Genomic DNA, 52,386 nt, shown 5'->3' with positions numbered 1-52,386 from the left:
CAAACAAATTGGAAGTTGAAAAATCCTACGTCGTTCAACTTAAAAAAAAAAAAGTGTTTATATAAATTGCATAATAACTCGTTTAATAGAAGAGAAAAGAGGACTCTTCTCTTTGAAATAAAATATTCATTTAAATTCAAATCATTTTGGTTCGAGTTTTGCTCATATCTCAAATGAATTGACCGTAAATACTCATTAAGAATGGCTCGTAGATTATAAATAGCTATAATGACTTAACTTAATAAGATAGCAGTTACAACCCAACTAAGAATAGTCGGGCTAAGGAATAAGGAAAGAACAACTACAATAGGAGGGTGTAATATAACAAAAATTTGTGTATTGTATTCGAGAAGGATGAATCACTCTCCATAAGGAATCTATCAATTCTCTTTGGACTAACTAGCATGAAACATGTACTTGAGTGTATGTGCGACTTATTCAGACCATGGATCGGGACAAAAAAATGAACTTTTAAAGCGTTTATTTTGGTATTACAAATAACTATTTTTTATCTTACATTATCTTGTTTTCAGTAAATTAGTATATAATTTCAAGTATGTATACTCTTGAAAATGCAGTTAATTTTGATTTTCAAATGCAGAAAATTTAAAATTATTCTTAAAAAGGAAAAATGAAAAAATAAATACCCTTCTGGTTCAAATGTCAGTTCAACTTGGCTAACAATTAATGGTTCACTTGTGTTGCCTACTGAAAAGGGAATCATGTTTTTAATGTTAAATTTGAATTCAATATATATTGTACTATTTTCTGTACAAAATCAATTCTTCCCATTCATATCTGAGATTTAAATGGAATTACTTTTTTTTTTTTTTTTGTGTAGATTTCAAATTTTGAATTGCCCTACCCCCAATAAATCTCTCAATTGGCTAGTGGGCTTTACCTGTATGGGCCATTTGGACTTGGTCCGAGTATGATTTCTGAGCCCAAGATGGATTTCAATATTTTATTAAGAAATAATTTCAAATAGCCAAATTATAGTTTTTAACTAAAAAAATCTGGAGCTTATCACTAATGTTTTGTGCTTTTATTATACCTAATATGCCCATTTTTAAATTCATTAAAAAAGACGCGACTTGATAATTTATTATCTCTAAATATATCTCAATATTATAGCGTGTTTGGACTGACGTGTTATTGAATCCTCTTGGCCAGAGATCGATGTCAATTACTGTTAAGCTAAACTCGCGCAGGTCATAATGTTTATTATCTCAATCTGTTGCAAAGGGGAGAAGTGTCGTTTTCTTAATTTGTCATAATTAGAAATGTCTATATAAAAAATTACCTTACATTTTGTAGTTTTCCTCAGATTCTTCTATCTCTTTACTTCTTTTTGAGAAAATTTATAACTCCACCCGACCTTAGTGAATATATTTTCCTAATCAAATAGTTGTCATGGCCACTTCATTTTAGCATTTTCCATCCTTTGCCCTTCTTGTGTTCCCATCTATGAATTTACCATGACATTAGATTGATTCTTTTAAATAAATTTTCGAGCCTTAAAACTTATAAAATGTTATATCTTTTATATTGTTCACGTATAGTTAAATAAATGAGATTCATCATAAGTAAAACCATAAAATAAACCAAATTTATCACGTCACATTTCTCAACATCTAAAAGTTAAAATTTTTCATAACTAAATTTGGAGTTCTATATCACGGGCTAGAAACTCATTACATACAAATATCGATATATTATCTACTTTTGTCGGAGCCTACATTTATTTTATTTTTAGACTCTAACCAACATATCATACATAAATAAATAATTAATGTCATTTTATTTATACTGTGATGGATTGTCATATGGTACCTCAGCCTTAAAATACAATACCCTAGTCAACAAATAAAAGTTAACAAGGGAGGAAAAAACAAGTAAAATAAGACAATGTTGTAAATTGCTACACCAATACTGGAAAATTTTATATATAATAAATGAAAGTGAAATAAAATCAACCCTTAGTTGACTGAAGTCACCCTATAGATAGTCATTTTCAAGAGAGTATGGCTACAATTTCAACATAATTCTTTTCTTCTCTTTTTGAGAAAGTTGTAAAATAATGGAGGAACCAAAAGTCTTCCATTGCCTAGCTATTGTTGTGAATAACAAAAATTTCATATATGATATAAATGTGCTGATGTTTACGATTTTTTTCCAATAAAAATAGGGGATTTTAGAATATACAAAATTATAAATATGGGAGGGAGATTTGGAAATTTGAAATTTTGAGAGTTGTGAAAATGTATTTCGCATATCAAATATCTCAACCTCTTATTTATAGAAAGGAAAGTCTCCTCAGGTATATATTAGCTCGACTTGAATTTGATGTGGTTAGGTAGTCCATCTTGATTGGTTTGATCCAATCGATCGATTCAACTAACGTTGCTTCTTAACCTCACTTCATCAAATAAATTAAACTTGGTATATTTTACTCATAATATTTCTTGACATTATTTTTATAAAAATATCAAGTATCAGGTACTGGGATAGATAAAGTATAAGCTTCAAATTATCATAATATATGTAAAATTGTGTAACATTTAATCTTCATCCAATGCATTAAAACAAGTTGTATAACAATCTTTTATGATTCATCCTTAATCTAATTTTTACTAAAAAAATTCATAATGTATATTCATAAGTCATTTTTTTTACAGCGTATAATCATAAGTCATTAACTATTTATAAATAATAGTTTTGTGTTATATGTAATTTATGTCTATGTATTAGCTAGCATGTAAATACTAGAATTCGGCCGTCATAAAAAAAAAAAAATCTCAATTTCAATGCTTCAGTCCCTCAAAATTAAGCGCTGCATAATGCTTTTAATTATTTAGTCAATCATAATTTATATCAACCAACCATTATTTAACTTATGACGAAGTTAATTTCATTTTTCTAATCAAAATAATACTGAATCGAAGTATCAATTTGAGAAAAAAAATGATATAATTGAACTAAAGTAATAATAAATCATTCTTAAATGAAACCAGCTTAAATATATTTTATTAATTTTGAATTTGTATCAATGATTTGGATTTTTTTTTCTCTCTTCATTTTGACAAGCTGGTATAATTCGATAGGGGAAAAACTATTATTTTTTAAAAATATATATTTAGTAAATTTCCTGAAGCTTAATGCTTACGCTTCTTGTTGCTTGGCTTGTTGGAGAAGATTACAGACGTTGACGGCTACATATAATGGTAACATGGCTGCAGAGAAATATTCACATGCAGCCACATCCACGCTAGTACTTTCAATAGGTGTATTATGTTAACATTAGTATGTATTAAAATCACATGATGATCATAAGACAAATGTTAGATAGACATGTATTAAATGACAAAATAATAGCGATTGACATATATATCAATTGTCTTTTTAAATTCCAACGACCAAAATGAGTACTTTACGACATTAAAAATTAAAATAATTAAATTCGTCCCCAAAGATAACGAAGTGGCAAAAACTTTGGATTTTTTTTTATTATCATTTACCATGAACTTTTGAGGTTCTTGTAGTTTAAAACTTTATGTAATAATTATTTTTACAAATATTATTAAGTCATGTTTATATCCAGCCAATTCGAGCATAATTCAATTGATAAGGTACCTATTATTTCTCTTTTGAGATAAAAGATTCAATCCTTACCTCTTACATATGTTGAACTAAAAATAATAATAATACATACGTCCTAACTATGATTACCATTACATCTTTGACAATCGAAAAATATAGAAGAGAGCTAGATATCTTCTTTTGTTTAAAGAAATAAATAATTATCAAATTTTCGGTCGTGATCGGAAAGGTAAATATTGTAAATGCAATTATAATGATTTTTTTAGTACAACAAGTAGGAGTGGGAGATCGAATTTACTGACTCTTAATTTGAGATATATGTTAATTATTGATGAAGTATGTTCACGTTCACAATTCAATTGGGACGATATTAAATTAAATGATGTGATTTTAACATTAAGAAGGAGAGGTGAGAGGCGAGAGTTGAAAGTGGGAGGGTGGGAACGGCCACAGGGAGCAATTTCCCAAATAGATAAAGATGCCAAAAACTGAATTCGTGTAGCCTAAGCTAAGGCATTAATTTTAGGCATCTTATTAATAACCTCTCTCTCTCTCTCTCTCTCTCTCTCTCTCTCTCTCTCTCTCTCTCTCTGCAACTTGAACAAGCCATTAACATGGGTGAAACTGAAACCCCCTTTCACGAAATCCCAATATTCTTCCTCTTATTATTAATCCATTTTAGTCACCCCCCATTTTTTTCCCCTGAAAAAGAAATCCAAATAGAGAAAGAGAGAGAGTTTTCTCTCAGCAACCAAAGGAGGAGGAAAAAAAAAAAGCTGCTCCCAAAATTACAAATTCCTGAGAGAGAGAGAGAGAGAGAGAGAGAGAGAGAGAGAGAGAGAGAGAGAGTGAGGATACCTTGCTTCTGGTGAGAAGTGGACGTAAAGGAAGAGATTAAGTAGGAATATACAATTACAGGTTGGAGGAGGTAAAATTTTTTCTTTTTTTTTTTTTATAATTTTTTCGCAGTCTTTGTTTGGTCTGCTGCTACGTATTTTTCCCTTTTAATTTGTTTTTGTATATTCAATCTTAGAAAGCTTTAATCTCACTCCAGCTTCCAATTTTGACACTACAGCTGCCTCTTCTCCTCTGCTTCTTCTTAAAACCAAAACAAATTAAAAATCACCCATTTTCTCTCTCTTTTTAAAAGATATGGTGAAACTGAAACGTCCACTGAACCAACTCAAGAATCCCATTTTGCCCCATCCCCACTCTTGCCCATGCATCTCTATTCTCTTTCTCCTTTTCCAGCATTTAAACTTTTAATTCTTTTAACAAAAAATATTATGTGTTTTTTTTTATTTAATTATATAATTTGATGGTGTCACATATACATGTGTAGATACGCAAGCATTTTGAAACTTGACGTCGAAGCAAACTTTTTTCCTATTTGTGGAAAACTCTTTTTCCTTTCCTCCTTTTACATCTAACCTAATCTCTCTCTTAATCCAAGCCCAACGCCAAGGGGGGCACTGCCACTGCACCACTTCACATCTTGGAAGCAACAAATAATTCTTTTAAAAAGAAAATAATTGGGAAAATTAGATATAATTCCTTCCCCGACATCCGAACGAGGTAGTGGAAGGGAAGCAACAACTCGATCTTGATTTTGCTTTTTAATCTCTCTCTCTCTCTCTCTGTCTAGTCTCTTTTATTTTATTTTATTTTACTTTCTCTCTCTCTCTACCAAATCATATGGTCCTTTTTGTTCTTATGTTGGAGTGGGAATTGGCTTCCAATAATAAATTAAACGTAAACCCGAACCACACAGAAAGAGATCATGACTTGGTGCAGTGGGTCGGACGACGAGTCGTCTGCCCCAATTGAGTTACCCAAATCCTCCATCGTCCCAAAACCCCATCATCCGCAACCCACAGCCCTCCGATGCCCATCGTGCGGTCATCAGATTGAGTTGCAGGATCAGGTACTTTTCCTCTCTAGTCTAGAATTAGAATGGTAATTGTTATTATTATTATTATTATTATTATTATTATTATTATTATTATTATTATTATCATCATTAATGGGGGATCAATTTTGAAGGGTGGGATTCATAATTTGCCTGGGCTGCCTGCGGGTGTGAAATTTGATCCAACGGATCAGGAGATTCTTGAGCACTTGGAGGCGAAGGCAATGTCTGATGCTGGAAAACTCCATCCCTTAATTGACGAGTTTATCCCTACTCTTGAAGGGGAGAATGGGATTTGCTATACTCACCCTCAGAAACTTCCAGGTTATTACTCCATTTTTTATTCCATCAATTCAAGATATATATCTTGATCAACTGGCTATTCTACTAAAACATTGCTTAAATTTGTTCTTCCTGATCTTATATATTAACTGGATAGGTATCAAATCGAAACAAATATTGAATTTGAGCTTCTATATTAACGGGTGATGTCAACGGAACGATTGAAGCCTCTTTCTACACAAATTTCACTCCAGTACTTTTTTTTTTCTTTTTTTCTTTTTAAATTTTTCAAAGGTAATATAGGTGTGACCTTTTTGGTATGTTTCACAATACATTTAAGTTCGAGTGTCATTTAAATTATGCTATTTTTGTAAAAATTAAAAATTAAAAATACATATTTATTTAAGGGTATGCTATTTATGTATGTATATATATAATTTTTTGGAAGGGTTTCTTCTCAAAGTCCGGAAATTGCAGAGTTTTTGAAATGGATAATAATATTTTAATCTGAATCCGTATTTTTTAATTTTGCCAATATTATTTTTTAAATTTCAATTTAGTTGGTTATATATCAGCGTCTTTCAATTTAATCCCTCACTGTTGGTTAATATTAAAATTAGTTGCTTAGTGAATCGAAAAATAATTTAGAGGGAAAAGGTCATCTAGAAGAGAAAATAATTCCTAATTCTTTTTCCAAATTTCTAAGAAATTGGTAGAAATTTCAAATTTTATTTTTCTCTAACACTAGTTTACTAATTATGGTAAGTTTATCATCAATAAATATTAACCTTTACCAATGACAAGAGTCTAAATGTAAAGATATTAAAACATAAAAGGCTAAACTGAAACTATTTTGGATATACAACTCCCCAAATAATAGAGACTACAGCGTATATTTAGTTTCAAAAAGTTGGTGCAGGGTTGTGTTTGGTTGCTTTTTGGATTTCATGGAGGATCGGATAATTTAAATCTTAAATTAGCTCGTGCAAATTGAAATTCAGTGTTGAATTTATTTATTTTTAAAAAGTTTTTAATTACGCTGTGTGATTAATTATTGAAAGTTGAGTCGTGTATGGTATCAAATCTCTGTCCTGCAGAAGCTATGTCTCTATTTGGAAAAAGAAGATAATTTGAAAGAAACACATAACCATGTTTTGCTTTTGAGTCGTATGTGTGTGTGTATATGTTCATAGTCTCTTGCGAACTGTTTGGCCATGTTTCTGTTCTTAATATCACGGTTTTGAAAACAATTGTTTTTTTTTTAATGAAAAAGTAGTGTTTATTTTTTTAAAGTTAACTGTTTAAAATAATTTTCCTTTTTTTATAATAAACAATAAAACAGTGAAGCTCTTTCAGAAAATAATAATAAAACAGTGAAGCTATTTCGGTTGAGCACACATTATAGTCTTATATAAAAATATTCTTGTAAGTTCACTCTCAAAATGTTTATCTTTGAACTTTTAAATTTATGAGCTTTCATAATAACTATTTTAATTTCCGAATGGTAAAATTATATATATAATATCTTAATTCTTATAATTATCTTGACCTTATTCTAACAAAGGGAACAATCCAACTCGCCAACCTAGCCATATATTAGAACTATATTAGATGAACAAAAATGTCTTTTAATCATCTTCTAAATACTTAAACGATAAAAATTCAGAACTGAAATGAGATTTAAATCTACAAATTTTTGTTAATGCATTTAGCTAATTTGATGCATGGCACTCAGTTATTTTTCTACCAAAAATTGTCTTACAATAATTCATTATTTTTAGTAGCATAATCTCTTAACTGTGAAATGGTGAAAACAAGATTTAGTATGGACCGATTAGGCGCCAATTATTTTACGAAGAAAAATAAGAGAATTGTATAAGAAAAAAAATGGTTGCTTTTGGGTGGCAGGTGTGAGCAAAGACGGGCAAATCCGGCACTTCTTTCACCGACCATCGAAGGCGTACACAACCGGAACCAGAAAGCGGCGGAAAGTCCACACCGACGAGGAAGGCAACGAGACACGGTGGCACAAGACCGGAAAAACCAGACCGGTGTTGGCCGGCGGCGCCGTGAAAGGCTTCAAAAAAATCCTGGTCCTGTACACCAACTACGGCCGGCAGAGGAAGCCGGAAAAAACCAACTGGGTAATGCACCAGTACCACCTCGGCAACAACGAGGAAGAGAAAGACGGCGAATTAGTCGTCTCCAAGGTTTTTTTCCAGACACAGCCCCGCCAATGCAGCTCCACCAACAACCTCCAATCCGAAATCAACTTCAAAAACTCCACCGCCGGCCCCCACCCGGATTCCGCCGCCGGACTTGTCGATTACTACAACGCCGCTTCTAATTTCATTACTTTCGACCCCAACTTGGTACTCAACGGCGACGGATCTTCGTTCATTCGCTTCCCGCCGCCCGACACCACCAAAAGAAAGCTCGACACCAAACTCTGACATGTCCCCTAAATTTCAAAATTTGGCATTGGTATCTCTCTCTCTCTCTATACTTTTTTGGGTTATAATATACTTTTTTTTTAATTTTTTTATTGTTGTTGTGGTGTAACAATCGAATAAGTTATTAGATACATCGTATATGTAGGTTTGATGAGGGAGGAAAAATTGAAAAAAGAAGAAGAAGAAAAGGCAAATAAGATCATTAAAAGGTGGTTAGATTGATTTTCTGTGGAGATCAATGAAAAATAAAATGGGGGAATAAGATGAAGAATCAATCAGTGTGTATATATACATGTGTATTATATATACTGATTTTATATATGTTGAAACAGCGCGGCGTTTATATGATTAAAATTGTACAGAGACTGCTAATATGAATCATAAGCAAGCTAATTACTTGTATATGCATTAGTGTCTGTAAATCTTTTCATTGTTAACATCTTAGAATCTTTTCTACATCGTTTTTATTTACAAATTTGGTGCCCATTAATGCATATCGAAACAGTAGTAGATACGGAAAACGGTAGGAATTTCTATTCGCGGTTGAGACGGCGTATGAAAGAAAGGATGGATATCAATTTAGGGCCGTAGATTTGGATTGGGTTAAAATGAATTAGGTAATTAAGACCCAAATAATTAAATAATTGAGCTAGATAATTAGCGGGGATGGTAATGAAATAGTAATGCTCTAAGAAATTATTCACCTATATACAAAACTAAAAATGTTACTTTATTGACGTATTTTTGACAAATCGGTGAACTAATTATACCAAAACGGCCTGCACAAATTCAACTGATTTAAACTTAAAATTAACACGTATGAAATGAAATAAAAATCAAGAAACAACCATATTATAAACAAACTCCTTGAATTCGTTGGGGGGTTTTAGGGGCCGATAGAGAATTCAGATCCTGTTTCTTATTTTCATATTCAATTCAATGAATATTTGTTTGTCATAATTGTTTTCGAAAACTGTTTTCGAATTTTGTAATAGTGTAATTTCTTAAAACAATTTTTTTTTATGTTTTAGTATTTTTAATTTTGTAATCCAAAACTTTAAAATGCATAGTTATATTTAAAGAGATAAAGCATTTGATTGATATACTATATTTCATTGTTATAAACTCATTTCATTTGTGTTAAATGAAAACATGTAAAATATAATATATTATAAATTATGTAATACTATAAAATACTAATTCTAACAAAAATTTATAACATTTATGTTAATAAAGTAATTAATAGTATTTTGATTGAACTAAATATTTACTTGGTAACCAATGACTTACACATATATTACAAAACATCTCGAATTTGTTTGTTTTTTAAATTGATATACATTTTTCAAATATGTTACCAAACACATATCCGAAAACAAATGAATACAATTTTGTTTTCATTCAATCCCTCGTTTTTCTATTTTTAGATCGCTTAACCAAACTTTATAACATTGTTGCTTCTTTGTCTTTGGTTCGTGTTATTTTTTAGAGCGATTAAGACATAAAAATATCCTAAGAAAAAGACTAATAAAAATAGATTTGCAAGATTTGTGCAATGGATTGAGCACGGATAAGTCCTATTTTGAAGTAAAATGATTGTCATGACCCATGAAATGTTTGATTTAGATCGTGGTCTAAACATAGTCATACCTTCAAATTAATTTATGAGGTGATGATTATATGCACAAAATTGGCCATACAATCCTTCATTTTTTAATTTTTATTTATTAAAAAATATTAAAGAGATGATTCAATCTTTTCAAGTTAAACCAAACTAAATTATATAAAAAGTATCATTGAACTTTGTCATTTATTTAAAAATATCTATATTATTTTAAAAGTTATAAATTTTCCATTGCCATTTTATAAACATTTCAAAATATTCATTAAACTAAGCCTATATTAATATTTTGAACGAAAAAATAAATTGACGGGACAAAATATAAAACTAAGTGATAGAAACTTTGTTGGATTGTTTACTCCATTGTATTGGCACTTTACCATCACAACAACTAACAAAATTCTCAGGCTACATAATATCCAACAGTTATCATCGGCACCACTTTCAATAAATCCAAAACGATACGACCCAAGAGGGCATTTTCGTCCTGTACAAAAAATAATTTCGCTTTAAAACCTGCAACTCGCCGGTCCAAAAATCCCAGTTCAGGCCGTGTCCGCCATTAGCGCTTTTCTTCCCCAACCGGCCGAGCCTGAACTCAACTGACATGGATCGCCAGAGTCCGAATCATCGTTTTTCTCGCTCTTCTCTAATCTTCCTTCTCTACTTCCCTCTCTTCTTCTCCAGAATCGGAGCTCTGAGGAACCGGAAGGCTTCGAACTCCTCGTCGGTGTCGGCACTTTTGGTGTTCGGAGACTCGACCGTCGACGCCGGAAACAATAACTTCGTTCCCACAATCTTCAGGAGCAATTTTCCGCCTTATGGCAGAGATTTCCCCTTCCAAATCCCCACCGGCAGATTCTCCAATGGCCGCCTCAGTACTGATTTTATAGGTATGTATTCCAGTTCCAATTCCAAATCCAAATTAGTAATGTGTTGATCTCCGAGTGGAATTAAGATTTAAGACGACGGGGTTTGGATTGATTTTTGTCGTTGGTGGTGGTGGGCAGCTTCTTACTTGGGAGTGAAAGAGTATGTTCCGCCGTATTTGGACCCGACGCTTAGCATTCCGGAGCTGATGACCGGAGTCAGTTTTGCCTCCGCCGGCTCCGGATTCGACCCGCTCACTCCCAAAGTGGGGGTACGTACTTCTCACCGGATTCAACCCCCTCCCTCCTTTTCTTTTTTCCTTTCTTTCAATTTTATCTTTAATTTTCAAATTAAATTTTTTACCATCGATTTCCTTTTCCTTTTACTTAAGTTATAAATTTGGTCCTAAACTTTTATAAATATTTGATAGGGGTTAAAACTTAGCCTATTTATTTATCTAATAAGTTTTTAAATAAAAAAAAATATTTCTAGAAATTTACACCGGAAAGATCTAATCAATTACTCACTAAAAAGTTTAAAATTTTATTTGAACAATTTTAAAATTCTAAAAAACTGAAAATTTACAGTGTTCACACATTGATATTTTTTTATAAATGATCGTTTAATGCGGTTAAACTTTATATAATTCTGAGATGATTCAGACGATCTTAATAATGAATGAGAATAAGTTGAGGAGGAAAATAGTTATTTACAAACAAGATGAATTTATTTTTTGGCAATTAGATTATTGTATGGTTTGACATATGGGAGTGGACACACACATTCTTGGGGAAATTAAACATTGAATATGCTTCCATATCTGTTCAGAACGTTGTGTCAATTTCAACACAAGTGGAGTATTTCAAAGAATATAAACAAAGATTGGAGGCTGCAATCGGGAAGCAAAGAACCAAAAATCACATAAAAAATACAGTCTTCTTTATCAGTGCAGGAACCAACGATTTTGTCATCACTTACTTCACTTCACCCCTTCGAAGGAAGACCTTCACTCTCTCAGCTTATCAGCAATTCATTATTCAACAAATCACCCAATTTTTCCAGGTTCTTCTTCAAATTAATCCTTCTTCTTTATTATCATTATTTAAAATAAGTATTAACTTTATATCTAATTGATTTAAATCCCATTTTAGAGGTTCAGTTCTTTAAATTATTCCATTTTCCTACCTAAACTTTTAAGTTTGTTTCATTTTGACCACGAAATTTAAAAAAGGTATGCTTTAGTAATTTGGAAACTTTTTAAAAAATAATTATTTTAGATGTTGTTTGTAACCGTTGATAGATGGTTGAGCTATGTTTCGATTATATGTATTATCATATTTGATGTGCGTAGAAAGACTGGTAGGATCAAAATGATTGTTAGATAATATTTTGGAGATGTAATAACCAAATGATGTACTTTTTTAAAAGAAAAAAATTTGAGATTAAAATAAATCGCATTTTAGAAGTTCATGGATGAAAATGGAATAATTTAAAAATACAGGATAAAAATGAATATTCTAAAAATAAAACATGTAACTTTAATATGGATTTATATTTTTCAAAAATATAATATAGAGTAATAATGTATGCATGTGCAAGTTGACTAAAGCGTAAATTTTTTCTTCTTTTTAGAATTCAACTGAAATTTTTGTTATATCTTAGTATGATGACACTTGATGCACCATAAATCATTACAAACTTTATTAAATATTTTTGCTGTTTTACTTTCTTTTCTTTTATGAGTTATACAATAGTTAAAAATGAATCATTACCTTTTGACACGATAAAATTATTATGGTTATTTTTAATTATTTTCAACGAAAAAAGAAATGATAAATAAAAAAGTCGAAAACAATGAAATGGAGACTATAAAAATATGGGTTGAATTAATGCATGGGCCATGGGGAGTTGGAATCAAGCTCGCTAGGTATGATAATAGAAATTGTTGGGTAAGACTTTCCAAGCTGGCCACATTCTTATATTTATAGTGCCTATTTAAATATACCTTTTTCTTTCTATTTTTATCAAAAAGTCTTGAAAATATTGTTCACTCAAACTAAAATTATCATTACACGTGTCGACCACAAATTATTCAAGATGCCCAAAAAAAAGAGAGGAGATAATGAATAGTTACCTAAATTTTAATATTATTTGTCAACAAGGACAGAACATGCAAGAAAAACTTTGTTATAATTAAAAAAGTATACATAATTTTTTTTTCCGACAAACATAAACTATTTATCTTTAATTTGTCTTCTGGACTTTTCAGAACTTACCCGTTATTAAGAAATGTTTTGGCTCCATCTTTATTAGTGGATATGGTAGGGAAGTAGATTCCAGAGTTTATAATTAGTTACGAGATTAATAAAAATAGTTGTTAGGCGGAAATTTTGTTATCACTTTCATATTTGAGAAGTAAATTAGTAAATTGAGTTGTAACGTAACCTAAATAGATGAATGGTAGAAAATAATAATAATAAAGGAGGGGTAGCTTGAGTAGGTCTTGCATAAATAATGTAGATAGATATATTACGGTGGATGCAAATTTCGATATGATTGGCCAGTCCCAGCTCACGGCATTATATTATATGTTTTTAACTTTGAATTCCACCTGTCGAAATAAATCCATCACCCTTCTTATTTATTACCATTTATTGGTCGCATTAAATTGTAGGGTCCTCCAAAGCCTTTTGTATGTTGAAATTAGACTACGAAATTAATGCATTTAACTAGTCAGAATTATAATGTTTTTTCTCTCTCTAAATTTTATGGGTAGGTGTTTGATATTGATTTTTTTTTCTTTTAAACTATGTTAGATGATTTCTAATTGATTGAAACTTGTCATAATGGTTTGAGTATTTATATTATTGGATTTTTTCCCCTTATTTTAGATGTTTTATAAGTTGAATCACATGCAAAAAAATTTCTAATTCAGTTTTGTAGTATAGTCCAACAATGAATGCAATTCTCGTACTAAAAAAAGATTAATCAGTTTTTAAGATGCAAAGGTTCTCGGCAACATATTTTTAAAGCTGAATGAGTTAGATTGGCCGTTTGTTTAAAATTTAAAATTAGAAATGAACCAATTAAAAACGGTGGGCTTTTGATGTGGCAGGCTTTATGGGCCGAAGGTGCGAGAAGGTTTGTGATGCCGGGGCTAGCGCCGATGGGGTGCTTGCCGGTGGTGATCACGTTGTACTCCAGCAACGCCATCCTAGACCGCGGCTGCCTCGACCGCTACTCCGCCGTGGCCAGAGACTTCAACGCTCTCCTCCAATCCGAACTGCTCTCATTACAGAATCGCCTCTCTCAGAAATCCCCCACTTTCATCGGCTACATCGACACGTACGGCCGCATCATCGAAATGATCCATGGCGTCGGAAAATACGGTGAGAACTCAACTGAACTGAGAGCCTTATTCCTTTCTTCTTATCTTGTTATATATTTGAATCGATCGAATCAGTGAATGAATCGACGGAAGGGAATAATTTTGGCGAATTTAGGGTTTGATAAAGTGGACGTGGGGTGCTGCGGGAGCGGGTACCTGGAGATGTCGCTGATGTGTAATTTCAAATCGCCGGTGTGCCCAGACGCCGGCAGGTACGTGTTTTGGGACGCGATTCATCCGACGGAGAAGGCTTATTACAACCTCTTCCAGGCTGGCATCCCTGCCCTTGAGTATATCACCGCTGACTTGCGTTGATTCTTTTTTCTTTTTTTTTTTTTTTTTTTTACCATTCTATTTTTTTCTCCCTAAAACGTATTACATTACAAATAACAAATATGTGTTCCAATCTACGACATATGAAAAATAAAGCCAAACTTTAGCTCCGACAAAAAAGAGAAAAAATATCGAATCCCCACTTTAACATATTGAGAAATAAAATAAATGGATGTCTGATAGCTTGATTTATGTTAAAAACAAACAAATTGATAGTTGCACGGTATCAAATTTATGTGTCTAAGTTTATATTGCTTTTTTTTAATTATAACTTGATCTCTAAGCTCTTGTACTCATCGTATTTCTTAATGTTCGCTCGAAATGTTTTGTTTGAGTCTTTTAAAATGGTACTGAGTTTTTTTTTATTTTAATCGTTATTGTCATTTTTTATTGGTTATTAAACAATTAACTGGATTTGGAACCAACATAAACATAACATTTAATTGAATATCTCTAACTAAAAATTAATCTCCATCCTCACATCTTGAGAATTTAAAAATAGGTGTGTGTAGCTTCAAAGATTTATCATTGCAAATATTTATTAATTGTGTAAATTAAAAAAAAAAAGTGTTTATGTCAAGTCTCCGTTAAATAGTTTATTAATAAAATAACTTCACAAATTAGAATGATTATTTGTGCGGTACTTATGATATTCAGAAAGGTATTTGAACAAACATCCAAGTTCACTAATCTTAATATAATTGTTTTGATTTATTAGTTCTAAATGTATTATCTTGATAGATTAATTATTTAATTTTTTTTAGTTTTGTGATTTTGATTTGAATATCTTACCTCAATGGAATAAGTTGATGTTTTTGTTGCTAAACTATAATCATGTTTTATATCTTATTTTTTAAATGTTGTTAACCAATACAGTTCGTCATGTTGGTATAAACAAATTGAGATAGATAAATTATATAAACCTATGACCTGGAAAAGCAAAATTGAATATTTTCAAATTCAGTGGAAAATGTTCGTATTTGTACTAACTAAATACAACGAGATGAGTACAGATGCACATAATTCAATTCATCGAAATATTTCTTACATGTTTGAACTGAAAATTAAAAGCAGACAGATAAGTACAACTCTTACCTTTATAATAAGGTCTGAATTTTGAATTTCAACACAACAAAATAAATAACACCACACAATTAAAAGGGACAATCTCAAATATGTAAAAAATATTTAGTAAAAATAGTAAAATAGTAATCACATTTAGTTTTTTTTTATTAAATATGACGTTTAAAAAAATAGAATTCCAATTTTAAAATAACAACTTTACACCAATAATACAAATCTGTAATATATTTATATTTATATCGGACGACTCGTATGATATAGAAAAAAAGACAAAATATTAAATAAAAAATTTAGATTGACTATTTTTTTATTTAAACAAACACGAAAATCAAAGCTTATTATAGTTGTAGGAAAGATTGAGACTCACTGTCTAAAGATCGTTTCGATATCCAAAATGAATGAGTGTAGATTCGAAATTGTAACCTTCCATTGCTCGAGATCCGATAGCATGCAACAACTAGTTGTAAGAAAGAGGGAGAGGAGAAGAAGATATATAGAAAGTGTGCAGTGAGGGTAGTTGTAAATCACTAGGTTGCCGGTCTTTACTTAACTCGGTCCAAGCAATGTCGAAAGATTCCCATGCCTTTCTTGGTTGGACCAATCCAACCGACGGTATGTGTAATATGTATGTAACATATATCTAAATATGTTACTAATATGAGTGTGATATACTATTGATATAAATATCTGATAATATATTTTGAAATACATAAAACATTTTTACTACCAACGACAATTTTCCTAAGGGAAATTGTATTGGGTAGCTAAACTTTTATACCTATTTACAAAAATGTCAACCACTTTTGTATTTTGCAAATATGGCAAAATATTTGAATTTTTATTCTTGGAATTTGTATTATTCCAATTTTACCCTTATGATATCTGATATAGACCTAATGTATATCTCATAAACGCCAGATGGATGTATATCTAATATACGCCAGATGGATGTATATCTGATATATGTCCGATAGATGTATATCTGATATACGTCCGATGTATCTCTGGTATACTTCCGAGCTACATCTGATGTACATCCGATGAATCTCTGATATACATCTAATATACACTTGATGTATCTCTAATTTATTATATACTCAATATATTTGTAACGATATACCTATGTATATCTTATCTGATATATATCTGATGTACATTTGATGTATATCAGTGGCAATATTAAATATATTTGTAATTAATATCTGATATACATCAGTAGATATCAGTAGATCACAAATGCATCAATGTTAGATATTAGTAGATATCATGGTTATATCAATGATAAATTAGAGACATATTAAGTATGTATCATAGATGCATCAAAGTTATATTAGTGGTAAATCATATAATCTATGACAAGTTATATTAGTAGATATCACAATTATATTAGTGGTAAATTAAAGACATATCAAGTATATATCACAGATATATAAGTGTTATATCAACATGGTAAATCAATGGTAAATTATATAACCACATAAAAATCTATATCAGTAGAAATCATAATTATATCATACGTACATCAGTGGCAAACCATATTAGAAGTTATATTGGTAGATATCATAAATATATCAGAAGTAAATCAATTTTATATCAGTATTATATCAGTGGTATATCAAAGGCATATCAATAATATATTACACATGTATTAATGGTAAATCAATAAATAGTAAATAATATAATGATATAAGAAGTTATATTAGTAGATATCATAGTTATATCAATGATACATCAGTTGTAAATCAGATGTATATCAAGTATATATTAGATATATATATATCTCAGTACTATATCAATGGTATATCAATGCTACGAGGGTAAATTTGACATTTTGTAGATGCTAAATTTGTTATTTCTTTAAATTTTTTCGTCGTATTTGTAACGGCCCATTTTCCTAATTAAAATAAAATCAAATAAAAAATTCAAAATAGCAATAAATATTTTCTCACCCCTGCATATTAGAATAGTTTTCTCCACCTGGATTGCTTTTCATTCTCATTTCTACTCGCTCTTCCACAGCCCCAGATGTTTCTCAGTTCCCCACTTGGAATTTTGGCGGGAAATCAAGCAAGCAAGGCTATTTTTACCTCTCTTGGAACAAGTTTTTGAACTTCGCTATCGTTTTTGTTGAAGTTCCATCAGAGGGAGACGAAACAATGGAAAAATCTCGCAGCGGCATTGGAGGGGCGATCGAGGAGAATACCTTGGCCATTCTCGACGCATCAGAAGCCACTAAACACACTCGAGACGCCGACGATGATAGTACGATTTTTATTTTAGAATTCCAGTTTCATTCTTTTTAGTTTAGACTCCGAGAACCGTTGGGAATTCTGAGAAGAGGAATCAATTTTCTTCCAATGGGTTGGACTCGTTCGTCTTAGGTTGGAAATGAATACTTTCCATGGAGTGTATCTTTCAGTTATGATTAATTTGAAAAGTGTTTGATACAAAAGAAATCCTGCGTTTCATCGGTAGCTTAGTGTATCTGTAGGAAGAAGATTACTTGATTTCGTTCTCGTTGTATTGATCAATATGTTCGTAATCAGGAATTGCTTTTCTCGAAGCTGTTCGTGCGACTTCACTTTTGCCCGAAAATAAAGCGCCACCGACATTGTAAATCTCTTTTTCCTATTTACTCGTAATCGCGTATTGGAATTGTACTAAATAATCTTCACTAACTAGCCGACCTTGAAATTACATGGAATTTCGTTCACGAAGCAAAATGTGCGAGGCAGTCTTCAAAATCTTGAGGTTCGGGAAGTCCCTCGAACTGATTACAACAAGTTACCAGCTCTTGAACGAGTTAGACAGGGTATTCAGAGCTATCCCTATTACATATATCTGTTTATACATAACCAACTCTCTCTCTCAATGCGTGCGCCCATGTGTGGGTTTGACTCTCCTGTTTTGCTATACAGCAATTCCCTAGGGTTTATATGACGAATTCAGAAGGTTCCAGTATGTCCCCTGAACTAGTTGTGCTTCAGGAGGTATTGCAAACTTTATATTTTCTGCATCTTCAATCCTTAAATCATGTAAATGTGGTGCTTTATTTCCCATTTTGTAGTAACTGTTCTACTTCCTTTGTAGGCTTGGACTCCATTTGTTCTAGGCACTGACATTTCAGATAGTGAGAAGTCAACGGCTAATGATCTCACTGGTGGACTATTTGACCCCCATGTCAGTCGTACTTTCCAAACTCACCTTATATCACTGCCTGTTTCCTGATTGAATGATCTTTAGACTGCACAACGTTCTCTGCTACAAATACTGTCAGCTAGTTTTCTTTCTGTTTGAAAGAAAGTTTAGGTTGAACCAGTTGACTTCCGTACTGTAACTTGAAGTTCAAGTATTAAGTTTATGTTCCTCCGGAATCCATCCTTTCTGCATGTACTATATCCAGCTTCAATCTAGCTTCTGTGGTTCGCAGGGTCTTCATCTACTTCTGCAAGGCCTTGCAGAAGCATCAGATGTTGCGGATTTTCAAGCATCAGACACGAAGGTTTTCTCCTTATTTATGTTGCTTTGTCTTCGAAAAGAGTCTAGTGCAAGTCACTATTGTGAGTTCAGGGAAGGGCCTGTAATAAGAATTATGATATGCTGTCTTTGCCCATTTAATTTTTATCATATAAGTGACATAAAAGGGATGGTTGGTTGTTTTATCAGTTTTAGTTTTTGTCTAGTCTCGCTTCTAACCTCCTTGCTCAAATTTGTTGCAGGTCCTAAGGGACATGCTATTGTTTCATTATCTTGTCAGTGTCCTTGAAGGAGATTTTGGGCCTCGAAATCAGATGTACAAAGGTAACCTACTATATCCATAAGTTATGCCCTCCTAAAGTTCTAGGTAATTAAGAAGTTTATTGGTATGCAGAAAGCATGAATTGGATCTTTGTACGGGAGTCTTTGCTTAACATGATTCTGGTATGATATCAACTATTTTTTTTTTCTTTTCACCTGGTTTTAGCACTATTAGTTGTCATTCATAGGGTGATTCTCCATTTATCGCATTGCACTTAACTTTGAAACTTCTTTTGGTCTAGCCACCAGCAACTAGCATGCTGGAAGTCTCTATTTTGCTTATGTTTGTATTTGAAATTACTCCCTCTCTTCTTTAGTGTTCAAGGAAAATGAACTACAAAGGATTAATGAAGGATTGTATGGCTATTTTGTGTGGGTTGGGTCAATCTCTTGCTGAATACGATAACACTGTCCCATGTTCAGAGGCTTCTGTGGTGAAGCAATCTGAAGCTATTGATACTGCTTTGACAACTGCGTTACTTCACTTTGGAAGGATTACATCCACTGCCACGCTGAAACTTATGGTAATGGTAGGTATTCTGGAAATTTGGTCATCTAAGTATTTCTTTTTTCCCTTCATTATTGCTCTGAATGGAGAACTGGTATAGGTCATGGAGCTCGATTCCTCAAAAAAGTATGCGGATATGCAAGGTCATACTACCAGGGCTGATGGCGTGAGGTACTAATTTCTTTATTTTATTTTCTATGTAGCGTATTCTCTCTTCTTAAGGATTACTTTCTAAAAATATGCTTCGGTGAAATTTCTATGCAGAACCCCACTGGCGGAGATTATTCAAGATGAACTAACTTATGACAAAAACATTCTTTTGCCATTTCTTCAGGTTGCCATCCAACTACGTTACATTCATCCTCTTGGTTTATGCTTTTCTAAATTTCTGCAATCAATCAGTACCATGAGCAATGTAGTGGCAAGTGGGAGGATACGAGAAAAACCATGACAGCTTGTGTGCCTTCTATGATATTCTGAGTCATACATATGTTTTATATACTAGAGGTTCATTTGTCGCGAAACATCTCAAAAATAAGTATCATGCTTCCCATGATTTTATCATCATTATTTTCTTTTGTTAGGATGATTTTCTTTGTCAATTTTCTTACAAGTTTTTCAAGGCCTTTTCACCTTACTATCTTCTATCATTCAAGTTTGTCAATGTGTTAAAAGTATTATGATGATGTAATTTCTTTTCACGCAGGTCTTCAAGGACTCAAAATGGAAACTGGAAATAATCGTGCAGTTTTTCTGGAAATACATCTCCAAGGTATATATTTGATCTGCACCATCAGATTTACTTATTTGATTGTTTCTATTCGGGGTTTTAAGATGTATTTGGTTACACTAGCCTAATACATTTCTTAAAATTATATGCAACAATTACCGAGTATAATTGTGATCATACTGGCTCTGTGTCTCGGTTACCAAATATTAAACAACACAACTATTTATATATTTTGCAATTTTTGCAGCCTTCTGTTCGTACTAGGAGGTCTAACGGTCCTGCAGTAGATGCAACATTCTCTGGAGTATTGAAGTGCATTTCAAACAGCTCTAGTACAAAAAGTATTACTAAGAAGATTAGTGCACATGCAATCCAGCTTTTGTTAGCACATGGTTTTCAGGTGATTCACTTATCGTCTCATTTATAATAAATATAACGGTATTCGACCTACTGCAATGCTACTATTGGTTGCTTTATTGACTTTGCTGCATGCTTGAAATCCTTATTTACAATGTTTACGGTTCTTGTCGTGTCAATGCCTTCTTTTGTAACATGAGATAAATTTCATCAATACTTCGTGACAAGGTCTTTTTCCTAGCTGTTGTTACTCTTCCTAGGAAACAGTCATCCATGTTCAATTGACAAGTTCTTCACGAATTTCAATTTCTTATGCGGCAATGCCTAATCATTTAAAGGTTTATATATCATTATAAATTTATAACTATAATTTTTTGTTCAGTTCCTGAATTTCTTTGGTACTAACTTTAAGAAAGTGATAACAAGATCATATAAAGATTTGTATGTGCCGGCTTTGGTGCCTCTTAATTATCCAGGGTATTGCTTTGCAGTGCAAAATGAGAGAGTACAAAAAAACACCCTCCACGGTTCTTTACCCTCATCGATGTGTTTAATGTGAAGCTGATGGAAAAAACTTGGGTTGCCTTTTTAATGACCGTACTTCTACTTTGAGCTTTTGGGAAATTTGAGAGGGGGCACTTTTTATTAATCATTGTCTACCTTCTTGAGGCCATGGAAACTTTTGGTTTCAAATGTTCACTGGTCCTACCTTTTGAAAATCCTACTTCTGGCTTTAAACCTTCTAGGATTTTTGGGGGGCCGGAGAGATAGTTGGGGATTGGGAAAGATTCCAGCTTCATGCATCTCTTTGGCAGTTACTGCCAACACTTTTAAGCAATATCATATCTTTTTCTAATTATTTGTATCTTTTGGCTAATAGGAGAGCTTTCATATAACCACGACCCCTAGAATACCATTTAGATGTTTTCCTTATCAACACTATGAGAATTAAAAAAATAATAATAAAAAAGAAAGAAGAAAAAGATTACCAAGAGATAAAGTTCCTGCCATGCATATTCGGTTTTAAAATAATTGGTTATCTTATGTTATGCCTATCGGCTTGTAATCTATTGGCTCTAGTTAGTAGAGGCCATAAATAGTTTGGGAACCTTACTGAGTTCGTACATTGTCTTTCAGGCTTTTCTATTGCTCTCCACTAAACAACCACCTCTTGAAGGTCTCCCTGATTCCAAAGAACAAGTGGCAGGCGGTTCCCTCGTGGAAACTTGCAAAAATTTGATCTCTATATTTAATTGCCTTAGGACATTGGACGAGTAAGTTTCTCGTTTTTTATCTTCTACCAATTCTATTGCCTTTATGTGTATCAATATGATTATTAGCATGCAGTTTATAGATGTGTGATGTTCAGCGCTGGAAGTGAATGGAATTCTGTTACCAATGTGCCTCTCCATGGCACTACGACTTGCAAGAGTTGCAAGCATGTCAACTGAACGTCAACTTGTAGTTTAATACTTGATATATTGAATAAAGAACTCAGAAAATTTGAATAAAAAAGAAAAAGAATCAATAAAATGTTGTTTGGTCTTAATTGATAACTTGAGTAAAGAGGAGTTGGGGGTTTTCCACTCCACTCCTTGGCAATTCTGTAGTAACTCCAATTAATGTTAAATTGATCATTTAAGTGTATTTACATAGTGATTCAACATGTTTATTTCTGTTCTGTCAGTACTGGAAAAACCATTTGATTTCTATCCTAGGGGTTTGGCTAATAACGGTTTGGTTCTTATCTCACCCCCTTAGGCGATAGCTACATTTGGTCTTCCAACAGAACTTTATGAAACCTTTAATGCCATGAGCTGCATGAACCTTTTAAAATCTGGAACTGAAGGGCCAAACAGTAAAAGTAGTAGGGACAAGCAGGGATTTACATTACAACACGAGTGAGAACTCGAAGAATATTTTAGGCATCACTACAATCTTAGCTATAGCATTGTAGGCCAACTTGGTTCTTGACATATTGCGTTACAATTATTGTGATTATTTTATGTAGATTTTCAATTTCTTGGCTCCCATTTCAAATCTTAAGATCATGTCCTAATACAGGGAGTTGGAAATTTCATCCTGTGCCAAAGAGGCCCTTTTTGTAGCTGCAACAATCCTCTCCAAGAAGTTATAGAGCTCAACTGAAGTCACTTTTTGAGTTGTTCACTCTTGGAGATCACATTATATATATAAGGGTCCCCTATAACAGCAGCAATCCTCTCAACGATGTCATGAAGAAAAAAAGCAACCTTTTGAGATATTTCGAAGGATGATGTCATGTACAGGTAAGCAATTGACGATTTCAGAATTAATCTTAATTTAGTCGAGTAGATCATGTAACCAGTCTGGTGTCCTCAGCCCTCCACTCGTTTAGGATATTTTGACTTTATTTTTTGCATTTTTTCAGTGTTCATCGTATTACTTATTCAAACTTATGCATTAAGAGTACAAGACAGTTGCTTATACATTTAAAATATTAGTGTCATGTTTATGCAAACATACAAGAGGAAGAGCTAAAAATAGAAATAGCAGTATACGGGTGTAAATGGATGCATGTTAGGCCTCAAATTGATTTATTTCTGCCAGCCACTAGTCTAACATATGGCATTATTTGATAAGGTACCGGTACTGTAAATTAAATTAGACTGGTTATTGAGTCTAGATTCCGCTGATATTTGTTCAAGCATGATACTCGTTTGGATTTGAATTGAATAGGTCTGAAACTAACAAAAGGAGCCCAACAATTTTTTGAAGTCCCAATAAGGATTTTAAGGAAAGCCTTCGCGGCTTGATCTTATCTTATAGATCGATGGTTAAGAGGAAAAAAAACCGATATTGTCATAGGAGAAAATCACCATACAACCCCATGGCCAATGCTGATTGAAATTAGTAGATAGCACAACGTTAGGGCATAAGCATCTCCACTTTGATTATATAAGAGAATCTTCCATTCCGCCTAGAACATCTTCAACTTGTAACTAAGTCCATGAAGAATCGACAGCCATTATGAGTCTTCTTGAGCTTCAACCGTGTTCCTGAAATGTAAGTTAATGAAAATCACTGTCAAATTACCACTTTTCCAAACACTCTGCAGCAGGCAGCAGAGCTCATAAGTTGGGTGATTTGCTTACTTAGACGGTTGGGAGTCGATCTGCATTGTGACTGGGCCATCATTCACCAAATTGACCTTCTCAAACATCAATGACCTCAAATATCAGAACTTTTCCTTCCCCAGTATATATCAAAGTTTCTAGGAATTCAAAACTGAGCATAGTGAGATTACCTTCATCATTGCTCCAAACACTCCATCTGCCCACAGGATAAGGAAACAAAGACAAGATTCAGCAAACTCTTTGTTCTACTAGTTCAATCCATTCCAATTTGGAAGAAAGAGATTGAAACTGAAATTTGGGGAAGAAAAAAAAGAGCATAGATTACCTTTAATCGCATCTGGGTTATAGGACTTTCCGAACCTCTCAACCACAGAAGCATAGAAGGGTTTAGCTCTTTGGGGAGGCATTGCCACATGAAAGTCCGGCTTGTTTCCCTTCAACATTCCGTACAGTGTAAACTGACTAACTGGTCGCAGGCCACCCAGTATAATTTAATAAGTGGATTGAATCTAATTCATTTCTAGGTACAATTCCACACCAGAAAGCTAAATCATCAACACTTCTCTGTGATTTAGAGAAAAAAAAAAAAAAAATCAAATTTAGAAGCCAACCCCGTTACTTACCCAAAAGAACCTCATAGTTTTTCTGCATTACCTGCAAATGTAAAGAAAATTGGTTTAGTTTTCTTGAATAGGGAACTCCTAGTGCTTGTTAATTGGATTGAAATGGCAGCAAGGAGGGTACATATAATATAATTACGTTTAAGTCCCAAGCTTTTCCGGTACTCTCATTCGGGAACAATCTCATATTCAGGACCTTACGGCATCTGAAACCCAATTTAAGAAGGAATAAATAGCTTTGTGATAAGAACATGTTTTATTTGAGCATGGACTTAGTACAGAATACACAGAAGGATTGAGGGTTAGGTAGAGTACATGTATTCGGCGTCGGCATCGGAGTCGGATTCATGAAGACCGACGAGAACGAGGAGGCCAGGCCCAATCTCCGAAACTGTGCGGCCATCGACCTGCAAAATGCAGTGTATGTCACAGTGTAGATTTCGAAAAAACATAGAGAGATAAGAGATAAGTTACCTGGACGCTTGCAGAGACAACTCTCTGAACAACAGCTCTCATGGATCTAGTCGGCTGTGTTTTCTTGTTGCTCAACAGTCTGGTTCGCTTGGTACCTACGCTGGCTGCATACAGTGGCAGGTTTGCAACACTATTCATTCTTTTCCCTTTTCTTTTCTTTTCTTTTTCGGGATTTTGTCAAATTTTAGCAAGCCTTTTTTCTTTTTTCTTTTTTGGGTGAAATAAAGAAGCCTTGATATGGCTCGGTAGTCAGTGGTAAGAAAATAGAAAGGTGAAAATATGATCTGGGCTAATAAAATTTAAACCTACCAGAAGTGTCAAATTTTCGCCCCCAAAGGTGAAAATATGATTGGGCTAATAACATTTAAACCAACCAGAAGTTTCAAATTTTTGCCCCAAAATCTCAGCATGGTTAGCAAAAACTTGGAGTCTTGTGGTGATACTGGGTCAAAAGTTCCAAGTTCAAATTTTTTGATGGGCAAAAGTTCGAAGTGGACACGGTGTCCTTGGATATAGGTGAGCAAGGCATCCGACTCCCCATTATTAAAAGAAAAAGAAAAAAGGTCAAATTTTCATGCAGAACAAGACCTCACAGGGATTTGCTCTGATTTTTTTTCTTTTCCCATATTAATTTTGGGACGGGGACGAGAACTGGGAATGACCAAATCATTTTCCATCTTCATAAATTATTTATTTATTTATTATTCTTCTTATTATTATTATTTTGGTATCCTTCGAGTGTCGGAGTCCAATTCATGCACTTCGACTATAATACATCAATTTTAATTTAGAATATAGGTTATCCCGCTCTTGCAATTTTTTTTTAACTTATCCAAATTGGAGAACATTGCAATATTACTTTTTTTTTCTCTTGAGGTTCGAGCAGTAGTAAGTATTACATGAGTTGAAAGGTAATAATTTGAAGTAAATGAAGAACATTGACATGCTAAAATTATTTAGAAATCAAAAGTAATTCGACATCTCAATTAATTCAATTTTATATAATATAAACATATCAGTTTAGTTCATGCTTTTTTTTTTCATGCGAAATTAAAGTCAAAATTACTTCTGGCATTGGTAATGCGATTTTTAGCAATTTTAATAAAAGCAATTGCTGTTCTAAAATGAAAATTACATAAGCAACACCCCTTCTCCCATGTATTTCTAAAAATAAAAAAATAAAAATAAAAGGGACTATTTTCAAATATGCCATCAAAGGCATCAAGTCTGATGAATGCTACAATCAATCCTTCTCTCCCCATGTCTTCGTCCCCTTTTCACGCCAATCGACCCCATTTTCTCCATCGCCGCCGCAAAAGCTTGAAAAAACTTCTGCTTATCCTTCGCCAAATTCTGCACCATCGTCTTCATCCTCATATCCGAAACCAGAGCTTGATCCGTAGCCAATAATCCCAATTTACCTTCCAAATTCCCGTAGTACGCATGATCAAACACGAACGGTGTCGTCACGTCGAACGGCGCCACTATATCCGTATTCCCGCCGTAGCGAGGGCACGACATTTTTAGCGCCTTCAGCAGCCTGCCGTCGATCGCCGGATCTGGTTGCTTCGTGCCTCGGTAGTCGTAGAGACGGCTGATGAAGTTCTCACAATGCGCAAATCCGATCGTATGCGCACCGGAGAGGACGACGAGGTCATCGGCTGACAAGCCTTTGGAATTGAAGAGTTTGAGAAGCTGATCGACGGTGGAATTTGCTCGCGGCAGATTGGAACCTACTCGAGACGCCATTGATATCTTCCCATCCCACCGTCCCTTCTTCACCTGGTAATACGGCCCTCCCGCCTGCAAATCTCTCTAGTTTCAGAAATTATTTTATATTGAAAATAAAACTCTTATCAAATTGGGCTTTGTGAAACCGCATCTTGATCACCAACCAAACGGGCTTCGGCCCAATAAATCTAAATTTATGAGATGGGACGAAATTACCTTTTTGCCCCTTTATAACAAGGGTCAATAAGCTGAAACTAATTTCAATTATTTCTTCTATGTACAAAACATACACGTTGGTGATTAATAACTAAAACATCATTGAGAAGAGGAATAAATGATTAAATAAACGAGTTCAGCAGGACAAATTAGTAGTAAACCAATTATATATGATTAAAAAAAACAAAAAAAAGCACATGGAACTTTGATCAGCTTTGGCTTTTGCTTAATTTGGATTTGGATCTATTGGTTTCCCTGGTTGCAAGTTGCAAGACAGCAGTCAATTGTATTTCTATGCTATTAGATATAATTATATGACCAACTTGACAAGTTTTCTTTGTAGTGACTAGTGTAATGTTTGATTTTCTTTAGGTTGTGTTTCTGATTGTGAATGGGTGTGGCTGTGTTAGAATCTGACTTTAGCAGAAATAGATTTCACAGTGAACGAAAGAATGGTGAAGCTGAAAGGACAATTTTCTATCTACATTTATATGCTGTGGACCAAGTTAAACAATTACAAACCAATTATAAACAGAAGCATCTTCTTCTTGTCATTTTGCTTCCTGTATCACCCAAGTTTTCTAATCAAACAATGGAGAAAATGGCAAAATGGAAGGCAAATTTTCTTGGATTTTGGGAAATTCATTTAGGCATTTGATTCTTGTTTGCATATACAGATTTTCTTTTCCCTCTGAACCCATCTCTCGCTTTTTCCAAGTAGAATAGTAACTCAATTCGACATCAAATCGTTGTACTTGTACCAAACACAATTCATTGCCTTCCTAATTTGTGCTGTTTGTGGGCAGAAAAATGACCAGATTTCTTTGAATAAAGAGAAAAGGCAGAGGCTCTCACCAAGTGGATGAAATCTCTGGCTGCAATTGCGAGGATGTCAGCACAAGACACAACGCCAGGGCACTTGCTCTCCACCAACGCCTTGGCCTTCTTGATGCTCTCGAACCCTTCTTCCCTCAGCCCCTTGTTGTCCTCTGCGTCTTTCTCCGCCGCCATTTTGCTGCCCGGCTTCGTCGATATCAGAATCGACCCATCACAGCCCTGCCATTTTCAAGAGCTTCAAAAAAACAGGTAATTGAAATTGATTGCACAGTGCATGCAGTAGAAAAAAGGTGCATTTTTCCGTGTGGGGGTAATGGGGTTTTCTAATCTCTTACTTCAACAAAACAATCATGGAAGAAGAGGCGGAGGGTTGCTGGAGCAGAGACTGGTGCGTCTCTGAACTGTTGATTGGTGATGGAGGAGACGAGTTGCTCGAGGTGTGGGCATGTTTTGTTGTAGTAGTCCACGGAGAGCAGGCGTGGGCGGCGGGCGGGGGCTCGTTTAGCTGCTGCCGCTGCTGCACATTTTGATGGTGTGTGGTGGAACACGAGAAGCAGAGTGAGAAAACAGAGGAGAGAGAGAGGGGAAGAAGAAATTGAAGTTGGCGGAGGGGCTGGCATGACTGAGAGAAGAAGCAGCTTAGGACAAAGAACGAATAGTGGAAAGAAGAATATAAAAAGGGAAGACCCCAGGAGTTGAAGTTGTTGGAGGACAGATTGCTGCGAAGAAAAAAGGGGAGAATCAACACCCGTGAAACCCAATACTAATAGCAAAAAGCTAGAGAGAGAAACAACCAACAGGCCAAGGGAAAAGCTAGAGAGAGAAATATTAAAAAAAATGGAAATTTTTGGGTACCCAGAAGTTTTATATTGTATCTGGGTCTGTGGGTCAAATGAAGACCAGTCAGTAGCATCTAGAGGATACCATTTTGGTACCAATTCTCATTTCACCTCTCATTAATGGGCATAGAATATATAGCAATTAATCATTGATAGGAACAAGAGTAGGAGGTTGGGTTATCATTTGGAACAATTGCAAAATTTTGCAGTTCATATATATGCTTCTGTTTTAAAACAATGGTCCTTAAATCTACCATTCTTTAACATGTCTTGATTAGACCATTTGGTTTTTTAATGTGAACGACTAATATACATCATAGTATAGGTGTACAAGTCACACTTGTGAATTGTTTCAACAAGAAAATTTTTAATATAAACTGTAGCCACATGGATGTTGAAAATATGCATATTTCATGCATTGTAATGTGAAATAATTCCCAATTATAGAATCACTTCTGTTTTACTGTTGTAAGCATACTACTTTCATGCTCTGAATCCTATCTGTAATTTTCATTCTCGTGGATAATTTTGACATGAAAAGTATACTTTGTTGATATTATTGTATTTATTTTTGCAGTTGGGTATTATCGCGAAGGGGTGGTATAAATTTTGGCAGCCACTGAAAAAAATGAAATAAATGGAAGGCTGATAAAAGCTGATGCGGAGAGAGGGCGTGGACAGAAGTCTAGTGATAAGCCAAGCCAAGCCAAGCATGAGTGGTGATGTTCATAAATGCAAGGCATGTGCAGGCACAGGGGCCTCACTCACTTTACTTTACCCCATTTTTTCTAATCATGTATCAATGTCGCCCACCTGATTTCATCCACCATTTTGTGTTAGATTAAACAGGATCTATACCCTTAAAATGGTACTTTATTATCTATTTTAAGTTTAAGTTATACGTATAGGACAGAGATGTTGTCTTTTACTTATAGTTTGATACTGTCTCACTTTTTGGAATTATATCAACATTTTCAATATGGTAAAATACCTCGTAGGTCGGAAGAAGAAAAGTTATTGGGTATCTATAAGTAGTGACAATTTGTTTGTTGGTTCCGTAGATGCATTCTTTTACTATAAATCAAGAGTAAACCGGACAATATTGTACTATTATAGAGGTATGTAATGTAAGATGAAAAAAAAAAGTGTTTTTAAGTACCAAAAACATATTTTAATCTAAAGAACAACAGTGTTAACATGGGAAAAAAAAAGAGAGAGACATTTTTGGGTTTTTTTGTCTTTTTTTTTTTAATAACAACATTTACCTACATTTTAATAGTAAGATTGTGTATTAAATGCAGTAAAAATTTGTACTCGTTTGGGTTTGGGGCTGAAGTAGGGTCATCTGTCTCTCTCGCTCCCACATTCCTCGTGGCTATTTAAATTGGCATTTGGCACCACAAAATTTATGGATCTGAAAAGGCAGTAATGAAAGCAACACAAAACAAAAGGTTGTATTTTTCAGTGGCAATGCACTTCAAACGATAATATCTATAATAAATAATCTTTTGGATTGTTAATTGGTAGATGATGGGCCAAACATCGAGTACACTGCACATCTCAGATACACAAGTACAATGTTTTAAATATCTTTTTTACTTCATATTTCAAAGTTTTAAGCATCTGCATTTTGCTTTCCTCATAAAGTTTATTAAATTCCAGGGAAAATGTAATTTCAATAATAAGATTGTAAACATTTTGTGCGAGTGTGGCAGACACATTCAGGATTAGATTTCATAAAGGAAACAGAATTAGAGACAAAATTTGAAACAAGGGAATCTAGTACGACTTTCAGAAGGGATCAAATCCAATAATGTTATTGCATATTTCACAAAATGATTTAATTATATACTTTACATTGATTTTTGCTGTCTTGTGTTTTTATTGTGTCATTCATCAGAAACTGAATGATTTTGATTACTTTGATGCACTAAAGTCAGAAAATGCTTAGTTTCAAGAATTTAAGTAATGGTAGAAGATGGTGGGGGGTTGGGTGACTCAGCCATTCATGAGATTCCCCACCCAAATATAATATCTCCCATCAAAGTTAGAATATTCATCTACTCAAAAGTAATAAGCTAAAAAGTTTGTAGGTCTTTTTTTTCTCCCTTAAAGACAAAGTTATTAAGGATAACAATCAACCTAGTAGCCTCAATTAGATTCACATTTTAACTTATGCTAAGATCATATTACTAAATATGAAATAAATTTCAGGTTCTAACTCAAGGTTTATCGCAAAAAGTATTTTACAAGTCTCTAAAATTTTCAGTGGAAGACATGGTAATGTTTTGGCATATTTATATTTTGTTCGAACCTATTCTTTTAGACTTTTTTACCTCAAAAAGAATTAGAAATTATTAAATTTCCCATCAATGTATATTAAACATAGTTTATTAAGAGTCAACCTAACCATCTTTTACTAGATAAGACATATATATGATCCACCAAGAAGTTGAAGATTTGAGTCTTCAACCTATATGTTGTTAAACTAAAAAATACACTTGGATGCATTACAAGAACAAAATAAATAAATAAAAGTTGAATCTCTTGAAGTGAGAGTTTATTATACCAATTTCACGAGAGTGTGAAAAACGTGAGATGTTGTAGTAGTGGTGTTAAAAGTGCCCAAAAAAAAGTAACAAAAATTATAATTCAAATTAAAAAAAAAGAAAGGAATTGTAAATTTGTAAAACTTAGAATACATATTAATTGATGAGTACTATAGTTATTTCATACACTATCTAGATTAATAAGCTATCATGATCAAAGATGAAAAATAATAGTTTAATTAAATTGACAAATTATAGTAAAAATTCTCTAATGCCTATCCCATATCGGAAACAGTCAAAATTTTTGGTCTGCTTTATTATAGAATCTGTGGCAAAATCTGTCGCCGGGCTTGGTAGCGCAAGCTTGTGACCCGAGTTGGGGGCATTAAAGTGATGGGATGGAGTTCCTACTCTACTTGGGTTGAATCCAACTGGCCCGCTTCTGTCAAGCAAGTAGTTAGCCCATGGGCTTGGACGAAGGGGACTCTCACGGCCCTTGGGTTACTAAACTGGAGGACGAATGCAAGATCAAGGCCCACTACAACAGCCTCTTTGGCTTACTACAAACGCGCCGCGTAGAATGTGGATCAAGGCCCACGACGGCTTCCGGGCCTTCTAAAAAGTGTACAGTCAACTCCTCCCACTGCTTGCTTGGTAAAGTCGACGGGCCGTGTATGTTGGATTCCCCTAACAGGACTCGGTGGAGTAGCCTGGATCTGACCACCACTTTTTTCAAATAAGATTCGAAGGAATTTTTGGTTTTTAACTTGGTTTGATGTCGACCTTCGAAAATGAAGCTCGAGTAAAGTCTCGTGTGGTGTGAGCCTAAATTTGTTTTGCTTTTAATTTTTATCAATTTGATGTCGAGCTTCGAAGATGAAAGAAGCTTGAGTAAGGTCTTGTGTGAGTCTGAATTGTATCCATGAGTTATAGTAATTTTGTTCCTTTTTCAAGTATAATAGATATTGGGATGAGAGATTCAATCTCCTGCTCCTAGAAAATAACAAGATAGCTTAAACCTTAAACTAAGTATATGTTTGCGAGTTATAATATTATATTACCTAATAAACCATAATAACTTTAATAAATTATAACTTTTGTCAATCTGATGTCAAGTTGTAAAGATAAAAGAAGTTTGAGTAAAGTCTCGTGTGAGCCTAAGGTAGGTCCGGTAATGGAAATATTACGGTGATTAATGAGTTACCATATATTTTTTTTTCTTTTTTAAGCATATTAGATATTGGGATGGGAGGTTAAACCTCCAGGCTTTAGAGAATAACAAGACAGCTTAACGCTAAACTATGTATATGTTATAAAGTTACAATATAATATTGTCTAATAGACCATAATAACTTTAATGTTCTTCTTTTAAATTTAAAAATGCATAGTATTGAATTTTCAATTACTTTAAATCTTTAAAGGTATCACATTGGTCAAGGATCTATTATGCATTAAATTAAAAATTTAAAAATCTATTAAATAAAAAATTGAAAGTTATGGAGATATATTGAACCCTTTAAGTTCAATTACATATTAGATGTATCATTGAAAATTTATAAATTTATTAGACAATTTCTAAAGCCTAACTATTTAAAACAATTTTAAAAGTTCAGGGGTGAAACTTAAAACATTTATTTGGGCTTCAACCTTCTTGATTAGATTTAAGTTTTATTATAATTCACAAGTTCACCTTTTTTTCGAACAACTTAAACTATTTTTATGTTAAAATTTGTATAGAAATTGCCTAGTTAGAAATGCTAAACTCATAGAACCATGCCATGGAAGGCTAAACTCTACAAATTACATACTCTCTCGAAAACCTTCCCATTGTTTGAAGAAGGTTAGTCTAGCAATAAAGTGTTGGAAATGGTTTGCTTTGCTTTAGAGGATGCGAAGAAAGGAGGTGAGTCATACCACAAAGCATTCACATCGTTCAGAATATATGAATGTTGAAAAATGTAGGAGGTGAGTCGAGTTGGAAAATGATGTACATTGTTTGTATTGCTTCAAGAAGATAGGTCTTCACGAAAATTTGTTGAAATCGCAGGAGGGAAATAAGGATGGAAAGGTATGAATCTAGGTTTTTTATTTTATATGCTTAAACATAGATTAAACAAAAATGAAAAAAACAAATACTATTGTGATATTGATGGATAGGGAAATGAATCTATATTGTTATCATGAATCGTCAAATGTCACGATGTTAACTACTGTCCATAATTTTAAAATGGTGTGATAATCGTTCTATTTTTTAAAAATAAGTTTATTTGTTTTATAACGTTCCCTTAAAATTCTTAACTGAAATTGTTCTCAACTAAAACAAAGTCTTAAAAAATTAGCCCAGAATTATATTTTCAAAGACGCGAAAGAAAAAGCAAAAATTACGAGTAATCAACTACAATTTTCAAAATAAAAATTGAAAATGAAATCATTATCAAAAGATTATGTTTGTCACCATCTTATTTCTTCTTATTGATCCAGTTTACCACTTTTATCCCAACATCCAGGACAGGAGCCCATTCCGCGACCCAAAATCGTAGGTTGGCTTCATCGAGTTGATCCTGCTCGATTCAGTCACACATTCAACTGCCCATTTTGCTTTGCTCCAGTATTCACCTCAACTTGAGCATCGGCAAGTAAAAGAATGGCGCAATTTTGGAAACCGGGCACTGAGAAGCCCCGCTTGCTCGACGATGGAGAGGGTGGCGTGCTTTTCTTCTCTTCTTCTTACTCTTCTTCATCGGGGTATATTGATCTTATTCCTTCTCTTTCAGTGTCAATAGCTAAGCATCGTATTTCTCTTCACTCCCGTGTTTTTACGTTTTGGTCTTTGTGGAATAGATTTGGGTTCTCGAGCATTGAGAAGCAGAGGCAGAGGCTTCCTGTTTATAAGTATCGCACCGCCATTCTGTATTTGGTGGAAACTCATGCCACTACTATCATTGTTGGCGAGACGGGTAGCGGCAAAACTACTCAAATTCCTCAGGTCTCACTCTATTTGTCTCTATATCCGTGTGCTTCGTTCTTTTTCTGAAAGAAATGATGCCAAAGCTCAAATTGAAGTTTGATGTAATTCCCTATGGACTTGGTTAATTTTGTTATCTGATAACATTTTCTGCGAAGTGCAGTACCTCAAAGAAGCAGGTTGGGCTGATGGTGGCCGCGTAATTGCCTGCACCCAACCAAGACGACTGGCTGTTCAGGTGGATTTCTAGTTTGCTTATCATGTTGCTTGCATTTTGCAGCCCAATGTAATTTAGTTGCATCGCAATAATGTTGCACTGGTGGTTACTACAGCTCGTCGCTGACTGCAATTACTTTATGCGAGGAAACTTTCAGCAGTCTTACTTTTAAGTAGAATATAAATTTATGGTGTGAATTATGTCAAGGTTAAGTTTGATGGACCAAACTCCTTGTTTTTGTAGTACATTTGGTCACATTTTTCAATAAGGAAAGTATATTTTCCATTTGTTATTTTCAGGAACTATAAAATATGACTCATGATGAACAATTGGGGAACGCTTGGGTGGAGTTTTATCTTTAGCCCGCTTCTTTTCCTTTTTGTATGAATGTCATTCGATTATAATTAATTTATAAAATCTATTTCATAATTAGGAATATGAGTCACTGGATATGATACATAAACCGATTGAACAAACTCCTAAAATATTTTTCACCTTTGAATTGTACTGTTGTCTCACTTTCTTCCTGGGTTGTATGATGTATCGATCAACTTAGCATTGAATTTAACATTACTCATGAATTATATTTTTTCTAGTTTGCCCCTCTTGGGGGAAGGAACAAGCATAAAAAGCTTTCTAACAATTTAAGTTTGATATGAAATTTCTCCTTTACATTATGATTATACTAGTTTGGAGGATTTGGATCACATGTTTTGGGGTTGTCATTTCACATACTCGATTTGGGACTTTTGCCATGTGATTGACTCATAATAAACCATGCCATTTTATGATGGAGGTGATGTATCACCCACCCTTCCGAAATAAGGGAGAGATCCTTTGACATGCAACCTTTTTTGCTATTTCATGTAACATTTGACTTTGAGAAAAATGAGAACTTTTAGAGTGCTTGGAAGCCCTTAGAGGAGGCGTGGTCTATGGCTAGGTTTCATTCCTCAAGGATGGTTTTTAAGGATTTTTTAAAGCATCTTTGTTTCTTGTTATCAACAACTGGAGCTCTTTTTCTAATGTTTGGGTTGTTGCCTTTGCATAGGCTCCTTTCGTAGTAGTTTTTTCCTTCTTAAAGTTAACATTTTAATAGCCCCGCACATATTCTTTTATTTGCCTTAATCAAAGCTTGGTTTTTCATAAAAAAAGAAAAGAGATTATACTTGAACATTTTTCTTTTATTGCTCAGGCAGTTGCTTCTAGGGTGGCTGAAGAGATGGGTGTAAAGCTTGGAGAGGAAGTTGGTTATACGATCCGATTTGAAGATCTTACAAACACAGTGAGGCCTTTTCTTGTTTAAATATATCCCTCTTCAGTCTTATAATTTTCAACGCAATATTTGCAGATGCAATTTATTTTTCTTGTGGAATTGTTTTCCTTATGACATGGATATTGATAGTTTTCCTATTTTGGCAGCACAGGATGTAACAAGGGTAAAGTTTCTTACAGATGGTGTGTTACTCAGAGAAATGATGGATGATCCTCTTTTGACCAAGTATAGGTATTGAATGTAGAAATCTTTTTGTGGTATGGTTTCATTGTTGAAATTCTACCTTGTTTTTCTAATATATTCTCGGACAAAATATACTTTTGGTCCTTGAGGTTTGAGTTAGGTGTCTATTTGGTTCTTGAAATTTCAAAAAAGACTTTTTTTAGTTCTTGAGTTATGGAAAATAGTCCTAAATGGTCATTTGATTGTTAGTTGATTAGATGTGCTTATGTATACTTTTTAATTGAGTTGGCCATTTTTTTAAAACTTTTTTTTGGCTTTAGTGCCATATCTCTCCCTTCCTTTCCCATCCCTTCTCCTTCTCTCTTTTCCTCTACTTAGCAAGTTAATTGCCATATCATATTTTAATTAGTTAACTAACAGTTAAGGGACCATTAAGAACTATTTTCTAAACCTTAGGGACTAAATTGACACCTAAGGTCCAAAAGTGTATTTCGCCCTATATTCTTTAATTGGTTTCTCAAGCTTTCAATTGCAATTGGGAGTCTCTTTTCCAATGTCTATTAAATATTTCTGCTGGTCATTCCACGAACTTCCCAAGTCTACAAAACAGAGGATGTTGTTGTGTTTTATTTTATTTTTTTTGGAGCAATTCGTATCATATTATGCTATGCTTGCAATTTTTAAAGTAAAAAACTGAAACAATTTCATTGGAAAATTTCAGTGTAATAATGGTGGATGAGGCCCATGAAAGGTCTATCTCAACTGACATGTTACTTGGTCTCTTGAAAAAGGTACAAAAATCATTGATTAGGACAAAGTATGTACTTTCAATATCTTGGCAGCTTATACATTCTTTAAGTGTGTTAATTGCTTGTAATCCAGATTCAACGGCGGCGACCTGATCTGCGATTGATTATCTCTTCTGCTACGATTGAGGCTAAATCTATGTCAACTTTCTTCCAACCCAGGTTTTATTTTATTCTGTTTTTTAAATTTTATTTTACATTTTAAAATTTGAATCTCAGTATGTTTTTAACTTCAAAAAGTATAGCCGCTCATTGCTATTTCAGTTGGGCCTTTTCCTTCTTAGGCCCTTGCTAAAACTGAAAATTGAGGGAAATGTTATATTCCCCACCTCGATATTTGGTTTGTTATACACACACACACTGGAGAATGTTCCTTGACCATTATGCTTTCAATTCATTGACAGACAAATATTTAACAGTGAGGTAGAATTATACAATGCAGCGTTACTGTTTTGGATGGTGTGGTATTAAACGGATGTTATTCACTCCAATGGAGGATGGATGAATGTTAGAAATTTGTGCAACCTAGCATCTAAGAGATTGGACTCAAAGATTATCAACCAAAGTATTTATTATTATTCAAAAGTATTCCAAGTACAAGAGACTACCATTCTATTGATAGAGGATGTTACCCCAATGACTAAGTTAACCAATTACTAACCAAATAACCAACTAACAAAGAACTGTTGAAACCAATTAACAACTAAATCTTACAACTAACATGATCTTTGATCAGAGAGTTTTTTGTAACTCCTTTTGAGTAGGATGGAGTAGGATGGATGACTTTCCTATCTTGTTTGCCTATCTCGTCTAATCAAATGACATGTTTGGTTGTCGCTTATAAATCAAAGTTAAACTAAAAGTGGAAATTGCTTGATGCACTTTTTTGTAACTAGCCAACCAGTAAGAATGGGTACTGAAGCCAATACTGATTCAGATATCTCTATTTGCTGTAAATTAGCAAAAGGCGTCACAGATTTGAAGGTGAGGCACTTGAACCAAAGGTGGAACCTGCCATCCTCTCAGTTGAGGTATAAGAATTGGCAAAGATTTCATACCATTGTGTCATCTTTCTATACTTTTAAATTTGGGAGATGCAAGTTCATATCATATGGAAATTTTAACTGAAGCATTTTTGACATTCAGGGAAGAGGGTTTAATGTACAAATCTTCTACCTCGAGGAGCCTGTTTCAAACTATGTCCAGTCTACTGTTTCAACTGTATTGTCAATTCATGAACAGGTGACCTTTGAGATTGTGTATATTACTATTAACTATAACTACTTATCAGTATAAGAACTGATTAAAATATTTATAGCTGGCACATATTTTTTAATAATACACAATTAATTTTAAAGACAAAGTTCAAAAAGTAGCGTACAAAGGGAACTAGACTAGTATAAGATTACTGCCAGTTGGATGCTTTGGTCGGCATCTGTATGACCTGTTCAAGGATATGAAGGTTGTTGCACAAGAAAGTATATGTAGGCAATCTTCTCATGAATGCATTCTACAATTTAGTCAAAAGCTGACTGATTTTAGAGAGATGAAACTTTCATCTGAGAGAGGTGAGAGTGGTGAGAGTGGAGTTGAACATATTAGAATATCAGTTCTAGCATATGAACCTTGCAATTCCAGCAACGAGCGCAAACCGTTAATGTGCTAATCGGTAGGAAGTGGTTTTTCGAAGTTAAATTGACATTTCTATGACATATGAAAGTTCTCCAGATTGGTGGAAAATTTTGTGTTCCTTAAACCATACCATAATGTAATGTTTTATATTGAACCAATATTTTTGTTAAAATTTATGTTTGTTCCTTAGGAACCTCCAGGTGATATACTTGTATTTCTCACTGGCCAAGGTGATATTGATTCTGCTATTCAATTGCTTAGAGAAGAAGAGCGAAATGATCGAAAAAAATCAGGTCCGTTCATGCAACCCTCTATTTAGATTTGAGCTGTGGACACTTGTTGATCATGTAGCATTTAGAACTTGAAATAGTGCAATAATTATCATGTGTCCTCATGAGCATTGGATGCCTGTCAGGATCTCACCATCCCTACAATTTTTATAAAATCTTGAGATAAGATAATAGTCTAATCTTGTACCATAAATTCATAACCCAATTTCTTACAGTTTGCTTATTATGTTTGGTTGTTGGTACAGAATAAATGATGCAAACAGTTTGAACTCTGCTCAAAAACTACTCATGATGTTATTTAGGGTTGATGCGTATGGCAGTTTTTGATTCATTTTAGGACTAAATTACATGCTTCTTTTTCAGAATTGATCGTCTTGCCTCTGTACTCTGGGCTTTCACGTGCAGAGCAGGTTAGTGCCAACCAACAAGTTACCTTGTATCTTAGTGGGACGAATTGACGTCTTGCTTTATATTGAATACTCATTACAGTTGTCTACGCACATACTGAATAAAATGCTGTAGGAGCTTGTGTTCTCACCCACACCCAGGGGGAAGAGGAAAGTAGTGATTTCAACAAATATAGCAGAGACATCATTAACTCTCGAGGTTAGATTTGGGTTTATTAAAAGGCTTTCCTATAGCTTGGCAATCCCTCACTCTGGACCCTTCTATTCTGTGCAGGGCATTGTCTATGTTGTTGACAGTGGGTTCTCTAAGCAGCGGTTTTACAATCCAGTAATTTCGTTTTTCATTTAATTCATCATAATCAGTGTTTTTGAGGCGCACCCCGGTGCTCGCCTCAGGCGAGAGGCAAGGCGTTCTCACCCAGGTGCGCCTCGCAAGGTGCCCAGGCGAGCGCCTTCAATCGGGTGCTCGCCTTTGGGCGCCTTGGCGCGCCTGTCGCCTGGGGCAAGGCGATTGCCTCCTTCAAGGGGGCGATCTGCCTTATTTATTTATTTTTAATTTTTTATGTGTTTTTTTTAAAACACCTTCCTTGAGCGACCCAAACCCTATCTCTGCCTCCCCTCCCTCTCGACATTCACCTTCACGGGCTTCAAGCCTTCACCACCATCAATCTCCACCGTTGCTTGTCTTTATTTGGAACTAAACTTATAGAATTTGGTTGTTAATTACTATTTTGGTATTAATTTTTTTAAGGTAATTTATGCACTATATATATAATTTTTACTTATTTATTAAGGTGCGCCTTGCTTCAATCGGGCGTCGCCTTTGTATCGCCTCTCGCCTCAAGGCGATCAAAGGGCTTGTCGCTTTGCGGTGCGCGGTGCGCCTTGCGCCTCGAAAACACTGATCATAATGTGTCTAAAGATTCACTGTCTGTATATTGTGCAAAAAGTTGTGCTTCCTCCCATTTTCTTGGTTGAATTTTTTGTAATGCGAATCAATATTTTGGCCATTACTGATGCTATATATTCTTGATGTGTTTTAAAAGTTATGTCGAAGACTTGGATAGTAAAGACTATTTTAACCATCTTTATTAGTGAAGTTCCCTTTCTGTGGATCATATAGGTGATGATGCACTGGAAATGTAATTTTTAATTAATCTCCTCTTTTGTAGATATCAGATATTGAAAGCCTTATTATTGCACCAATATCTAAGGCCTCAGCTAGACAAAGGACTGGTAGGGCTGGAAGAATTCGACCTGGGAAGTGTTACAGGTCTTCATCTTTGCTATTAAGTAACAACTTATGTTAATATCACCTACTATCCTTTATTTCAGTTCATTAATCTGTCACAGTCAAGACATTAATGCGGTAATGTTCACTTTTGTATTCACTCCCTGTAGTACTCAACTGACAGTCAAGGACATGACACCTTGTGAGCACTTTGTCAACTTCTAAAATGGAATCAACAAGTCTCTCCCCGATAAAAGATGTCTGGTTGCTTGAAATTGTCCCAGGCAAAACTGCATTCAATCACATAGCTGAACTTTTTAAAAATAATCTTGTAAACAAGTCATAAGGCTTGTTGAAATATGTCTTGGGACACTTAAAGAGAGGCTGTATCTAATAATGATTTTCAGACTTATCTTATTAGGAAATTAAGTAGGAGTAGGTAGCAATTGGGAATGCTTTAGAGGATCGATTGAGCTACAGTAAGTCTACCTGATAAGTATTTTTGCAATTCAAATCAGGAAAAAAAAAGGAAATAACAACTTAAGAGAGCCAATTTGAGAGGACTTCCAACTCTCTCACTCTACTGGACACTCACTCCAGAATGGAAATTGCCTACCTCTCTCACCAACAACTTCTGTTTATTCACATGAATCTACCCTACCATGCATAAAATTAGGAAACACAGCCTAACCCACTAAAACATGAACTAAAAGACTGACCCATGACTGAACCATAAAAATAGCCACTATAACATGATCCCATAAAAATAGGAACTAACTTAGTCCTCATTCTTTCTACCCCTCTTTCTCACGTACACTTGTTTGATAGGAGGTCTAACACTACCCCTTTAGACACCATTGACTTATTCCATTAGAAAATTTGATCCATAGTTTTTTCTACTGAAGTTAATGGCAGTCGTAACTGTTTTAGACAGATTCACTTCTATTTCCAAAGACCTCTGGAAAAGCTTAGAATCTTTAGCAAACTAGCTATTTCTTCTCATTCCTTATGCTAAAGAGTAATACATTCAGTGTAGTGGAGGCAATTGATTTGAATTTAATATCTTCTTGTATGAAAGCCTTTCAGGAGATTATTTTGCTTAATTGGCAACCAAAACAAAGAGAAATTGAGGAAGATGATCCTTTTTTATTGCACTGTATGATAGAATGATATAAAAGTCACAATTGATTGCCAATTGATTGCCATAATTAGTGGACATCATTAATACTTGTGGAAAAATTTCTGCATGATACTGTCATGATGAACTAAAATAAGTGCAACTCTAATTACTGTTTTTTTTTTCCTGCTTAACCATGACTTACTGATGCTTATCTTTCAAAAACTGTATCTAATTAGAAGTGGCACAAGCATAGTCTGCCACGGGCCATCTCAAGCTTAGTTTAATTAATCTTTATGCCCTTCATTATTATTATTTTTTTCAATTTCCCATCTTTTCTTAATTTATTTCTGATCCTCCTTTGAACACATTGCAGTTGCAATCTTTTTGAACAATTTATTAGTTTTTTATGGCCAATTTTTGGAGATTATTTTTATGACATTTTTTGCTCTGCACGGAATGGATTATTATATTACTTCCATTTGCACACTTGTCTGTCTATTAATTTATTCATACAACGTTTTCTGTGGATTCAAGCAGACTGTATACAGAAGAGTATTTCATCAATGACATGCCTGCTGAGGGTATTCCTGAAATGCAAAGATCAAATCTTGTTTCCAGCGTCATTCAGGTAAGTTTTCTTCTTGTAGTACTTTCATTGCTGTAATGGCATACGTTGTTTCTTTTTGCTGATAGATGAGGAAGATATGAAGTTAGTCGCCATAACAAAAATTATGTATTAGAAGTTGTAAAATGATACGGTAATGTTGTTAATGCTTGTTAGATAAATATTTCAGGACCTGAATTTCAATAACCAGAATATGTCGTGTTTACTCCACCCTTGCCAAAATATTTCCATCCATCATCTTGTATATGTGTATTCTAAGCTTCAATCTTGATGATGCCATTTTACCTTTGAGATGCTAACATTTATATCCATCAATTAGTTGATTATCCAATTTTCATGATGCTTTGGAGGAGTTTTCTGTTGTACTCGACTATGACTAAGTTGTAGTTTGTTCAAACTAGTGTGGATAGTTCACACTAGCGTTTTTAATCTATTGGTTATGATGATCTGGCTGAACACATGCTCGATACACCTGATGTAGTGTACATGAAGTTCATACAATGCAGAGATCTTTCTTTTTTTTCAGATAGTTCTGCTTGAATACTGTTTTTTGCTATGTTAAGATCGTAATCATGAATTATTATTTCAGTTGAAAGCCTTAGGGATTGACAATATTCTAGGCTTTGATTGGCCATCACCTCCATCTCCTGAAGTAATGGTTCGGGCACTAGAAGTTCTTTATTCACTTGGAGTCTTGGATGATGATGCAAAGCTTACTTCTCCAGTTGGGTTTCAAGTTGCAGAGATTCCACTTGTACGTTTCTTGTACATTGATGATGTTCTTCTAAGCTGATAATCTCATCCAATCGTTTAGCAGTTTGGAGTTTATGTGTGATATTATGTTTATACTATATTCTTGAACATGTGTGTTCCCATTTGAAAACAAATTACAGGAGCCAATGATCTCAAAAATGATCTTAGCTTCTGGTGAGCTTGGGTGCTCAGAGGAGATCATTACGATTGCTGCTGTACTGTCAATCCAGGCAAGTTCTTATTCATTTGTATGCTCCCGTAGGATGTCATAAATGATCCCCAAGCTCATACCTGGGAATTGAGCAGTACAAGTGATTAACTGTTAAATGCCTCAAAATTTCTCATTTTCTAGAAGCTTACTTAATATAAAATTTAACCACAATTAACGGGTGATTGATTCTGCTTGATAATTTATGTTTATGATTAAGATGTCATCTTGCAGTCCATTTGGACTTCTAGTAGGGGAGCACAAAAGGAGCTTGATGAAGCAAGGTTGCGATTTGCTGCAGCTGAGGTACTGGTGCTGAAATTTCTTGCAAGTTATATTAATGAGGGAATAAAGACCATTATTTTACTTGTGACTGATATCCAGTAAAGTTTACTGAGCGCCATCATGGATCTTACAATTCATCAATTCTTGCCAGTAGCATTTTCATGTAACAATCCTAGTTTGAAGAGTGGGTCAATGTTGTGTTGAGAATCCGAAACAAGTTGCTTTTGCTTCTCAATTATCATCTTATGCATAAACGCAGATGAATGCATCTAGTTTGACTTATGACTCTAATTATCCTGATGTATGCAGGGTGACCATGTGACCTTTCTTAACGTGTACAAAGGATTTCTTCAATCTAATAAATCTTCACAGTGGTGTCATAAGAACTTTATCAATTATCAAGCTATGGTATGTGTGAAAGTTGTAGTTGTACAGAGCATTCAAGATATTTCTTCATTGTCTTCAGTACACAATTCTTTCACTAAGTAACCCCCCCTTCCCCCCTTCCAAGAGAGAGAGAACGAGAGATCTATAGTCTGATACAAATTTATTTCCATAAATATTTGTCATGGTAGTTCCAAGTTCAATTGTGTGCAGAAAAAAGTTATCGAAGTTAGAGAACAACTCAGAAGAATAGCTCAGAGATTAGGCATCGTCTTGAAATCATGTGAAAGAGATACCATGGTAAGTTTTTGGCCCACTTTTCTGTCAACTTTATATTTACTTGTGCATTTTGGGAGGCATGAGGCAGTGAGCATGTCGTTCTCAAAACATGTGTTCAGTATTTATTTTTACTTCAGAACTCTTAATTTCTGATTAAAATAATAATATTTTTCATTTTCTTCAAACAGGCTGTACGCAAAGCGGTTACTGCTGGATTTTTTGCTAATGCTTCTCATTTAGAGGTGAGCAATTTCCCATTCTAATTTACTCTTGTTTCTCTATGTTCTTCCTTTCATCTATCTAAATGGAGATATGTTATCGGCAGATGCAAGGCTGGCCCATCAGTATCTCTTCAAGTTTTGAAGTGTCTGTTTATACTCAAAACGCTATGTAGAAAAAATCTAAAATTTGATTTTTTAGAATTTTAGATCTCCCTCTGATACCTTCATTTATTAAATGAACTTAGTTTCTTAGTTAAAGAAAAAAAAAGAAGAGAAGAAAAGATTTAACACGCTGCAATCATTAACAACATATCATAAAAATCTTAACCTGTCTAGACTCTAATTTAATAAATATCCATACTTTTGAGTTTTGATTAAGTTTGATCCCTCTGTTACCAGTTCATCTCTAAGCACATTCAGAAATTGATCAATTTGTCCCTTTCAGTACAAGTTGATAAGTTTTCTCGTCTGTAGGCATACAGTCACAATGGAATGTACAAGACTACCAGAGGCTCTCAAGAAGTTTATATCCATCCCTCTTCAGTGCTATTCAGGTTAGTTTCAACAACTGATGAGATATTAAATTACCAGAAGATTCTCCAGAAACTTTTGGCAGTTGGCTCGACCATATTGGTCGAAGAACTCGTCTTTTTCATGGTTAAATTTTTTCAGCAAGAACACCATCCCTCTATTCACCTGTTTTAGATTCTTTTTGGAAAAGAAACTGTGAAGTCAAAAACTGAAAATAGAAGTTGATATGAAAAAAATTTGAAACTGGGAAGTAACAATCTGATCATATTTGCTAAGCTCCCCTTGCTTTTGTGTTCCAGAGTTAATCCAAAGTGGGTCATATATCATTCGCTCGTGTCGACCGATCGACAATATATGCGTAATGTCATCACCATAGATCCCGGATGGTTAACGGAGGCCGCTCCCCATTTTTACCAGTACAGGCAGCTCAGCCATATGCCTCACTGATACTGTATTTATTTAAGAGTTGCTGGACGAAGATGTCAATCTCAACAAATATTGGGAGATTTAAAATCTTCGAAGTTAAGAGTTCTATGGGGTGAACTGCATAGTTGTCTAATGATATTCACTCATTAGTAAAACGATTCTATTTAAATAGTTATTAGAAATTTTGTAAACATAAATATGGAATGCGATTGAACAAATTAACAGAATTTTCATTAATATTTTTAAGGAGCAGTAGCAAATCTACCATAAATGGGATAAAATATTACAAAATTAGTAGTTAAAAAAATCATTTTAAATAAGTAAAAAGAACATAAATCCATTGCTACTAAGGTATAGTAATTAACTTAATATCTAGGTTAATTAGTTACTGAATAGATGATAGTGACTAGTCAATCGACATTGAGTTCGACCGTGGATTAGGTAAATTAGCGGATTATCATATAAAATTTTTATATTTGTAAATATATATATATTTTAAAATAGTTTTACAAAAATAAACATTTTAAAATAATTTTAAAAATAAAAGGATAAATTACACTTTTCCAGATTAAGATAAGAATTTATTTCATGTTTTTGGCTTATGCATGCTTTCTTTTTTTTTTTTTTTCTCTCCTCCCATTGTTGCTGCGCTCGAGTCGCCTCCATTACAAACTATGCTCAATTGAAATATAGTCTATTCTCTTATACCTTTTCTTCCTCCGGTAGCCACCTCTCATCGTTCCTCTCCTCCATACATTTATCTACATTCACAATTATCTATCATTTTTTACTTTTTTTTAGACTTATTCAACCGTGAGAGTTAATTTAAAGTATTGTGGTGGTATAAAATCTCCTACCTATTACACATTCATTAGGGAAAAAAAAGACCATAAAACTTTGAAACTATGAAGTAACATATACTGGAACAATTAAGTGTCCACCAAATGTCTTCCCCTTACAAAAAAAACTAAAACTAAAACTAAATGGGGAAGTTTAAGAGTGTTGATCAGTGAGTTTGCATTTTGCAGTACAACACAGATACCCAAAATTGAGACTTACAGCTTCAAATCGAGGTCCACGCCATCTCTTTCGTCTTCGGTTCCGGTTCCGGCTCCGGCTCCGGCTTCAACCGCGCCCTTATACGAGGAGCCGATAGCGGCTTCTTTGCTGCCCTTTAACTTTGACTCATGGAAAGAGGAGTTAAACATAATTTTGTTGTATCTAACTGAGCCACTTCCTCCTCCTGCTCTCTTTTCCGAACCCTCCATAATTTCCTTCAAAATCATTTCTCCACACGTAAATTTTCTTTTTTTTTTTAATAACTTTTTCATCGTTTTTTTTTCTAATAATAAGTGGCGAGGGGTGAAATTAATATCCTTCCAAAACTAAATTAAAAAACGTTATATATATAAATGTTTAAACCCAACGACAAAATTTTCTTTTGGTTAGACAGAATGGCTTCAAAACTCAACAATGTAGAAGGGTGAAAGTGATCCAAGCATAATTTGGAAAAAAATATTTTTAAAAGGACAATTAAAAAAATACACTAATATATCCATAATTACAAAATTAAAATCTAGGTTCACTATCATATAAAATTAAAAAGAAAATACTAATTTACTATTATTATAATGTTAATCATCGGTTAATAAGTTCTAAAAAATAATTATTTTTTAATATATGATATATACTAGTCATTAATTTTATAAAACATACATGTGTGTTTGTAAATATTTTAGAAAATTTTATTTAAAATAAACCCAATAAAAAACCTCTAGCATGCATGTCTAGAAAAAAACTTATCCCACCACAAGAATATTTATAACTACAACACAAATTTTTAAAATGATGAAAACTTAAACAAGTAAAAAGCATATAACATAACCAGAAAAACTTATATGTCCACAAAACTATTATTGTCTATCCACAAGAATACTTATCTAACCACAAATTTGTAAAATGATGAAAAATTAAGCTTAACTAACTTAAAAAAGCTTATAATTAACATGACTAGAATTTCTTTTTTATATTTATTAAAATATTATTGTGTTGCTAACCATAAATTTCAAAAGGATGAAAACTTAAAAATAATATTTATTAAAAAAAAAACATATGACACGACAATAAAAACTTATATCTACAAAAATAATATAATATTGACTAGCAGCTTATAATAGCTATGCAAAAAATTTCAAAACGATGAAAACTTTACCTGTTGAAATTAATAACCTAACCATTTATGCAAGAGCTCGCCATTTAAATAAAGAGAGAAAAAATAAAAAAAAATCCCCCTCAGATACTAATTTTGTAGCTACGTTAAGTGTTTGTGTTGGGTAGGTTTGTAAACATTTTGGTGTTAGATTAGACATTGTCAATTTGGGTTTGAGAATTTTTCTAGCTAGCTGGATTTGGAGCATTTTGTTTGGTCGGATTTATTGATTTTGCTGTTAAGAAGATGTTGTATAGCTAGATTTTAATTAGGAGGGTATTAATAATGCTACCTAATCAAATCTAGGGTTTAATCTTTAATGGAAGAAAATAAAACTTTTTAAGGCCAAAATTCACAAAATCAAATCTAGCTAGGGTTAAATAAAAAGGATGGAAGAAGCATTTTGGAAAAGGAAATTTTCTGAAAACAGAAGAAAATTAAAGTTTGATGGGGGCCGGGGCAATGGGCATGGTGGGTTTTCTTACTTGGGCGATACGGAAATTGAACTCTGGAAATTCATTTGGAATTGGAGCTGATGAAGAAGAAGAAGGTCCTAATGCCATGAAATTGCTAATTTCTTCTGCTTGCAGCTGACTGCTTCTTGTGGAGCTCATTAACTGCCCACCAAAACCCCTTTTTGTAACTCTGCCCACACAAAAACAAATTCTAATTAACCAAAATTATAAACTTTTTTTTTTCTTTTTTTGGGTTTGAAATTCGATATATATATAGGGATTTGAAAAATAGAAAGTGAAGAAGAAGAAGGGAATTGACCTGAGATTTGGATCGAAATTGAAAGGAGTAGCAGTTCGATTAATTTCCAAGGAAGACGAAGAAGAGGAAGATGATTCTTTCATATTCATTGTCAACATTATTCCACCTCTCATCTCTTCTCCCAACGCTCGAGGCCTCTTTGAACATACAATCTGTACTCCAAATTTTACCCATTAATATTTATTCTATTTTCATACTCATCGCTTAATAATAATATAACCCTTCAAAATCATATTAAAATTATATAAAAAAGACCATTTCACTAACATCCATACATTATATAGTTTCATGAAAGGGAAGGATGGATGGATGTATTAGCAAATTAAGGTGTTTTAACTTTTAACCCCTGTTCATAACCATTAATTTTTTGGTTTTTATGTATTTAAAAATTAAACTTATATTTTTCTTTATTTTTATCTACCATATAGAGTTTTCAAATCTGAGCCTAATTCAAAGGAAAAAAAAAGACTAAGAACTTAAATTGTTTCTAAGCCTAATTTTTTAAAATAGTGTCAATATTTTCTTTTAGGGTACGCGGTGGAAAACTTACATATATTTAATCTATATTTTCGCAAAATGAAACTAATTACAGAAAATTTATCTATACAAATTTGGACATTTTGAAATTTGGTGATATGGGAAGTAAAAGAAAGAAATATATATTGTAATTAAAAAAAGAGTTAGTGAAGAAGTATTTGCCTTTTCTTGTTCCTCTGGTGAGGTCCATAAGTTGCTGAAATGAGTAGATCTTTGGCTTGAAGGGTGCTCTATTTGATGAAACAGTCTCGCCGTTGCCGTTGCCGTTGCTGCCGATGACGTGGCTGACGCAGAGCCTGGAATAATATTATTATTATTCACCTGAAATTAAAGTTGCAAACTTTTATATTTAATAATAATTTCCCCAATAAAGTTATTATTTTTAATTTTGAAATTTATAATATTGTGTCACTCACTCACTCACTCACTCAGTACTCACCAATGAATTATAGAAATCGAGAGCGGAAGGAGAAGACTGGAAATTAGGGAAAAAATCTGGAGGAACAGGCAGCGACGATTTTGTACTGTCCCCGAGGACGGGTGTTGTTGGAAACAAGGCCTTTTCGGGCCCACCGGAAAGGAGTTCAAGATTTGGGAGCAACGGCAGTAGATGTGGCGGCCAAGACGGCGGCGGCTGGTAATTCGTGCCGGAATCTTGGCCGCCTTGTTGTTGCTCCTTCAAGATCTTCTCGAGCTCTGCAACACCAGGTCCTCTCTTCGGGGTTCGCTGTCGTTTTGCTTGACTTTTCTTCATCGCTCACTTCTTAATCCAGCTTCTTATATTACTCATTTCCCTGTAAAACAAAACAAAAAGAGATCAGATGAAATACAAGCTCGTGGTCGTGGTGTTGTATGTATAAATAATTAATCCAGTAATTGGATTTTAAATCTAATTGCAAGTGGGGAGAAAGATCGTGTCCAGCTGGGGTGGGAATTGGGTGGGTAGTAGTGACGAAGAAACAAATTTATTAATTGATAATAGAATCTAGAATTTCCAAATGAAAAACAGAGAAAATATTTATGTGTGAAACGGGTATAATCGAAATCTAATGATCATAAAAATAAATAAAAAAAGGGAAAAATTTAGAAATTGACACCGAGATTTAGGGAAGGGAAAAATCGGAGAAGATCGAGAGTGGGGAATTAGGGATTTGGAAAATTTTAATTCAGAAGGAGAAGAAGAAGTGGCGCGAAGTCGAAGGAAGGAAGGTGGATTTTGTGGGGATTTCTTACCCGTCGGTCCAAGCAGAGCGAGAGCGAGAGAGCACGGAATTTCAGGCGCTTATTTGAAATGCTCTTCTCTCCCTCGGTTTTGTCGCAAACTTTGTTTTTTTTTTCTCATTTTAAAAGAGGTAAAAAAAAAAAAAAAAAGTGGGTTTTGTTGGGTTTGAGTCGCAGGAAAACGAAAATGGGGTTTGATTTGGAGGAGGGGGCGATGGGCATTGGGGCAACTGTGTCGTTGGCCAAATCTCAGAAAATCTTTGCCATTTTGATTGACAGCTTTTGTGGTTTTATCCATGCCAGTTATTGCATGCAATTGTTAAGGACTAGGTCTCTTGGTCCCCCTTTCCCTTTTTTAAAATCAAAATACTTCTCTCACTCTGCGCACCACCAACTTCTCCACTCCTTCAAACTTCAAAAACAATTCCTCCCAACATTTTCATCTTCGCCTTGTGGAAAGAGGAATATACCAAGATGCATTTACCCGCAATTTCTTATTTTCTTATTGCGGTTATTGGATAAGTATATTTTACAAATATTTTTTACCCCTGCTAATATAATCCTGAGTAGGAATTTTTTGGGTGCGTTTAATTAATGATCAGAAAACAAATGTTTGGAACATTTAAATTTCTGGTAAAATGAAAATGGTAATCAATGTCTAAAAGTGTTTTGCAATATATTTGTAAGTTGTTAATTACCTAACAAATATTTAGTTTTATTAATTAATTTATTAACCTAAATGTATAAATTTTGTTAGAATTAGTATTTTACAATATTATATAATTTACAATATATTATGTTTTACATGTTTTAATTTTAACAAAAAAATTGAAATAAGTTTATAACATAAAATAATGTATTTATCAAAGTCTTTTTCTTTTAAAATATAATTAAATACTACCAACATAAAAAAGTTGTTTTCATAATTTTTACTATTTGGATTACAGAATCCAAAAACAATTTGGAGGTTCTTTGATCCCACATTAAGAGAAATGATATCACTTAATTTAGCATAATATTTATCATTTTATCATTTTATTTTATGAAACTGATTTTAAATTAATTATTCATTTTAATTGACATGTTTGCTATCAAATTAGATTTGAAATTGAAATTTGAATCCCTATTACTATTATAATATATATATACATATTCTTTTTTATAAAAGGAAGTTTTCTTTTGGTGAAAATATATGGAAGTTATTAGCAGCTTGTCTGGCCAGCTAAATAATTAACAGTACAAGTCAAAGAATCAGTAAAGGTTGTTTCATATATAGACAAATAAGATATTCTTAAGCTAAATGGTGATTTTGAGGATTAAATTGATATTATTACAAATACAAGTTTGAGAAAAATCAAAATTCATTATGTATAATTCAGAAACCGTTTAAATAATTGGCTAAGAATACAACTCCGGGTTGTTCAAATTGATTTTTCGAAATTGTGTGTATTAATTATATATCATTGATTGTGACAAACCCATTATCTTCCTAAAAACTTACATGTTCTAATATTACTTAGTTTAAAGTAAAAGTTTAAATTGAATCTGGATTAGTTGGGATTTTTTTTTATATAAAACACTCATGTCGATAAAATTCAAATTCTCACATACAAAGAAATGATTCAGTTCTCAAATCATCAATCAAAGAGATTCTGAAGTATCCTCAGGTTTAGGTTTGGAAGTTACTTTCTTTGGAGTTGTTTGGCACCATTCATATTTCTCCTTTCATGTTTCTTGTTTATAGTTTTGAAAAAATATAAGATATCGGTAATCGTTCTTGTTTCTCATTTCTTATTCGTAAAAAAAAGTTCCAAAACTGTATATAAATTTGGGAAAGAACAAAAACAAAATTTCTTGTTTAATTTTGGTTTCTAAGTTTTCAAATACATAAATAAAAGTACACTGTTACTTTCAAAAATTAATTTTCACATAAACTTTTTTAACTTTAATATTTGAGAGAATAGGAAACAGTTCGTTCCTTGTTTTTTTTTTTTCAATAAATAGATACCAAACATATATTTTATTTCTTTTTTCAAAAGAGAAGAAATAACAAAAAATAGTTAAATGGAAACATTAATACATGAGCTTGAAGAAGTCATTTTTTATAATAATAATGTTTTTTAATATCGTCAAATTCCAATTAGATAATATATACCATTTAAAGCAACCACCAAAAACATATTTTGTTTAGTAATTTTATAAAGATATAATGTTTGAACCGATGAATGTATGGTAAGTGAGGTATACAATATTTATTTATTATTTTTTGTATGCATATGTGGTTATAAGACTAGTCTTAATAGGTCTCGTTGCGTTTGACAGGCCTTCCTATACATGTTTTGGTTCTCATTTTTTACCAACTACTATTCCAAAGTTTGTTAGGCTGACAAGCCTTATTCACATTCCTCTCTACTCAACATCTTTATAACTTCTAAACTATGTAAAGTTATGTTAGCATTCTGACCATCAATAATTACAATAATAATAAAAGA

At 33.6% G+C, this 52,386-nt stretch overlaps 7 protein-coding genes and 1 long non-coding RNA gene across 13 annotated transcripts; 5 read left to right on the top strand and 3 right to left on the bottom strand.

Moving 5' to 3' along the window:
• Positions 1-4,188: 4,188 nt before the first annotated feature.
• Positions 4,189-8,700, top strand: LOC111010659 (NAC domain-containing protein 73). Of its 2 annotated transcripts, none has more exons than XM_088122062.1 (4): positions 4,189-4,528; positions 5,372-5,524; positions 5,644-5,833; positions 7,700-8,700. In XM_088122062.1, the coding sequence occupies exons 2-4, from the start codon at positions 5,381-5,383 to the stop codon at positions 8,242-8,244; spliced, it is 879 nt and encodes a 292-aa protein (XP_087978188.1). In that variant the 5' UTR covers positions 4,189-4,528; positions 5,372-5,380; the 3' UTR covers positions 8,245-8,700. The 2 variants fall into 2 exon arrangements, with proteins under 2 accessions (XP_087978188.1, XP_022139847.1); XM_022284155.2 differs by lacking the exon at positions 4,189-4,528 and having other exon boundaries at positions 4,555-5,524; positions 7,700-8,275; positions 8,390-8,700.
• A 1,623-nt stretch (positions 8,701-10,323) lies between these two features.
• LOC111010832 (GDSL esterase/lipase At5g45960) lies at positions 10,324-14,557 on the top strand. Its single transcript, XM_022284405.2, has 5 exons — positions 10,324-10,758; positions 10,876-11,006; positions 11,564-11,797; positions 13,851-14,124; positions 14,239-14,557. Exons 1-5 carry the CDS (start codon positions 10,473-10,475, stop codon positions 14,436-14,438), a joined length of 1,125 nt encoding a protein of 374 aa, XP_022140097.1. The 5' UTR covers positions 10,324-10,472; the 3' UTR covers positions 14,439-14,557.
• A 2,945-nt stretch (positions 14,558-17,502) lies between these two features.
• Positions 17,503-23,481, top strand: SNI1 (negative regulator of systemic acquired resistance (SNI1)). Of its 2 annotated transcripts, XM_022284508.2 has the most exons (15): positions 17,504-17,801; positions 18,086-18,152; positions 18,258-18,351; positions 18,458-18,529; positions 18,630-18,719; positions 18,970-19,041; positions 19,259-19,340; positions 19,411-19,460; positions 19,655-19,867; positions 19,946-20,016; positions 20,110-20,179; positions 20,552-20,617; positions 20,823-20,975; positions 22,070-22,206; positions 22,997-23,481. In XM_022284508.2, the coding sequence occupies exons 1-15, from the start codon at positions 17,696-17,698 to the stop codon at positions 23,067-23,069; spliced, it is 1,416 nt and encodes a 471-aa protein (XP_022140200.1). In that variant the 5' UTR covers positions 17,504-17,695; the 3' UTR covers positions 23,070-23,481. The 2 variants fall into 2 exon arrangements, with proteins under 2 accessions (XP_022140201.1, XP_022140200.1); XM_022284509.2 differs by lacking the exon at positions 19,411-19,460 and having other exon boundaries at positions 17,503-17,801; positions 19,761-19,867.
• Positions 23,482-23,701: 220 nt separating this feature from the next.
• LOC111010928 (D-Tyr-tRNA(Tyr) deacylase family protein) lies at positions 23,702-25,346 on the bottom strand. The gene is made up of 8 exons (XM_022284511.2): positions 25,143-25,346; positions 24,984-25,075; positions 24,808-24,874; positions 24,672-24,702; positions 24,374-24,514; positions 24,219-24,244; positions 24,067-24,122; positions 23,702-23,970 (listed from the first exon to the last, which is right to left on the bottom strand). The coding sequence occupies exons 1-8, from the start codon at positions 25,278-25,280 to the stop codon at positions 23,940-23,942; spliced, it is 582 nt and encodes a 193-aa protein (XP_022140203.1). The 5' UTR covers positions 25,281-25,346; the 3' UTR covers positions 23,702-23,939.
• An 870-nt stretch (positions 25,347-26,216) lies between these two features.
• Positions 26,217-28,872, bottom strand: LOC111010969 (Peroxidase superfamily protein). The gene is made up of 3 exons (XM_022284569.2): positions 28,262-28,872; positions 27,945-28,145; positions 26,217-26,945 (listed from the first exon to the last, which is right to left on the bottom strand). The coding sequence occupies exons 1-3, from the start codon at positions 28,544-28,546 to the stop codon at positions 26,364-26,366; spliced, it is 1,068 nt and encodes a 355-aa protein (XP_022140261.1). The 5' UTR covers positions 28,547-28,872; the 3' UTR covers positions 26,217-26,363.
• LOC148212525 (uncharacterized) lies at positions 28,035-29,693 on the top strand. Its single transcript, XR_015789611.1, has 2 exons — positions 28,035-28,175; positions 29,343-29,693. It is a non-coding gene; the product is annotated as an uncharacterized LOC148212525 (long non-coding RNA).
• Positions 29,694-33,797: 4,104 nt separating this feature from the next.
• Positions 33,798-45,392, top strand: LOC111010804 (RNA helicase family protein). 3 transcript variants are annotated; one of them, XM_088121882.1, is made up of 23 exons: positions 33,799-34,059; positions 34,156-34,300; positions 34,443-34,517; positions 35,692-35,781; positions 35,924-36,003; positions 36,677-36,746; positions 36,838-36,923; positions 37,723-37,792; positions 37,908-38,003; positions 38,584-38,686; positions 39,047-39,093; positions 39,206-39,289; positions 39,365-39,418; positions 40,263-40,363; positions 41,979-42,069; positions 42,656-42,820; positions 42,960-43,049; positions 43,262-43,333; positions 43,622-43,720; positions 43,910-43,996; positions 44,164-44,217; positions 44,671-44,750; positions 45,027-45,392. In XM_088121882.1, exons 1-23 carry the CDS (start codon positions 33,959-33,961, stop codon positions 45,172-45,174), a joined length of 2,088 nt encoding a protein of 695 aa, XP_087978008.1. In that variant the 5' UTR covers positions 33,799-33,958; the 3' UTR covers positions 45,175-45,392. The 3 variants fall into 3 exon arrangements, 2 of the variants coding, with proteins under 2 accessions (XP_087978008.1, XP_087978009.1); XR_015789817.1 differs by lacking the exon at positions 45,027-45,392 and having other exon boundaries at positions 33,798-34,059; positions 43,888-43,996; XM_088121883.1 differs by lacking the exon at positions 39,365-39,418.
• Positions 45,393-46,049: 657 nt separating this feature from the next.
• LOC111010687 (verprolin) lies at positions 46,050-50,032 on the bottom strand. Of its 2 annotated transcripts, XM_088121927.1 has the most exons (6): positions 49,907-50,032; positions 49,113-49,467; positions 48,836-48,994; positions 48,137-48,288; positions 47,848-48,007; positions 46,050-46,427 (listed from the first exon to the last, which is right to left on the bottom strand). In XM_088121927.1, the coding sequence occupies exons 2-6, from the start codon at positions 49,425-49,427 to the stop codon at positions 46,209-46,211; spliced, it is 1,005 nt and encodes a 334-aa protein (XP_087978053.1). In that variant the 5' UTR covers positions 49,428-49,467; positions 49,907-50,032; the 3' UTR covers positions 46,050-46,208. The 2 variants fall into 2 exon arrangements, with proteins under 2 accessions (XP_087978053.1, XP_022139884.1); XM_022284192.2 differs by lacking the exon at positions 49,907-50,032 and having other exon boundaries at positions 49,113-49,863.
• Between the last annotated feature and the right edge of the window lie 2,354 nt (positions 50,033-52,386).

Source organism: Momordica charantia, assembly GCF_013281855.1.
Source record: "Momordica charantia cultivar OHB3-1 chromosome 3 unlocalized genomic scaffold, Mcharantia_2.0 BLBB01000003.1, whole genome shotgun sequence".
Taxonomy (NCBI): Eukaryota; Viridiplantae; Streptophyta; class Magnoliopsida; order Cucurbitales; family Cucurbitaceae; genus Momordica; species Momordica charantia.
This window is presented reverse-complemented; position numbering and strand designations above follow the sequence as displayed.

Excerpts from the sequence above, each read along its gene's own strand:
- LOC111010687 (XM_088121927.1), bottom strand. The coding sequence starts at position 49,427 with ATGAAGAAAAGTCAAGCAAAACGACAGCGAACCCCGAAGAGAGGACCT. Across the intron at positions 48,995-49,112 it reads TCGATTTCTATAATTCATTG|GTGAATAATAATAATATTAT; the intron begins GTGAGTACTGAG and ends CTTTAATTTCAG. Across the intron at positions 48,289-48,835 it reads CACCAGAGGAACAAGAAAAG|ATTGTATGTTCAAAGAGGCC; the intron begins GCAAATACTTCT and ends TTTGGAGTACAG.
- LOC111010928 (XM_022284511.2), bottom strand. The coding sequence starts at position 25,280 with ATGAATAGTGTTGCAAACCTGCCACTGTATGCAGCCAGCGTAGGTACC. Across the intron at positions 25,076-25,142 it reads TTGTCTCTGCAAGCGTCCAG|GTCGATGGCCGCACAGTTTC; the intron begins GTAACTTATCTC and ends TGCATTTTGCAG. Across the intron at positions 24,875-24,983 it reads GATGCCGACGCCGAATACAT|ATGCCGTAAGGTCCTGAATA; the intron begins GTACTCTACCTA and ends ATTGGGTTTCAG.
- LOC111010659 (XM_088122062.1), top strand. The coding sequence starts at position 5,381 with ATGACTTGGTGCAGTGGGTCGGACGACGAGTCGTCTGCCCCAATTGAG. Across the intron at positions 5,525-5,643 it reads AGATTGAGTTGCAGGATCAG|GGTGGGATTCATAATTTGCC; the intron begins GTACTTTTCCTC and ends TCAATTTTGAAG. Across the intron at positions 5,834-7,699 it reads TCACCCTCAGAAACTTCCAG|GTGTGAGCAAAGACGGGCAA; the intron begins GTTATTACTCCA and ends TTTGGGTGGCAG.
- LOC111010832 (XM_022284405.2), top strand. The coding sequence starts at position 10,473 with ATGGATCGCCAGAGTCCGAATCATCGTTTTTCTCGCTCTTCTCTAATC. Across the intron at positions 10,759-10,875 it reads CCTCAGTACTGATTTTATAG|CTTCTTACTTGGGAGTGAAA; the intron begins GTATGTATTCCA and ends GGTGGTGGGCAG. Across the intron at positions 14,125-14,238 it reads CCATGGCGTCGGAAAATACG|GGTTTGATAAAGTGGACGTG; the intron begins GTGAGAACTCAA and ends TGGCGAATTTAG.
- SNI1 (XM_022284508.2), top strand. The coding sequence starts at position 17,696 with ATGGAAAAATCTCGCAGCGGCATTGGAGGGGCGATCGAGGAGAATACC. Across the intron at positions 19,461-19,654 it reads CTTTGCTTAACATGATTCTG|TGTTCAAGGAAAATGAACTA; the intron begins GTATGATATCAA and ends TCTCTTCTTTAG. Across the intron at positions 20,618-20,822 it reads TCTGGAAATACATCTCCAAG|CCTTCTGTTCGTACTAGGAG; the intron begins GTATATATTTGA and ends CAATTTTTGCAG.
- LOC111010804 (XM_088121882.1), top strand. The coding sequence starts at position 33,959 with ATGGCGCAATTTTGGAAACCGGGCACTGAGAAGCCCCGCTTGCTCGAC. Across the intron at positions 34,060-34,155 it reads TCTTACTCTTCTTCATCGGG|ATTTGGGTTCTCGAGCATTG; the intron begins GTATATTGATCT and ends TTTGTGGAATAG. Across the intron at positions 36,924-37,722 it reads TCAACTTTCTTCCAACCCAG|CAAAAGGCGTCACAGATTTG; the intron begins GTTTTATTTTAT and ends GCTGTAAATTAG.
- LOC111010969 (XM_022284569.2), bottom strand. The coding sequence starts at position 28,546 with ATGCCAGCCCCTCCGCCAACTTCAATTTCTTCTTCCCCTCTCTCTCTC. Across the intron at positions 28,146-28,261 it reads TCCATGATTGTTTTGTTGAA|GGCTGTGATGGGTCGATTCT; the intron begins GTAAGAGATTAG and ends TGAAAATGGCAG. Across the intron at positions 26,946-27,944 it reads CCAGAGATTTCATCCACTTG|GCGGGAGGGCCGTATTACCA; the intron begins GTGAGAGCCTCT and ends AGAGATTTGCAG.